Source organism: Chiloscyllium plagiosum, unplaced genomic scaffold (genome assembly GCF_037043375.1).
Source record: "Chiloscyllium plagiosum isolate Xiang-an unplaced genomic scaffold, Cpla_swu_hap1 HiC_scaffold_16, whole genome shotgun sequence".
Taxonomy (NCBI): domain Eukaryota; kingdom Metazoa; phylum Chordata; class Chondrichthyes; order Orectolobiformes; family Hemiscylliidae; genus Chiloscyllium; species Chiloscyllium plagiosum.
In genome coordinates this window covers 9,590,468-9,662,556 of record NW_028270154.1, presented here as the reverse complement: position 1 = coordinate 9,662,556, position 72,089 = coordinate 9,590,468, and the positions used below count along the sequence as shown (strand labels likewise).

Genomic DNA, 72,089 nt, shown 5'->3' with positions numbered 1-72,089 from the left:
TCTAGATTAGCCCACAAAGTCAAACATCCATTCCACATCTAGTTTGGCAATCCCCTTGTACACTGCAATTAGATCTCCTCTCATTCGTCTAAATACATGACTATTGGCCCATGTAGCTCATTCTCTCTTCTTTAGACAAAGCCCTCATCTCTGGAATCTGGTGACTGAATCTTTGCTGAACTGCTTCCAATACAATCACATCATTCCTTAAGTTAAAAATTTCACAACATCAGGTTACAGCCGAACAAGTTTATTTGGGAGTACTAGCTTTCAGAGCGCTGCTCCTTCAGGTAACTAGGTGAAGGAGCAGTGCTCCAAAAGTTAGTACTTCCAAATAAATCTGTTGGACAGTAACCTGGTGTTGTATGATTCTTAAATTTGTCCACCCCAGTCCCAACACTGGCACCTCCACATTATCATTCCTTAAGGGAACCAAAACTATTCATGGGCCTCTAGCTGGACTTCAGTATTCCTAATGTTGCTCAGTATTTACTTCCACTTCTGAAGCATCTCCTCTTTTATACGGTGAAATCACTATCTATGAAAGGAAATTTTCTCATTGCTCATCTGCTGAAGTGATGATTGGTATTGACAATTGGCTCTGTGGGATATAGGTAAAGTAGTGTTACTTCTGCAATCATATTTACTTATGTAAGGTAAATGAACATGCACAGGTGTATAATTGTTTCAGCCAAGAGCTGAGTCAACAAGAATGAAAACTATATGAAGGAAATACATAATTGTTTTTGTATTAGCTAAAATATGCATACACGAATGAGAGATGTTACAGACAAATAGATAAGGTGCTGTGAGGGGAAGGGGTTAAGCTAGATATGCCTGTACAAACAGTAGTTATAAGCATATATTTCCCGCTTCTGCAAAAAAAAGAACAAACCACAATCGAGAAATCATGAGGTCATAACAAGTAAGGGAGGATATACAATGGCCCACAGCAGGACGTGGTCAAACGGCCTTGAGGCCAGAAATAAGCATTTTGACACAGACAAGGCCAGATAAGGCAAGAGATAAACGAGTAATGGGTGCCAGTCTTAGGTGGGAGATGTAAACAGGGGAGGAGCAATTGGATGAAAGAATAGGAACCAAATTGCATAAATATTGTGTACTAGTTGAATTCAGTGTGTGTGTGTCCCTGCCTTGTGGACAGTGGACACCACACCCTCTTGCAAGAGTAAAATAAATGACACTACTGATTCAGATCTTGTCTCGGACTGAAATTATTGAAGTGAGTGAGCTCCGTTTCTCACAATTGGGGACTCGTCCGGGATATTCTTCCATCGCTGGAAGGGGGGGGTGATGGCTGGCCCTGGACACTGGGAAGACGCGTCCCGTTCCCGATTGAGGAGTGGTCTCATGTCCCGGTTTGGTCCGTTCCCTTGGGCGACTGGTACGAATCCCATGAGAGACATCTGAATCAGACAGTGAAAGGAGGTTGATAGGAAGTACTGCAAAAAGGGGCCAGGCAACTCTGTGCACAGACCAAGGTAAGACTTTTAAGTACTGCCTTGGTGGCCGGGATTAAGTCTTCGTAGTTAATAAGGGACTAACGAAGGAACTCAATGTGGACTGTGCCGTGGGTTAGGAAAAAGCCTCCAGGAGAACAAAAGAAGATAAAGGCAATGGAAATGGAGGCAGGATCCCTTCCAACACATCTCCAGAAAGTCCATTGGGCAGGATGTTGTGGAATTGGAAAAGTAATACTTGTACAAGGGAAAAAGATGATTAAATATTGTTGATTTATATGGACTAAGGAATCCATTCTTCGTCCCGCCATCTTCTGGCCAAAGTATGGGTTGGACAAAGACTGGGTTTGTAAATATTTGAATTTATATGTCAAAAAACAGCCTTACAATCAGGAGGAATCAGATTATGCTTCAAGTCGGAAGGGCTAGTGGCTGAAGGGCTACTGAGGGTACACTTTGTAACTAAATCATGGCCAGACATCCAGAAAAATATTTAAAAGATAAAGGGCTGAAGCGAGGAGCACCCAGAGGTGTTGTTGCGGGAAGCTCAAAGTGTCTGTGAGATATCGTGTGTGAGAGAGAGAGAGAGAACAAAAAGGGCTGTACAGCTGGTAGAAAGTTTAACCCTTTGTGATTCGGTTTGAATGCACATTTGTTTGTTGGTGATTGAATGTTTGTGCTTTATTCCCTGGAGCTTGAGTTCCAGGACTGTTTTGAATCTGATTTTTATTATGGAAACTTAACATGATTTCTTTTAAGGTTAAGGATTCTATAGTGATTATGAAAAAATGATAACTCCTGTTCTTTTTACAGGTCATGACTGCCTTACTATCTATTAGTTTCTAACTAATCTCTTTTATTCTTACATAAAAGTGATTTATGGAGGACAGATGAAGTTTTAGTTCAACATTAGATTGTAGTAAAAAAAAATCCTATGGTTAATATCTGTGACCTTGGATTTGGCCATTGTTCATGCATTAGAAGTTTTTTTTAACTTGAATAGACAAATTCTTTTAAGGCAGCTCCGATTATTTCACAACCTATAGCATTGTAATTGAGCAATGATTGGTCAGGACTACTTAAGAAAACTAATTTTGGATTTAAATTAAGGGACTAAAACTGGGTAATTATAGTGGATTTCAAAGTTGGGAACTGTATGCATTTTACATTTTAAATATTGAATACTGAATAAATGAATGTATAATATATAAATATATTTACAAGTTAGGAACAGGCTTTAAAGTTAGTCAAGCATAAATTGATGAATTGGTATTTGAAGTTACAGGGAGCAAGAAATATTGCAATATTTCTTTAAAAAAAAATTCTCAAGGTCTAAATAAAACATTGGGTGATGAAGAATGGCTATTAGGTGGCCCTAAGGCTGTTCAGTTGGTTAAATCGGGTCAGCAATTGATCTGGCAACATAACATGAGAAGTGGAAACAAAAGGCAAAAACAATGATAAACCACGGTTGATGAGATAATGAAGAAAAGGACAAAATTAAAAGGAGAAAGAAACCGGAATGGTCAGGGAGGAGATGTTAAGGGATCTGGTGAACAGGAACAAGGATTGAAGTGGAAATCCCCACAGGCAGGATGTTATTACTGTGAAAGGACGGGTCACTTTAAGAGAGTGTCCAGATTTGAAAAAGGAAGTAAAGACAATACCGTTTATGAACCTTGATGAAAAATAGAGGTGTCAGGAGTTCCTGCCCCCGGGGACCCACCAGGAACCCTTGATAAATTTAAAGGTGGGACTTTATAAAGAGGACATAGTTTTCCTAGTCGATACAGGGGCAGCAAGGTCATCCTTAAAATCTAAGCCCAAGACACGGTGAACGAAAGAGTTAATTGGATTATGGTGACAGTTTTGTGATGAGAGGCACAAAGAATCAGTTTTGCGCTCTTGACAAAATACTGCCACCAAATTGGGACGAATTAACTGCAAATGGTGCTATGAAATCTGTTGAGGTTCTTAAAAATGAATGTGCTCGAGCAAAACAATTACAGAAACAGAATGAGAAGTCACAAGTGACTGGTAAACAAACAGAACTGCGCAATTACAGTTTTAAAAATGTTTTGGTCATTTGTTGCGTTTCCACCCTGATTTACAGATAATGATTTTTATATTTATATAATATATAATTAATTAATATTTATAATAAATCGATTGTGCTAGCCTGAATCAACATTAATTGGCAGGATCCTTTCACACATTCTCAGTGACCTGTCATATTGATTCATGGTTAATTTAAAACATGACTGCATTAATTCATTGTTAATTAAAGAACGGAAAGCTACATTACTGGCTGATGAGATAACGAAAGAAGCAACCCTGAATCCACAGAAAGCGGTGGTTTATTCCTTAATACCTACTGTCCCAGGTCCTTGGGAAGTTCCTATCTCTGGCCACTGCCAATCCCAGAAACTAAAGATTTGTTCTTAAAGAAGTATATACTGGGCTTGTTCTCCTCTTTGTCTTTCCTCAGGAAACAGGGTTTATTGGCACAGACTCTGCCCCGCTGTTCATCTGATTCGACCGGTAGATTGGGTCTTAGTAAAATCATGGACAGGGACTAAATAGTAGCCGGACTGGGAAGGGCCGTACCAGGCTCTTTTGACTACCGAAACAGCGATAAGAACGGCAGAAAAAGGCTGGACTCACTACACTCTGACCAAATGGCCAGTGGAATCTCCAGATGGGGAAGAAGTCTGGACAGCCGAATCAATGCAAGAACCACTGAAACTCAGGCTAAAGAGACTTTGAGTAACTGATTATACAGTGGCGACGCGAGCGCGGCATTATTTCTATGGTATTGTATATTAAGTCTTTTGGTGCTTCAACACGATTTTTAGAATGTTGGGGATGCTTAGGGTTATGATACAAGCTCTCTTAATATTGGGATTTTGTCAAACATTATTTCCATATGTGTTATTAACGGTTCCTGAGTCTGATAATCCACAGTAATAGACCTGATGCATGTAGCTTAGTAAATTGTGGGGATGTAGATAATCAGAGACAGTACCGCAGCTCAGAGATACATCTTAAGTCCTTTGGGGATGGTACTTGGTATAATGGTCTTGTCACAATACAGCGGGCCCCCTTCCGATCAGCTCTTGATTGTTCTGATAAAGAGTGTAACCCAATATACCTAACGATAAAGAAAACCACGTGGCATGAAGCAAATCTGGGGGGGGTAGGTGGGCACCTATGAGATACAATTAGATGAAACATTTGGGATAGAAATGAAAGCAAATGGGAAGGATTTCTCGGGCTGTTGTTTTCGAATTAGCATAGGACAGGGAAAACGGGCAGAACTACTGGATAATAAGGTACAACCTTTCACCCCTCCCAATGATCCTAAAGTAGTAAACATTATAGAGGTAAAGGACTTGGAACAGACCATCGAAATAGAAATTGGATATGGGGATGCAAATACCTGGGTTGAGAGGGTAAAGTATACTGTAAAAAGTTTGAACAAGAGCAATTGCTATGCATGTGCCTCCGATCGGCCAGTGGCCCAGGTGGTTCCCTTTCCGCTTGGGTGGAAGCGAGACAGGAAGGGCATGAAATGTATGATAGCCCTGTACCAGGATGAGGCTGCATGGGATGATAGGAACTTTGCCTCCCTATCTCTGATGTTCCCTCCCTTGGAGAAGAAAGACTTAAAATCCCCCCCCCCCCCTCCACGTTTTCAGCCGCAGTTGGAAATCACACATCGTGTGTGCGTAGATGAGGTACAAATCGGTCCAGAGATTTGGGGGAGCTGAAATTATGTACAGACGTTAAGAATGTCACCAAAACAGACAAGGGAGGGAACTACTCAGCACTAAAGGTTCCCCGAGCGGATCTGTGCTGGTACTGTGGAGGCAAAATATTGAGACTTACCCTACCTCCGGATTGGAGAGGGATATGTGCAATTGTATAATTAATAATTCCATTTACTCTGGCATTTGAGAAGGAAAAGATAGTAGAGAAAAATGGAAGGAGTAAGAGATCACTGTTAGACACCCATTTCAACGGCAGTATTTATCTAGACTCTATAGGAGTCCCTGGGGGGGGGGTAACTGATGAGTTCAAGGCTCGCAACCAGATTGCAGCAGGCTTTGAGTCAGCTCTCTTCTTGTGGGTAACAATGAATAAAAATGTAGATTGGATAAATTACATTTTCATAATCAACTGTGATTTATAAATTATACAAGAGATGTGGTTAAAGGAATATCAGAACAGCCTGATGCGACAAGTAGGCATGGGAAAACAGAATGGCCCTTGATATAATTCTAGTGGAAAAAGGGTGTGTGTGTGTCTGTGATGTTAGGAGGAAGCTGTTGTACCTTTATTCCTAATAACACTGCACCTGATGGTTCAATTACTCGGGTCTTAAGGGGATTGACTACTTTAGCAGAGTGCCGTCCACTAAGGCCTCAGGCGACTGACTGTGTGGAGTTTGCACATTCTCCCCGTGTCTGCGTGGGTTTCCTCCGGGTGCTCCGGTTTCCTCCCACAGTCCCAAGATGTGCAGGTCAGGTGAATTGGCCATGCTAAATTGCCCGTAGTGTTAGGTAAGGGGTAAATGTAGGGGTATGGGTGGGTTGCGCTTCGGTGGGTCGGTGTGGGCCGAAGGGCCTGTTTCCACACTGTAAGTAATCTCATCTAATCTAAAATCTAAAGGAACTGGCTGAGAATTCAGGAGTAGACACATCTCTCACGGGATGGCTTGAATCATGGTTTGGAAAATTGAAGGGGGTGGTGGTTTCCATCCTTACTTCCCTGAGAGTAGTAGTAGGGGTATTGGTAGCCATTGGCTGTTGTATCATACCCTGTATATGAGGGCTAACCCAGAGACTGATTGTGACGACCTTAATGAAACAAATGCCCCTAAAAAGCATTCGAAGAGAAGGGCTCTAATGAAGGAATAAGTGACCTCAGGGAGATTTCCAAAATAAATGAAATTTTGGGTAAGATGCTCGTCAATTTGGAAGTGACACATAAGAAAAATGCAGAAGGTAACAAATGATAATTAAAGAAAAAGGGGGAAATTGTGGGATGTAGGTAAAGTAGTGTTACTTCTGCAATCATATTTACTTATGTAAGGTAAATGAACATGCACCAGTGTATAATTGTTTCAGCCAAGAGCTGAGTCAACAAGAATGAAAACTATATGAAGGAAATACATAATTGTTTTTGTATTAGCTAAAATATGCATGCAAGAATGATAGATGTTACCGACAAATAGATAAGGTGCTGTGAGGGGAGGGGGTTAAGCTAGATATGTCTATACAAGCAGTAGTTATAGGCATCTGTTTCTCGCTTCTGCAAAAACAAGAACAAACCACAATCAAGAAGTCATGAGGTCATCACAAGTAAGGGAGGATATACTTAACAATGGCCCACAGCAGGATGTGGTAAAATGGCCTTGTGAGGCCAGAAATAAGAATTTTGTCACAGACAAGGCTGGATAAGAGATAAACAAGAGTAATGGGCACCGGTTTTGGGTGGGAGATGTAAACAGGGAGGAGCAATGGGATGAAAGAATAGGAACCAAATTACATAAATGTTGTGTACTAGTTGAATTCAGTGTGTGTGTGTCCCTGCCTTGTGTACAGTGGACACCACACCCTCTTGCAAGAGTAAAATAAATGACACTACTGATTCAGATCTTGTCTCGGACTGAAATTATTGAAGTGAATGAGCTTCGTTTCTCACAGCTCAGTTTGTATCATCATTTGCCTTGTGGTCAGAAGTACAGTGATTAGTAGCTGAAATGGCATTGAAGATGATTGAGGTTAAGAAAGTAGAGTCTAAAACCTGTTGCAATGTGAAGAGGATGAGATAGAAAATGTAGACATTAGGAAACATTAGAATGAGCAGAAACACTGGTGTAGCTGTTCGTTAGGATGGCTTTTTTCTTTGGAAATTCAACTTGTCATTGTCAGTGAGCCTGGCTGAATAGGCTTATGGTACATAAGGCAGGTTGTCTCTGGAGATAATTAGATCTAGAGTGCAAGTTGTCAAGAGTGGAATAAATGGCCCACCATATCTTTCAAACTACCTTGGAATCATTGCATCTGATGTTCACCAGCTAAGAAACTACCTGTACATTTACCCATAGTTTACTGGGCAGCATTTCCAAGTGTGGAGTCTCCGACTACCTTCAGTGCAGCATTCTAGATGGCTTCCCCATTGCAGTGTGCAGTAGGTGACCCCATACCCCATGGCTCTCCAAGGGCTGGAAATTCCCATCAAGGTCAGCCTGAAGTTTCCACCAGATGAGGTGAGTAACGTAAAACTTCTCCAGCAGTTGTAATGTGTTACAATGTTTAATGCTAAAAATCAGGTTATAGTCCAATGGGTTTATTTGGAAACACCAGCTTTCGGAGCGTTGCTCCTTCATCAGGTGGTTGTTGAAATAAACATGTTGAACTATAAACTGGTGTTGTTGACTTTTAACTTTGTCCACCCCAGTACAACACTGGCTCCTTCACATAATGATTAATGCACTGATGCAGGAGGAATGGAGTCAGAATCTCCAGAATGACTCATTGAAGTGAGACGTTGTTGAATTGTGAAAAGGAGACAGGCAAAGCAGCCCAGGAAACTGATTTCCTCAGTCTTCAAGGATGTGCTGTAAAGCAGGCAGTAAAATGGAAATATGTGCCCATCTGCAAATTCAGGGAAAAAATGATCTGAGAACATAGGAATAAAATTAGGCTATTCGGCCCCTCCAACCTGTTCTGACATTCAGTGAGATAACTGATGCATAGCCTAACCCCATATACCTTTGGCGCATATGCTTTAATAAACCTTTGCTTAACAAAAATATATGTATTCCTGATTTAAAGTTATCTAGCATCAACTGCTGTTTGTGTAGGGGTTCCAAACGTCTACCACATTTGCCAGGGCATCTGCACATCAGTTTTAAAGTGCTACTGCGTGAGTTTAAAGTGCAGAAAGGTCACAATTGTTTTTGTTGTTATAAAATACAATTGCATTGGCAATGTTTTCGACTTTAATTAGTTTTGTCTGTAAATACAAGCCAGCAACCTCCACTTCAGCAGCATATTTTGCAAACTGTCTCCAGTTTTTGCAAAACATGTCTCGAGGTGGGATTACAGTAGTCTGTGGGGGAGGGGAATGCTTGAAAGATTCAGCAGATTAGACAGCAGTAATGGTTTCAGGTCAGTGACCTTGCATCACAACCGAAGGAAGACAGACATGTAAAAGTCTTTAAGTGGATGGACGATGGTAGTGGGCAGGAAGAGCAAAAATGAACTTTTTTGCAAGGATGGGAGGCGGCGGAGATTGGGATTTCATTATGCACCAGTTGTAGCGGTCGTGGGGGCGCTGGGATGGGGTGGTGGGGCAAACAAATGTCGTGACCAATGAGCTGTGAATGACTACATTAATAACAATCTGAATGCAACTTAAGGGGATAAGGAAAGAAACAAGATGAGTACTGACCCAATAAAACAAATAATGAAACATACAGAATGTGATGAGGCCAAAAGTGCACGGGAACACCTTAGCGGGGTAGGACCAACATGGGGAATTAAAATGAATAGCATCTGGAAGGTCATGGTCACACTTATGGATTGAAAAAACGTGTTCCCCAAAGCATTCATCCTCTAACTGTTTTTATGTTTGGCTCACGAATGTGAATAGCAAGTCCAGCATTATTTTCCATCTCTAATTGTCCTTGAGAGGGTGACATTGAGCTGTCGCCTTGAACTGCTGCAATCCATTTTGTGTAGGGACACCCGCAGTGCTGTTGAGGAGGGAGTTTCATGATTTTAGAATCATAGAGTCGTAGAGATGTACAGCACGGAAACAAACCCTTCGGTCCAGCTTATCCATGCCGACCAGATATCCCTAACCAATCTAGTCCCACCTGCCAGCATCTGGCCCATACCCCTCCAAACCCTCCCTATTCATATACCCATCCAAATGCCTCTTAAATGTTGCAATTGTACCAGCCTCCACCACTTCCTCTGGCACCGCATTCCATACACCTACCACCCTCTGCGTGAAAACGTTGCCCCTTAGGTCTCTTTTATATCTTTCCCCTAAACCTATGCCCTGTAGTTCTGGACTCCCCACCCCAGGGAAAAAAACTTTGTCTATTTATCCTATCCATGCCCCTCATGATTTTGTAAACCTCTATAAGGTCACCCCTCAGCCTCTGACGCTCCAGGGTAACCCGCCCCAGCATATTCAACCTCTCCCTATAGCTCAAATCCTCCAACCCTGGCAACATCCTTTGACCCAAAGACAATGAAGGAGCAGTGATATTGTTTCCAGTCTGGATGGTGAATTTTTGGAGAGGATCTCTTAGGTAGTAGGTGTTCCAATGTATCTTCTGCCCATGACTGCTAGTGGTGGTTACAGGTTGGTGCTCACTGATTGGAAGGTGCTGTTAAAGAGCCTTGGTGAGTTACTGCCATGCACATTGTGGATTGACCATGCTGCTGCTACTGGGTGCGCATAACGAAAGGTGTGAATGCTCAGAATGGTGGACGCATTGGGTTACATAGTGTTGCACATCTTAAGTGGAGAATATTCTGTCACAACATTGACTTCTCCCTTTGTGGATAGTGGACTGGGGAGACAGATTTGGCTTATTTGCTGCAGATGTCCTGGCTTCTGACCTGCTGTTGAAGCTACAATATTTATATGCCTAGTCTAGTTCAGTTTCTGATTAATATTAACCCCCAGGATGTTGATAGTGAGGAATGCAGTGATGATAATACCACTGAACATGAAGGGACATTGGTTTGAAGGGACATTGCCTGGCACTTGGGTGGCACAAATGTTACTTGCCACTTGTTTATAATGTTCATTTGTGGGATGTGGCCTCCACTTGACGGAGGAGTGCTCCAAAAGCTTGTGATTTCAAATAAATCTGTTGGACTATAACTTGGTGTCGTGTGAATTCTGACCTCATCCACCCCAGTCTAACACCAGCATCTTCACATCATAGCTTGCATTGAAGATTGGCCCACGAGAAGGCCTGAATGGCCAACTGGCCCACGTCTGCTGCTATCTCTTATGTTTCTTTGTTCAGAAGATCCTTGGATTTTTCGCTTGGAACATGAGTTGCCATTTGAGCAGCTCATCACCTTTCTTTGATGAAAACCACAATGGAATTTCATTACGAAGCAAAATGCAGAAAATTTGAAATGTGATCAGATAATGCTGTTTCTGTGCTGTGACATCTCCCAAACAGGTTCCTCCACGATCAGTTGTGAATTTTGACTGTTAATTTTCCAAGATACACTGCGATGTCCAGCGATGAATTCAAACATCAAAGGCAGTAACTGTGCAAGTTCACTGCTCTGTCAGTTAGCAATGTGAGTTTCTTTCTCTCTCCTGCACTGACCTCACCATGTGCTTCCTTTGTCTGTTCCCCTCTCCCTTTTAATAGTGCTGTAGGTTTGGCTTTTTTTTTCTCCAAAAGTTCCAAAACATTTGTGGGATATAGGTAGTGTTACTTCTGCAATCATAATTACTTATGTAAGGTAAATGCACTCACACCAGCGTATAATTGTTTCAGCCAAGAGCTGAGTCAACAAGAATGAAAACTGTGGAGGAAATATATAATTGTTTTTGTATTAGCTAAAATGTGCATACAAGAATGAAACGTGCCTGCAAACAATGGTAGATGTTACAGACAAATAGATAAGGCACTGTGAGGATGTAGGTTAAGCCAGATATGCTTGTACAAGCAGTAGTTATAAGCATCTGTTTCCCACTTTTGCAAAAACATAAAAACAAACCCCAATTAAAAGGTCATAAGGATCAATATGGTTGGGGAAAGGGAGGAAATGTCACAGGGGGGGGGGGGGAAGTAGATAATATTGAAGAAGGATATACCTAACAATGGGCCACAGCAGGATGTGGTGAAATGGCCGAGTAAAATTGTACTTTGTTATGCATAAGGCCAGATAAGGCAAGAGATAAACAATAGTAATGGGCACCAGGTTGGGAGTAGTGAATCCTATATAAGATATGTACTTGCTAAACTCTGTGTGCCTTACTTCAGGCACCACGCTTGCAAGCATATAATAAACATACTGATTGCTTCAGATCTTGTCTCGGACTGAAATTATTGAAGTGAGTGAGCTTTGTTTCTCACAATTGGGGGCCGTCCGGGATGTTCTTCCATCGCTGGGAGGAATGGCTGGCCCTGGTCACTGGGAAGACGCGTACCGTTCCCAATTGAGGAGCGGTCTCGTGTCCCAGTTTGGTCCACTCCCTTGGGCGACTGGTACGAATCCCACAAGAGAGACATCTGAATCAGACAGTGAAAGGAGATCGATAGAAAATACGGCGAAAAGGGGCCAGGCAACTCTGTGCACAGACCAAGGTAAGAAAACTGACTTTTAAGTATTGCCTTGGTGGCCGGGAAAAGGGGTATTTAATCGCTGAGGGACTGGCGAGGGCCCCGAGAAATGGGGCGGTAGGCAGAGTTACTGTCACGGTGTAAAGGAAGAAAAAGTCCCTGGTAACATTCCTCCTGAAAGTCCGTTGGGGAGGATGTTACGGGAATGGACAAGTAACATTTGTACAAGGACAAAGACAAAAAGAAAATGATTAAATATTGTTGTTTAGTATGGACCAAAGAACCAATCCTTCACCCGGCTGTCTTCTGGCCAAAGTATGGTTCGGACGAGGATTGGGTATGTCAGTATTTAGATTTGTATGTGAATAAAAAACAACCTTTTAGTCAAGACGAGGCAGACTATGCGTCCTGTTGTAAGGGAAGTTTGGGAATGATGGTAGTAAAGACAAAGGATTTCCCCTCTGCCCCACCCAGTCCCTGGGATCCTCTTGGCTGCTTGCCCCCCCCCCATACCATAAAATCAGATTAGGTGAAAACGGGGGAGGAGGAGAGACAGGCAGGGACAAGGAACAGATGACCCACAAGAGGAGGACGAAGGGGCGGTGGATGGGGATGTTGTTGTTCCCGACCCTCAATCCTCAACAAAAGAAAGGGGAGATAAAGTAGACGTAGAGGAGGCCTCCGGAGGATCTAAACCAAAGCCTAAGGGGGAAAAACAAAAACAAAAAAGGGGAAGAACGTAAAGACTTATCCCCTTCGGGAGGTACCAATAGGGGACAAAGAGATTGGGTTTGTAAGTGCCCCCCCTCACCAGTGGGGAGGTTAGAACATTTAAAAAGGAGATGAAGGTCCTGGTTGAGGATCCGGTGGGGTTGTCTGAACAAATTGATCAATATTTGGGGCCTAGTCTGTATATGTGGACTGAGTTAATGTCTATATTGAATATACTATTTACTGGGGAAGAAAGGGGACTTATACGAGGAGCAGCCATTAAAATATGGGACAGGGAACATCCCATTGGAGATGGGGATGCTGGACAGGGAGAGACGAAGTTTCCCCTCCAGAGATCTCCAGTGGGAAAATCAAAACCCGGAGCATAGAGAAGAAATGAGGAAATTGAAAGACCTGATTCTAAAAGGAATAAGAGAGGCAGTTCCGAAGTCGCAGAATTTGACTAAAGCCTTTGAAGTTAGACAGGTGAAAGATGAGACTCCCTCAGCTTTCTTGCAAAGATTCAGAGACTCAATGCGGAAATATTCTGGAATGAACCCTGAGGACCCAGTGGCACAGGGTCTTTTGAAAGTACATTTTATGACAAAGGCATGGCCAGACATACAGAAAAAGATACAGAAGATAGAAGGGTGGAGCGAAAAACCATTAGATGAATTGTTGAGAGGCACAGAAAGTGTTTGTAAAGAGAGAGGATGAGAGACAAAAACAGAAGGCAAAAATGATGGTAGCTACGGTTGATGAGGTAGTTAAGAAATGAATGGAACCAATAATGAGCAACCGGAGCAGCGGGTGGCAGCATGTAGGACAGAGAGGGAGAGGGAGAGGACAAGGGGGAGCATTTGATAGAGGGTTCGGGCGACAGGGGCAGAGATGGAAGTCTCCACAGGCAGGATGCTATTATTGCGGAAAGATAGGGCATTTTAAGCGGGACTGTCCTGATCTACAAAGGGAATGAAAGGGCAATTCCGCTTATGAATTTTGATGAAGAATAGGGGTGTCAGGGGTTCATGCCCCCGGGGACCCACCAGGAACCCTTGATAAACTTGAAGGTGGGACCCTGTAGGGAAGAGGTAGTCTTCCTAGTAGATACGGGGGCAGCACAGTCATCGCTGAATTTTAAACCAAAGAAAGTAGGAATGTCAACACGGTCAATTACTGTTTCCGGCATAAAAGGGGAAGGATTTACTGTTCCAGTATTTGAACCTATGATGATAGAAGGTCCTAAGGATACAGTCACAGGGGAACTGTTGTATATCCCTGATATAGGAAGTAACTTACTATGGAGAGATTTAATTATCCTCTTAGGACTGGAGATTGGAATTCAGGAAAAAGATTTAGTTGTACAAATGGCAATGTTGACAGAGGATGTGGAGAAAGATATAGACCCTATTGTATGGGCTTGAGAAGGGAATCATGGAAAAATACAGATCCCTCCCCTAGAAATAAGTTTAAAAAGGAAAGGGAATGTTGTCTGTGAGCGACAATATCCCATTTCCATAGAAGGTAAACGAGGACTGCAGCCAGTAATTGAGGGACTGATTAGAGATGGACTGTTGGAGCCATGTATGTCTCCTTATAATACCCCAATCCTACCAGTACAGAAATCCAATGGAACTTATTGATTGGTACAGGATTTGAGAGCTGAAAATGTATTGCTGGAAGAAGGGCTTATGCCCGAAACGTTGATTCTCTTGTTCCCTGGATGCTGCCTGACCTGCTGCGCTTTTCCAGCAACACAGTTTCAGCTCTGATCTCCAGCATCTGCAGACCTCACTTTCTCCGCGGATTTGAGAACATTGAATCAAATAGTACAGATCAGGCACCCAGTGGTGCCAAATCCCTATATGTTATTAAGTAAGATCCCTCATGACCACAAATGGTTTAGTGTGATAGATTTAAAGGATGCCTTTTGGGTTTGTTCCTTGGTGGAGGAAAGTAGGAATTTGTTTGCCTTTGAAATGGGAAGATCCCAGGACAGGACGGAAACAGCAATACTGGTGGACCGTGCTCCCCCAGGGGTTTACGGAATCCCCGAATTTATTTGGACAGATGTTAGAACAAATATTGGAGAACTTTAGCAGCCCCAAGGGAACTACCCTGTTGCAGTATATAGATGACTTCTTAGTAACAGGAAAAAGAAGAGAAAGAGTAGTAGAAGCCACTAACAAATTATTGAATTTCCTGGGTCAGCAGGGACTGCGAGTATCCAAAAACAAGCTACAATATGTGGAGCGAGAAGTGAAATACTTGGGACATTTAGTGAGTGAGGGAAAGCGAAAGATAAGCCCGGAACAGATAGAGGGATTAGTGGGGATGCTGCCGCCCCGGACTAAACGGGAGTTACGTAAATTTTTGGGTCTAATGGGATATTGCAGATTGTGGATTGATTCTTATGCTCAAAAGACTAAGAAATTATATCTCAAACTATTAGAGGAGAAACCAAAGTGTCTAAGTTGGGATGATGAGGAAAAAGAACTAGTTGAGGAACTCAAAAGAGATCTGATCCATGCCCCCATGTTAGCCTTACCTTCTCTAGATAAACCTTTTCCACCTCTTTGCTACCATGTATAAGGGAGAGGCTTTGGGAGTATTAACCCAGAGGTGGGGAGAAATGAGACAGCCTCATGAGACTGCAGATGCTGGAAACCAGATTCTGGATCAGTGGTGCTGGAAGAGCACAGCAGTTCAGGCAGCATCCAACGAGCAGCGAGATCTGCTCGAAGCTTTCGAAGCTATTGGATCCAGTATCCCGGGGGTGGCCTGAGTGTGTGCAGGCCGTGGCTGCCACTGCACTGTTGGTGGAGGAAAGCAGAAAGCTTACATTTGGGGGAGCCCTAATAGTAAGCACCCCACACCAAGTGAGAACGATCCTAAACCAAAAAGCTGGGCGATGGTTGACAGACTCGCGAATTCTGAAATATGAGGCAATAGAAAAGGATGATCTAGTGTTGGTCACGGACAATTGTTTAAATCCAGCTGCCTTTCTTTGGAAAGGGGAAGAAGAATCTCCTCAGAATCCAGAGCACGACTGCCTTGACATTATAGAATACCAAACTAAGGTCTGGACCTGAGAGATGTTCCGCTTCATGCAGGAGCCTGACTTTTTATAGATGGATCATCCCGGGTGACTGAAGGGAAAAGACATAATGGGTATGCAGTCGTAGATGGGATGAAAGGTAGTGTGGTAGAGGCAGGAAGGTTGCCAAATGGGTGGTCAGCTCAGACCTGCGAACTCTATGCATTGGAAAGAGCCCTTAGGGCGTTAGAAAATAAAGAGGGAACAGTATACACTGACTCTAAATATGCATTTGGTGTTGTACACACTTTTGGAAAGATATGGCAGGAAAGAGGACTGATCAATAGCCAGGGGAAGGAATTAGCAGATGAGGAGTTGATTAAATGGGTCTTGGAGTCCCTATTACTCCCCCGAGAAATAGCGGTAGTGCATGTAAATGGTCATCAGAAAGGAAATGAACCAGAGGTTAGGGGAAATAGATTAGCTGATGAAGTGGCTAAGGAAGCAGGCCTGAACCCACAAGAAGTGGTGATTCATTCACTAATACCTACTGTCCCAGATCCTCGGGAAGCTCCTATATTTACTGAAAGAGAGGAAAAAGAATTGAAAGATTTAGGGGCTGCAAAAATAGCAGACGGGCATTGGATGTTACCTGATAGAAGGGAAATGTTAAACAAAATGATGATGCGAGAGATTATGGCTGTCCTACATCAAGGCAGCCATTGGGGAGTACAAGCAATTTAGTTCTTAGGGAATATGGATGTAAAGGAATATATACAATTCCTAAACAAATATGTGAGGGATGTATAATATGCAGAAAGGTAAATAAGAAAGTCTTGAGAAAACAGACCCCGGGAGGAAGAGACCCAGGAATGGGACCCTTCCAGAGTATACAAGTAGATTATACTGAACTACCCAGAGTAGGAAGACTAAAATATATGCTGGTTATATTAGATCATCTATCTGGTTGGGTTGAGGCATACCCCCTAGCTACTGCCACTGTGAGTGGGGTGTCTAAAACAATATTAGAGCACATAATTCCCCGATATGGCTAGTGAACCATATAGATTCCGACCAAGGAACTCATTTTACCTCTAAAGTGTTACAGGGGGTAATGAAAGGGTTGGGAATTTCCTGGGAGTTCCATACTCCATGGCACCCGCCATCATCAGGAAGGGTTGAGAGAATGAACCAAACACTCAAATGACAGCTCTCTAAATTGATAATAGAAACCAGACTCCCTTGGACCAAATGTTTACCTCTAGCTCTCTTGCGAATACGAACAGCCCCAAGGAAAGATTTGGGACTATCCCCCTATGAAATTTTATTTGGATTACTTTATCTGGGAACAAATGGAGAATTGCCAATTCCCGAAACTAAAGACTTTTGATTAAAGAAGTATATACTGGGCTTGTCCTCCTCTTTGTCTTTCCTCAGGAAACAAGGTTTATTGGCACAGACTCCGCCCCTTGAATTCACCGTTCATCCCATCCGGCTGGGAGATTGGGTCTTAATAAAATCATGGACAGAGACTAAATTGCAGCCAGACTGGGAAGGGCCGTATCAGGCTCTTTTGACTACCGAAACGGCAATAAGGATGGTGGAGAAAGGCTGGACTCACTACACCTGAATCAAAGGGCCAGTGGAATCTCCAGTTGAGGAAGAAGTCTGGACAGTCGAATCAACGCAAGAACCACTGAAACTCAGGCTAAAGAGACTTTGAGTAACTGATTGTACAGTAGCGACGTGAGCGCGGGATTATTTCTGCAGGATTGTATATTAAGTCTTTTTGTGCTTCAGCACGATTTTTAGAATGCTGGGGATGCTTAGAGTTATGATGCTAGCCCTCTTAGTATTGGGATTTTGTCAAATATCATTTTCATATGTGTTATTAACGGTTCCTGAGTCTGATAATCCACAAGTAATAGACGCTGATGCATGCAGCTTAGTAAATTGTGGGGATGTAGATAATCAGAGACAGTACCGCAGCTCAAAGATACATCTTTAAGTCCTACGGGGATGGTACTTGGGGATGGTATTTGGTATAATGGTCTCGTCACAGTACACCGGGCCTCCTTCCGACCAGCTCTCGATAAAAAGTGTAACCTGATATACTTAACGATAAAGAAAACCACATGGCACGAAGCAATTCTGGGGGGGTGGGGGGGGGCACCTATGAGATAGATAGAATTAAATTAAACTAAACATTTGGGATAGAAATAAAAGCAAACAGGAATGATTTCTCAGGCTGTTGTTTTTGAATTAGCGTAGGACAGGGAAAACGAGCAGAACTACTGTATAAGGTACAACCTTTCACCCCTCCCGATGACCTTAAAATAGTAAAAATTATAGAGGTAAAGGACTTGAAACAGACCATTGAAATAGAAACTGGGTATGGGGATGCAAATGCCTGGATTGAATGGGTAAAGTATACAGTAATTATTGAAGTTATTGAAGTGAGTGAGCTGTTTCTCACACAATGCAACAGCGTATAAAACAGTAATTGCTGCTCCTGGAATTTGAGGATATTCCTGGGGTGGGGGAAGTCCAGAATTAGAGGGCATAGGTTTAGGGTGAAATGGGAAAGATATAAAAGTGACCTAAGGGGCTATGTTTTCACGCAGAGGGTGGTACGTGTATGGAATGAGCTGCCAGAGGAAGTGGTGGAGGCTGGTACAATTACAACATTTAGAAGGCACCTGGATGGGTATATGAATAGGAAGGGTTTGGAGGGATATGGGCCAGGTGCTGGCAGGTGGGACTAGATTGGGTTGGGATATCTGGTCGGCATGGACAGGTTGGACCAAAGGGTCTGTTTCCATGCTGTACATCCCTATGACTCTATTCTGTATCAGACTTGGCAGCAACTGTGTGGATAAGGCTGGTTAAACCAAGGAACCGGTCCTCCCAATCCGAGAGGAGGCGCTGTGCTTCCTAGGTGGGGATTCCACTGAGCGGGAGCCTCTTGTCTTGCTCGAGCTGTCTTTGGCGTGAGGGGTTGTTGTGGGGAGGTATTACTCAGTTTACGGCAGTGGGGGCTAGCTCCGCGCGACAGTTTTGCGGCAGAAGGAGAGGAGTCGGAATGGCGTCGGGGAGTGGGGTGAGTCCCCGGGGGGGTTGGGGGTTATGGTCGGTTCAGCGGAAGTGGAGGGCAGGCTGAGTCCGATGTGACCGGGGCCCGGCCTTAACCGAGATCTGCCCCGGAATAAACACACACCAGGCCCGAGAGGAAAGGGGGGGAAGCAAGGAGTGGGGGGGAGGGGAGAAGGGATGGGGGGGAGGGGAGAAGGGATGGGGGGGGGGGGGGGGGAGGGGAGAAGGGATGGGGGGGGGGGGGGAGGGGAGAAGGGATGGGGGGGGGGGGGGAGGGGAGAAGGGATGGGGGGGGGGGGAGGAGGGGAGAAGGGATGGGGGGGGGGGGAGGAGGGGAGAAGGGATGGGGGGGGGGGAGGGGAGAAGGGATGGGGGGGGGGGGAGGGGAGAAGGGATGGGGGGGGGGGGAGGGGAGAAGGGATGGGGGGGGGGGGAGGGGAGAAGGGATGGGGGGGGGGGGGAGGGGAGAAGGGATGGGGGGGGGGGGGAGGGGAGAAGGGATGGGGGGGGGGGGAGGGGAGAAGGGATGGGGGGGGGGGGAGGGGAGAAGGGATGGGGGGGGGGGAGGGGAGAAGGGATGGGGGAGGGGGAGGGGAGAAGGGATGGGGGGGGGGGAGGGGAGAAGGGATGGGGGAGGGGGGGGAGGGGAGAAGGGATGGGGGGGGAGAAGGAGTGGGGGCAGGGGTGAAGGGAGGGAGGGAGAGTGGGGGCAGGGGTGAAGGGAGGGAGGGAGAGTGGGGGCAGGGGTGAAGGGAGGGAGGGAGAGTGGGGGCAGGGGAGAAGGGGGGGAGTGGGGGCAGGGGAGAAGGGGGGGAGTGGGGGGGCAGGGGGGGAGAAGAGGGGGAGTGGGGGCAGGGGAGAAGGGGGGGAGTGGGGGGGCAGGGGAGAAGAGGGGGAGTGGGGGGGCAGGGGGGGAGAAGAGGGGGAGTGGGGGCAGGGGAGAAGGGGGGGAGTGGGGGGGCAGGGGAGAAGGGGGGGAGTGGGGGGGCAGGGGAGAAGAGGGGGAGTGGGGGGGCAGGGGGGGAGAAGAGGGGGAGTGGGGGGGGCGGGGGAGAAGAGGGGGAGTGGGGGGGGCGGGGGAGAAGAGGGGGAGTGGGGGGGGCGGGGGAGAAGAGGGGGAGTGGGGGGGGGCGGGGGAGAAGAGGGGGAGTGGGGGGGGGGCGGGGGAGAAGAGGGGGAGTGGGGGGGGGGCGGGGGAGAAGAGGGGGAGTGGGGGGGGGCGGGGGAGAAGAGGGGGAGTGGGGGGGGGCGGGGGAGAAGAGGGGGAGTGGGGGGGGGGCGGGGGAGAAGAGGGGGAGTGGGGGGGGGGCGGGGGAGAAGAGGGGGAGTGGGGGGGGGCGGGGGAGAAGAGGGGGAGTGGGGGGGGGGCGGGGGAGAAGAGGGGGAGTGGGGGGGGTCGGGGGAGAAGAGGGGGAGTGGGGGGGGCGGGGGAGAAGGGGGGGCGGGGGGGAGTGGGGGGGGCGGGGGGGGAGGGAGTGGGGGGGGCGGGGGAGTAGGGAGGGAGTGGGGGGGAGTCGGGGGGGCGGGGGAGAAGGGGGGGCGGGGGGGAGTGGGGGGGGGCGGGGGGGGAGGGAGTGGGGGGGGCGGGGGAGTAGGGAGGGAGTGGGGGGGGAGTCGGGGGGGCAGGGGAGAAGGGGGGGAGTGGGGGGGGGCAGGGGAGTGGGGGGGAGTCGGGGGGGGGCAGGGGAGAAGGGGGGGAGTGGGGGGGGGGCAGGGGAGAAGGGGGGGAGTGGGGGGGGGGCAGGGGAGAAGGGGGGGAGTGGGGGGGGGCAGGGGAGAAGGGGGGGAGTGGGGGGGGGGCAGGGGAGAAGGGGGGGAGTGGGGGGGGGCAGGGGAGAAGGGGGGGAGTGGGAGGGGGGGCAGGGGAGAAGGGGGGGAGTGGGGGCAGGGGAGAAGGGGGGGAGTGGGAGGGGGGGCAGGGGAGAAGGGGGGGAGTGGGGGGGGAGTTGGGGGGGGCAGGGGAGAAGGGGGGGAGTGGGGGCAGGGGAGAAGGGGGGGAGTGGGGGCAGGCGGGGGAGAAGGGAGGGAGTGGGGGAGGCGGGGGAGAAGGGAGGGAGTGGGGGGGGCGGGGGAGAAGGGAGGGAGTGGGGGGGCAGGCGGGGGAGAAGGGAGGGAGTGGGGGGGGCGGGGGAGAAGGGAGGGAGTGGGGGGGGCGGGGGAGAAGGGAGGGAGTGGGGGGGGCGGGGGAGAAGGGAGGGAGTGGGGGGGGCGGGGGAGAAGGGAGGGAGTGGGGGGGGCGGGGGAGAAGGGAGGGAGTGGGGGGGGCGGGGGAGAAGGGAGGGAGTGGGGGGGGCGGGGGAGAAGGGAGGGAGTGGGGGGGGCGGGGGAGAAGAGGGGGAGTGGGGGGGGCGGGGGAGAAGAGGGGGAGTGGGGGGGGCGGGGGAGAAGAGGGGGAGTGGGGGGGCGGGGGAGAAGGGGGGGAGTGGGGGGGGGGGCGGGGGCGAAAGGGGGGAGTGGGGGGGGCGGGCAGGGGAGTGGGGGAGAAGGGGGGGGAGTGGGGGAGAAGGGGGGGGAGTGGGGGAGAAGGGGGGGAAGTGGGGGAGAAGGGGGGGAAGTGGGGGAGAAGGGGGTGGGGCGGGGGAGAAGGGGGCGGGGTGGGGAGAAGGGGCGGGGCGGGGGGGAGTGGGGGAGAAGGGGGCGGGGGGGAGTGGGGGAGAAGGGGGCGGGGGGGAGAAGGGGGAGAGTGGGGGAGAAGGGGGGGAGTGGGGGGAGAAGGGGGCGAGTGGGGGGGGAGAAGGGGGGGAGTGGGGGGGGGGAGAAGGGGGGGAGTGGGGGGGGGGAGAAGGGGGCGAGTGGGGGGGGGAGAAGGGGGCGAGTGGGGGGGGGGAGAAGGGGGCGAGTGGGGGGGGGGAGAAGGGGGCGAGTGGGGGGGGGGAGAAGGGGGCGAGTGGGGGGGGGGAGAAGGGGGCGAGTGGGGGGGGGAGAAGGGGGCGAGTGGGGGGGGGAGAAGGGGGCGAGTGGGGGGGGGAGAAGGGGGGCGAGTGGGGGGGGGGGAGAAGGGGGCGAGTGGGGGGGGGAGAAGTGGGCGAGTGGGGGGGGGAGAAGTGGGCGAGTGGGGGGGGGAGAAGTGGGCGAGTGGGGGGGGGAGAAGTGGGCGAGTGGGGGGGGGAGAAGGGGGCGAGTGGGGGGGGGAGAAGGGGGCGAGTGGGGGGGGGAGAAGGGGGCGAGTGGGGGGGGGAGAAGGGGGCGAGTGGGGGGGGAGAAGGGGGCGAGTGGGGGGGGGAGAAGGGGGCGAGTGGGGGGGGGGAGAAGGGGGCGAGTGGGGGGGGGGAGAAGGGGGCGAGTGGGGGGGGGGGAGAAGGGGGCGAGTGGGGGGGGGGGGGAGAGGGGGGCGAGTGGGGGGGGGGAGAAGGGGGCGAGTGGGGGGGGGGAGAAGGGGGCGAGTGGGGGGGGGGAGAAGGGGGCGAGTGGGGGGGGGGGGGAGAGGGGGGCGAGTGGGGGGGGGGAGAAGGGGGCGAGTGGGGGGGGGGAGAAGGGGGCGAGTGGGGGGGGGGAGAAGGGGGCGAGTGGGGGGGGGAGAAGGGGGCGAGTGGGGGGGGGGAGAAGGGGGCGAGTGGGGGGGGGGAGAAGGGGGCGAGTGGGGGGGGGAGAAGGGGGCGAGTGGGGGGGGGAGAAGGGGGCGAGTGGGGGGGGGAGAAGGGGGCGAGTGGGGGGGGGGGAGAAGGGGGCGAGTGGGGGGGGGGGAGAAGGGGGCGAGTGGGGGGGGGGGAGAAGGGGGCGAGTGGGGGGGGGGGAGAAGGGGGCGAGTGGGGGGGGAGAGAAGGGGGCGAGTGGGGGGGGGAGAAGGGGGCGAGTGGGGGGGGAGAGAAGGGGGCGAGTGGGGGGGGAGAAGGGGGAGAAGGGGGCGAGTGGGGGGGGAGAAGGGGGCGAGAAGGGGGCGAGTGGGGGGGGCGCGGGGGAGAAGGGGGCGAGTGGGGGGGAAGGGGGCGAGTGGGGGGGGTGCGGGGGCGGGGGAGTGGGGCGGGGGAGAAGGGGGGGAGTGGGGCGGGGGCGGGGGAGAAGGGGGGGAGTGGGGCGGGGGCGGGGGAGAAGGGGGGGAGTGGGGCGGGGGCGGGGGAGAAGGGGGGAGGGGGCGAAGGGGGGGAGTGGGGGTGGCGGGCGGGGGAGAAGGGGGGGAGTGGGGGTGAAGGGGGGGGAGTGGGGGTGAAGGGGGGGAGTGGGGGTGAAGGGGGGGGAGTGGGGGTGAAGGGGGGGGAGTGGGGGAGAAGGGGGGTGTGGGGGGCGCGGGGGAGAAGGGTGGGAGTGGTGGGGGCGGGAGGGAGGGAGTGGGGGGGGCGGGGAGGAGGGAGGGAGTTGGGGGGGGAGGAGGGAGGGAGTTGGGGGGGGAGGAGGGAGGGAGTTGGGGGGGGAGGAGGGAGGGAGTGGGGCGGCGGGGGAGAAGGGAGAGAGTGGGGGTGAATGGAGGGGAGCAGGGGGTGGAGGAAGGGGTAGTAATGGGGGGGGGGTGAAGCACTGAGTGGGGGAGGGGAGCAGTAATGTGAGGAGGAGGTTGGAAAGCAGTGAGGGGGGGAGGGGAGTAGTAACTTGGAGAGAGAGCAGTAACTGGGGGAAGTTGGGAATGGGGAGCAGGAACTGACATGAATGCTGTCCAAAAAAGGGAAGAGAAGGGGGAGAGGAGTGGGGGTAACAACTTGGGGAGGTCAAACGTGAGTTGGCAGTAACAGGACGGAGTGTGAAAATAATTGAGACAATAAATGTGCACAATAAATTCATATTAATAAATATGTGCAAGATATATGGAAAAGGGCTACAGTTAATTTTTGAAAACTTTTAGAAGTATTTGTGAGAGTTGGGAGCTCTTTAAAAACTTGGAGGTCTTTAAGTTTGGGACAAATTTGTCGCACTAGGTGCAGACAGCGTATGGTTGCACCTCTAGATAAAATGAAAACCAGAAAGTATTAATCTGAAAGGGTATTCAGGAGAAACATCTGTACCTGAAGAGAGTTAAGAATGTGGAACTCACTACCAAAGGGGGTGGTTGATGTGACTGGAATAGTTGCATTTAAGATTAAGTTAAGCATCTGCGTGATAATGAAAGGAAGAGGATGGTTGGGAGGTGTTGTGTGGAGCACAAACACTGACAGAAACCATTTGAGCTGAACAGCTTGTGTGTGTCTGTGCTGTACAGGCTTTGTAATAAATACTGTGTTGGCAACAGGCAAAATAGTTTAATCTTTTAGTCTTTGGAATTTTTTTCCTTGAAATTAATCTCTTGTCGTTGTTGCTTATGAACATTTACAAAAGGAAGTCTGGACAAATGTCTGTTTGGCAGAATTCCTGATCTATCCTCTTGTGATCCAATGTGGTTATCAGCCAAAGAATCACTCGTTACGTAAGCAGATATATCTGAATAGTAAGATTCCATTGGGGAGGAACCCTCAATTGCTAAGGCAACACAAGGGCAAATCCACTTACGTTAACGTTTTAATGAATAATATTTGGAAGGAAGTGTACTTTGGAGAGGGGAGGGCATATCCAAAAGCAAACCTTGATCTAAATTCAAAAAGAATTATTCAAACATGCATTTCAGTAAAGACATTTTACCACCTTTACCCTATTCTCTGCTCAATGAGGTAGTTGTTGATCTGTGATGTAACACAACATACGCACCATTGTCACATTGAGGTTAAGACCTATGATTAACACATCTTTCAACCGAATTTTAAAATTTATCCACAGTGCTGAATACAGAAAAGAGTTCCAAAATTGCATCAAATATAAGAAAAACGTTGCTAATGCTGGAAATCTAAAAGAAACAGAAAATGTTGGAGAAACTCAGCAGGTCTGACTGCATCTGTGGGTGAACTGTTCTGAAGAAGACTCTTATTGGACCTGAAACATGAACAGTGCTTCTTTCTCCCCAAATGCTGCCAGACCTGTGGAGTTTCTTTCTTCTTATACTTTCTCATTCTAGTACTTTTTTATTTATCTTAAAGGTCAGGCTTTAGTTTTTTGAATGTGTCCTCTGGATCTTTCCTAGCAGCGGAAATAGTTTTCTATTCACAAAAGGTTAATCAAATCAGCCTTTACCTTTCTAAATTTTGAAAGTGCAATCTAAAGTTAGGTAACTTCCCTTGTAATTTTAATTTTGGAGTTTACTTTGTATGCTCCAATTTCAAGAGAAAGACCATTTAAATGGGCATTATGTCAAGATTTTGCTTTTCTTCACCCTGCTTCTCGATCAAATGTTTTAAAGCTGAAGCTTCAACACGCACAAATACCTGTCTCTGGGTGAAAAACAAATCCAAACATTGCAAGTTTCCATCATTTGTGGTAAATTAGCAATTTTAGAATTTTAATAAATCAGTAATTTGATCTGCTTCAGAGATCTTGGTAAGAAAGTCACAGGAGCTGTTCATGGAGAATTGGAGGGAATGCGAAATACAATTTGAGTATGTAACTTTACGTTTGGAGTTGTCAAGTTAAAAGCAGTCTGCTTGATTACTATCTCATCTACAATCTTTAATTCGTTCTCTCCACCACTCATGTATGATGTGTACCACATAAAATTTGCATTGTAACAACATGAAGGTTCCTCAGGTTGTACCTTCTAACTCTGTGATATCTATATCCCAACGCCACCATTAAGTTCTCTCCCAAGTTACGCAGCATCCTAACTCAGAATTACTGCCATTTCTTCACTTTCATTAAGTCAAAATTCTGGAACTTAGAGTCATACAGCATGGAAACAAACCCTTCAGTCCAATCAGTCCATGTTGACCATATTCCCAAACTAACTTATGTCTGTGCTTGGCCCATATTCCTCCTATTCATGTAGTTATCTTAATCTCTTTTAAATGTTGTACCTCCAGCTGCATCCACCACTTCCTTGGGAAATTTATTCCACACACAAACCACTGTTGTGTAAAAAAAAAATGTCTCTCATGCACTTAAGTCTTTCTGAACCCTCTCCAGCTTAATAATGTCCTTCCTATAACAGGGAAACCAGAACTGGACACAGTACTCCAGAGCAGGCCTCACTAACACACTGTACAGCCACAACATCACGTCGCAACTCCTATAGCCAGATGTCTGAGCAATGAAGGCAAATGTGCTAAACGTCTTCTTAACGATCCTATCTATATGTGATGCAAACTTCAAAGAATTACATACCTGAATCCCTATGTGTCTCTGTTCTACAACACTGCCCAAGGCCCTACTTTTAATTGTATAAGTTCTTGTCTTTGTTTTACCAAAATGTACAGATTACATTACAGTGTGGAAACAGGCCCTTCGGCCCAACAAGTCCACACCGACCCGCCGAAGCGAACCCACCCATAGCCCTACATTTTACCCCTTACCTAACACTACGGGCAATTTAGTATGGCCAATTCACCTGACCCTGCACATCTTTGGACTGTGGGAGGAAACCGGAGCACCCGGAGGAAACCCACGCAGACACGGGGAGAACGTGCAAACTCCACACAGTCAGTCGCCTGTAATACTGTACCTCACATTAAACATGCTCCCTAACATGAAGGGCTTTTGCCTGAAATGTCGATTTCGCTGCTCCTTGGATGCTGCCTAAACTGCTGTGCTCTTCCAGCACCACTAATCCAGAATGCTCCCTAACAGCAATGTGGATCTACTTTCACCACTTGGACTGCAGCAGTTCAAGAAGGTAGCTCAGTACTACCTTCATGAGGGCAGTTAGAGATGGGCAACAAATGCTGGGCTTGATTTTTATCCTCATTGTTCCGTGAATGAATAAAACGAAAGTGGTAGATGATCGATAAAAGGAAATATAAAGGGCAATGTGCATTGAAGGAGAATAAATGAGCTAATAATTTGTTGGTGGTGGTCAGGAAAGAGATGAAATTTAACAATAAATACCATGTGTTAAAAAAGAGGGAAACAGTCTCAATTAATTTTTCTACTAAACATTTATAGAACATGAAACATTACAGCGCAGTATAGGCCCTTTGGTTTCACAGTTCAGTGCAACATCGAGGACCAATCTGAGGCCTATCTAACCTGCACTATTCCATTTTAATCCATATGCCTTTCCAATGACTGTTTAAATGTTGGGAGTCTACTACTGTTGCAGGAAGGCTTGAACAGTTTTGGGGCCTTTCATCTAAAAAAGATGAAAACTGGCCTTAAAATTGGTCTTTAAATTGTGAACGGATTTGAAAGAGTAGAGGAGATCTTTCTAATTGTCAGAGAGTCTAAAGCTAGGCTTCATGAATGGAAATAAAGGTCATTGATAAATTCAAGCATGAATCCTGGTGAAACTTTACACATATTGGGTACAATGTGGAACTCTATGCAAGGCAAATTGAGGTAATTGCATGGGGCAAGAAAGAGGTTATGCTGATGTATATAATCATCGTTGAGGAGGCTTCTTAGAAACGATATGCACATTTTAATTTGGTGATCTCAATTTTTATTGATGCTTCCCTCCTTTATCTCCCAAACAAAGATTAAGGTTTGCTCCATTGATATTGATTCTAGCTACCGGTCACCAAATGTGCATCCCCATTCCACAACTCCTGAGCCACTTTCCTTACTAGCCCTTATTAAAATGCATTTAGGCCTGTTTATGATCCCAAAGCTTGTTTGCTTTAGTAAATCCCCAAGAAAGGAACAGAGTTTCCAATTTGCAGGATCATAAAATTCAAATGTAAACAAGGAGTGACCTCTTTCAGAGGTAGATTAGTCATGACTTCTGCACAGATACATTTTGAACAGTCTTTCCACTTGAAGCATTTTAAATTATAGTAAGAATTAAAATGGAATCTGGTATGAAGTGGACTTTCTCACCACTTTTAAATCTCTAATAAAAACTGTTGGAATAGGTGGACAGGTGAGAGCTGCAATTTAAGGTAGTGAGATTATATTTTATAAATGGAAATGTAAATAGAAGTATTACAAAGTTGGGGTCTGCCTCTGATATCCTTTTGGTTACAGTGGTTCTGATCATTTCTGTATGTGATCTTGTGTCTTGCTGTTTCATGTCTAATTATAAATGTAACCCGGGGATGCAACGAAAATTATGCATTTTGATGTAGTTTAATGGTGGATTCAAGAAAGAGACTTGGAAGTGTTGCTGCACAAATATTTGAAGGTAGGAAGATTATTAGGTTAACAAAGCCATTCATAAGGCATGTGAAATCCTGGGTTTTATAAGTAAAGGTATATATTGTGAAGGCAAGGATATTATGATGGTATGCTAAATCTTTCACAAAAGATTTGGGTGGCGCTAGCTGGAGTATTGGGCCATTTCTGGTCACTATGGGAAGCACATGAAGGCTTTGGAAAGATTATTAAAAGATTTTAACAGAAAGTTTCCCAGAATTACAGTTATGTGGGTAGTCTGGGGAAACTGGATTTGTTTTTCGTAGAACAGAAAAAGTGAAGATTTTTTAGAGGTATTTAGAATAATGTTTCCAGTGGCTGCCATATAAATAAAGGGGGAACATTTAATGTGATTGTTGAGAACCAGAGGTGACAGGCAAAGCTTTTTTGCAACAATTTGTGTGGGCTTGGAATACACTGAAGATGCTGGAAACATTTTCATTGCCAGTCTTGGCAATAATTTAAGCAAAAGTGAATTACAGACTCTGTGTGCCAGCCTATTCATTCTATAGGCTGGATGGCCTTCTATAACGCATTGTTTGATGCTATCATATGATGTGGTTTCCTTATTTTTTTCCATTGTGTATTTTTCTTGTCCTAACAAAGACAGGCTGGCAAATACTTTAAGTTAACGCTTCATTTTGTTAGTCTTGTGAACAAAGAGACCAGCAGTCAAAACAAGCTCCGCCCCTTCCACTGGACCCCAATGTTGCCTTATAATGTGAGGGGTAATAATTAATTAATTACGTGCTCCATTCCTCTTGGTGACAGTGGCCAAGTTGTTTCTGGCATTTACGTTTCAGTGCAGACGTTTATTACAAAAACTGACCTATACTTTGAGGTTCTGCAATTCGAAGCTTCGTTGCATCAATGCTCGCCCGTGTTTCTCAGTTTCCATACTCCCTTAAAAGCATGGGGACCTCCCCTTCTGTGTTTGCCAGCAGGTCAATTGACCCAAAAGAATATTGTCATGACTCTGTGATAATGTGCTTGGAATCAACACTGCCCCATTCCCAGAGATTGATTTCTTGATGTTATCAGCTCAGCGATGATAAGTCTTTAGCTCATTAGTTGCAGGATTGGACCTTTAGAAGATTTAGATTTATTTCTCGTTTTCTCTCTGTGCTCAGACTTCAGGAGGTCTCCTTCCTTCTCACTGGGTGTGGGTTAAACTGCAACCTGACCAATCAGAGGCTTGTTGCTATTCTGAGCTCTCCTTAACCCATAACAGATGGTGCTACTTTTGGACTCAACGTTTCCAAAAAGTAACATTGTTCCATTTTCATCAGTTAGCTTCACTTGTTTTTCCAAAGCTGCAAACAATTTGTACATTTTTCCCTTTTTAAATTGGTGTTTGTTTTTCTCATTTTCAGCTCATAGTCCAAAAAAAGTGGTCTCTTACAATATTATCTTACTATACGTTTTTCACAAACCTAATTTATATTTTGTAACTGTTGTTCTTTAACCCCATGAGATATAAATTTAGTCCCTCGCATGCTGCTTTTAACTTTGTATCAGGAATTAGATGAGGATTGTCCTGCAGTGACAGTCAGAAATCCTAAATGTGATGAAACAAAATGGAAAATGAATAGAAAGATGCTGATATGTGGATGTTGGAAAGATTGGGTTAAAATACATAATTCTGTCTAGGAATGGCAAGGTAATGCCATTTTAAAAAAACAGACCAGCTCTTTTTATAATCGTAGCAAGAGTAAAAATAAATGATTGTGGATTTCTTGATGCTCTTCATAAGGCTTCGAATGAAATTGATTCCTTATTGTTCCAGTGTTATAACCAAGACCTGGGTGATTGTGCACAGTTCCTTGTTAATGCTGAGCAGGACAATTCAGTTTCTTAATAATATTCAGTGAATGCCAGCAGATTATTTTACAATTGGGAGTATTGCAGTGGAACTTGTTCCATTGCTGATCCTATTGTAGTCTCCTTCTCAATTGTACAGCACAGATGGAATCCATTGGGCCCATGTACCTGTGTCAGCTGTTTGAAAATTAGTTGAAGATGAATGTAACGCTGGCCTATATATTGCCAGACACAGAATTATTCTGTAAAATTCATGTTTTAGTAATACTAAACCCTGATTAGAGCACATCAGGAGAATTGTGCGCAGCTCAGCATGCTGCAGTGTAGGAAGGATTGACTTTGGAGGGATTTACCAGAATGATACTTGGACACAAACCATTAAGCTACAAATAACATTAATGTGAACTAGGGTTGTATTTCTTGGAGCTTTGAAGGTTAAGGATCCATTTGATTAAAGTTTAAGATTTTACGGGAGATATATACAGTGAGGAATAACCACTTCTGTTGAAAAGTTAAGCACACATAGGCAGAACCTGCAGATTAGAGCCACACAATTCAGGAGAGGAATTAAGAAATGCACAAGATGGCAGAAGAAAGAGTAACAAATTTCTGCAAATGATAACAACTACAAGGTCAGTTATTATATTTAAAACTGAGATTGATGGATGTTATTCAAGGTATTTAGGGTTAAGGGGAAAAGCTGGATGTGTGGACTTAGATCACAGACTAGCCATGATCTCACTGAGTAACAAATTAGGCATGAGGTGTAAATTGACCTTATCTTGTACCTATGCAAATATTTCATTTCCCAATTTTATCCAGTTTCCTCTTGACAGTTACTATTACATGTGCTTCCACCAACCTTTTTGCCAGTTCATTCCAGGTCACAATTGATTGCAACATCTGATTCTTTTATCAATTAACTTAAGTCTATGTCCTCTGGTTACTGACCCATTTGCCAATACAATCAGTGTCTAATTAGTTGCTTCGTTGTTGAACACACCTCTGTTAAATCTCCGAATAACCATCTCTGCCGAAGAAGAGCCATCCTGTTTCATGGAACATAGTCCCTAATCCCCTGTAAATCGTTGTTTGTTTTTTCATGTCCCTCTGATAGGTAAAACAGATTCATTGCCACTACCTTCAGAAGAGGAGGGAATTCTTCAGTGCTTTTTGATCATCCTGCATTACAAAAATATATTATTTGGTCATCGTCACCTTGCTATCTGTAGGATCTTGAGAGTAACATGGCTCATATGTTTTTAATTTTGTAACTAACTCTAGTTCAAGTACTCTTAATTGGTTGTAAGGTACTTTAAGAAGTCCTGAGGCTATGAAAGCTGCTATATAAATCTTTTTCTTTCTTTTCCAGTCAAGCTGGTACCTGCTTGCAGGGCACACATAATTTCCTGGGAATGGAACAAATTTGATTGTTTTAATAAAAGCAAAATGCTGGCTATACTGAAAATCAGAAATTAAAAAAAAATGTTAGAGCAACTCCACAGGTCTGGCAGCTTCTGTGGACAGGGAAACAAAGTTAACATCTCCAGTCTGATATAACTTTTTTTTGGAGCAGTTTTGATCAATGAGTGTTTCATTTCGTCCTGTTCCTAATTTTATCTTGGCTCTGTCCTCCATCCAGACAAAAAACATGGACTTCCGCAAGAAGTGGGACAAAGATGAGTATGAGAAATTGGCGCAGAAGCGTTTGCAAGAAGAAAGGGAGAAGCGAGATGGTGAGTTGACGTTTGAAGTGGCCAATCTGATCTGTTACAGGAGGTACTCTGAAGTAACCTATATCTAGCTCCATATCCTAATCCATTCTGTTTTGGTTTCAGCAAAGCCTCCAGTACCCATCAAGCGTGAACTTTTACGTCACAGAGATTATAAAGTGGATTTGGAATCCAAATTAGGAAAAACCATTGTCATCACAAAAACGACACCCCAGTCTGAAATGGGAGGGTGAGTGTTTTCTTTCTTTCCTCTTTCCTCCTCTGAAGATACTGTCTGTGACCGTACAGGCTGCCTACAGGAAAGGCTGATGGGATGGAGGAGGTAGGGTTTGTGCTGGGTGTATTGTTTCAACAGAAGCAACCTGCCTTGCCCTATTCACTACCTTAGATCTGCTATCAAAATGTCACTGGACTGTGCTCAAGAACCCAGGATATTGGTCAGGGACATGAATTAAGATCCCACCATGACAGCTAGTGGAATTTAAATTCAATTATGTCTGGAGTCGAAAGCTGGTTTCAGTAGAATCCTAGAATCCCTACAGTGTGGAAACAGGCCATTTGGCCCTGGAAGTGTACACTGACCCTCCAAAGAGTAATCCACCCAGACCCATTCCCCTATCCTATTACATTTGCCCCTAACTAATGCACCTAACCTATACATCCCTGAACATTATGGGCAATTTTAGCATGGCCAATCCACCTAACGTGCACACCTTTGGATTGTGGGAGGAAACCGGAGCAACCAGAGAAAACCCACGCAGACACTGGGAGAAAGTGCAAACTCCACACAGACAGTCGCCCGAGGCTGGAATCGAATCTAGCTTCCTGGTGCTGTGTAATATTCATAATGAAAGACTTCAATTGATTTTCATAAAACCTCATCTGGTTCATTGTCTTTCGGGAAGGCAATCTGCCTCCCTCTTTGGTTCTGGCCTCCATATTGATTCCAGACTCATGGCAATCTTAACCTTCCTTGGAAGAATGGGCTCATATTAGACAATTAGTTCAAGGACAACTGGGGATGGACAACAAGTCCTGGCATTGCCACTTATGCTAATGCATCATGAAAGGATAAAAACAAAACTTGTGTCTAAGACTGGTGCTAGACTGGCGTGTTGTGTTCCCTGTTGGTTTTTTTGAGTATATAGCGTGAAGATTAGGAGTCAGAGTAAGAGAGTTTTGAACTGCATGTGAGCTAAGATCTAGCTTTGACTTGATAAGTGTTACTCCCACCTCTGACTTTGAAAAATGTAAATTTAAGTGCCCAAAGCAAAGTTGTTCTAAATTTACTGACAGTAAACTTTTACTGAAAGAGTAAATATTATTCTTGTTAAATGCATCAAAACTTGTTCACCTGTAAGTTGTATTAAAAAATAGACTGAGCATGAGTTTTGCACACCTATGCAGTGGAAATATAATCTTAAAGCCGGAGAGCAGTTTGGAAACATGTCTGCAGACCCATAACCCTCTGAGATATCTGTGCTTCCTAATTCTGGCCTTTGGGAGCATTCCCAATTTGAATCGCACCATTCGTTGTGCCCCAAGCTTTTGAATACTCCCGGTTCCTCTCTTTGCTCACTTTAAAGCACTCCATAAAATCAACCTCTTTGAGCAAGCATTTTAGTCATCTGATCTAAAAAGCCTTTATGCTCCTCAGTTTCATAGTAAATCCTGTAGTCTCCTGGTGAAGCAACCTTGGGATGTTTTGTTCTGCTAAAGTTGCTCTATGAATATCGTTGTTCAGACACACGTAGAAGTACAGAACATGGTCCCACAAAAAGTACAGATGCTAGTACAATTAACTATTTTAAATGAGATCAATATATTTTTGCTGACCAAGTACTTCAAGGAAAATGATGCCAATGTAAGGGGATGGAGTTAAGATTACAGATCTGCCTTGATCTCCCTGAGTGATGGAGCAGGTTGAACTTACTAACTGACTTCTTTCAACTACTGTGGACCATGGAATGATGTAGTTGTAAACTGCTAGGCTAAAGTAGAAGGTGGATGTTTCACTAAGAAGGGAGTTTCGGGTTATCTGGGTAAGTGGAAAATGGGGTTCAGGCTATAATCAGATCAACCAAGAACCTTATTAAATGGTGTAGGTTCAAGGGACTAAATGTCCTACTTTCCTAATTTGTTTGTAAGAATTATCGTATGTAAAATAATCCTTTTTCACTGCCTCTCATCTTTTAAACTTAGTTTGACTGTGGTTTCTTTTGACAGATATTACTGTAATGTTTGCGACTGTGTAGTGAAGGATTCCATCAACTTCCTGGATCATATCAATGGCAAAAAGCGTAAGTGAACAGTACAGGAATGGGTTGCAGATGACAGCAGTGTAACCGTACGTAGTTCTATTATTTCAGGATTTTAGTGTAATGTGGTTGCTGTACATTTATAAAACATGTTACTTATTGTGCAGACTGTCACTGTTCTCATTAACGCGAATTGGCAGTAACGCAATTGGTGAATAGGGAATGCTGTTTCTAAAGTGTGAACTTTAAAAGTGTGTGTTGGCTATAATGTGATTAGAAAGCTAATGTTTTGTCTGTGTTGTGCAATTTTTGTGTAGCGTGGGGTCGCACAGGAACACAACTATCGTGTTCTTGAAGAGCTACCTCTATATTGGTAAAAATACATTGTGGGGGGGAAAAGGTGTCTGAACCTTGTGCAGTCCTCTCAATTCAGCAGAAGCATCAGTAACCAGAAAAAGCAGATACTTATCTGAAAGGATTGTGGAAAGAGGTTTTTTTTAGTTTGATTTATTATTGTCACACGTACCTCAGTACAGTGTAAAGTTTTGTTTTGCGTGCAGTACAGGCAGATCATACCATACAAAGTGCATAGTAGAACAGAGCAAGAAATACAATGTTAAGGCTGCAGGGAAAGTACACACAAAACGATATCAATTGTTTAAATTTAAAATTTGAGAGGTCCATTCAGAAATCTGATAACAGGGAAGAAGCTATTGGTATCTGGAATCTGTTGGTAACTTCCAAATTGAATTGAGAAGAGCAATTTTACAAGCTAATGGGGAAAAGACACTTAAAAGATTAAGTTCCTTCACACAGCTTGCATAACATAGAACATAGAAGAATACAGCGTAGTACAGGCCCTTCGGCCCTCGATGTTGCGCCGATCCAAGCCCACCTAACCTACACTAGCCCACTATCCTCCATATGCCTATCCAATGCCAGCTTAAATGCCCATAATGAGGGAGAGTCCACCACTGCTACTGGCAGGGCATTCCATGAACTCACGACTCGCTGAGTAAAGAACCTACCCCTAACATCTGTCCTATACCTACCCCCCTTAATTTAAAGCTATGCCCCCTTGTAATAGCTGACTCCATACGTGGAAAAAGATTCTCACTGTTGACCCTATCTAAACCCCTAATCATCTTGTACACCTCTATCAAGTCACCCCTAAACCTTCTTTTCTCCAATGAAAACAACCCCAAGTGCCTCAGCCTTTCCTTATATGATCTTCCTACCATACCAGGCAACATCCTGGTAAACCTCCTCTGCACCCGTTCTAGTGCCTCCACATCCTTCCTATAGTATGGCGACCAAAACTGCACACAATACTCCAGATGTGGCCGCACCAGAGTCTTATACAACTGCAACATGACTTCAGGGCTCTGGAACTCAATTCCTCTACCAATAAAAGCCAGTACGCCATATGCCTTCTTCACCGCATTATTTACCTGGGTGGCAACTTTCAGAAATCTGTGTACATGGACACCAAGATCCCTCTGCTCATCCATACTACCAAGTATCCGACCATTAGCCCAGTACCCCATCTTTTTGTTACTCTTACCAAAGTGAATCACCTCTCACTTAGCTACATTGAACTCCATTTGCCACCTTTCTGTCCAGTTCTCCAGCTTATCTATATCCCGCTGTAACCTGCCACATCCTTCCTCACTGTCTACAACTCCTCCGACTTTCGTATCATCCGCAAACTTGCTCACCCAACCTTCTAACCCCTCCTCCAGGTCATTTATAAAAATGACAAACAGCAATGGTCCCAAAACAGATCCTTGCGGAACACCGCTAGTGACGGCACTCCAAGATGAACCTTTGCCATCAACTACTACCCTCTGTCTTCTTCCAGCCAGCCAACTCCTAATCCAAACCTCCAACTCACCCTCAATGCCATACCTCTGTATTTTTTGCAGTAGTCTACCATGGGGAACCTTATCAAACGCCTTACTAAAATAAGCAGGATCTCCTCTTTCTATATATGATTCTGTTAAGTTGTTACCCACCTCTGCCACTTGCAGTGATGTAGCTGGAATTCAGAATACTTAACCTTGCTGTTACAAAGCTCAAGATCTATCACTGGTTGCTAGCATCATGTGGAATGACAGTGTGGTTCAGTAATTTTCTAGTGACAACACCAGGTCATGATTTTTCAAAATCCATCAAAATATGAGCTGCGCCTGTTCAGTAACAGTATGGATTGTAGGTTACAGTGATGGGAGAAATGGTGATCGATGAAATGGGTGTACCACAGCTATGGAGAATGACCATGTTGATGGGTGTCAGAAGGCTGTAGAGATATCACTTTGCTGGGAGAGGCAGTTACATCACAATAATGGGAGAAACTAGATAGACATGCAGGATGAGGACTGTGGTCATGGGAGAAGCAGGGGAGTAGCGATCATTAGATTAGGTGGCTACTATGAATTGAGAAAAATGAAAGGTGCAGATTGCTGTGATTTTGAGAGGGTGTGGAATCTTGTTCAAGCGGAGGCCACATTAGTAGAGGAAGAGGGAGTGAGTAGAAGAAATGTTGAGCTTGATAAAATAAAAGTGGGAGATGCCATTGAGGGGAATTGAGGCATCTAAGGATTTAAAAGAAAGGAGAGCAATGGTTACATCCTCAGATACTAAAGGAAGTAGCTGCAGAGAGAGTGGATGCACTGTTAGTAATCTTCCAAAAATTCTTTGAATGTGGATTCCCAGAGGATTGCAAAACTGCCCATGTTACACTGCTAATCAAAAAAAAGCGGGGAGACAAAATAATGTAACTATAGACTTGTTATCTGTCATTGGGAAAATGCTCAGGACTAATAGAATATTTAAAAATACATAATATATTCAGGTTTCATGAAGAGGAAATGATGCATGAATAATGTATTATAATTCTTTGAGGAGCTAACAAACTAGTAGATGAAGGGGAGCCAGTAGCCATAATGTGTTTGGATTTCCAAAAGCCATTCGATAAGGTACTTATCAAAAGCTACTTAATAAGGTAAGAACCCATGTTTTGGGGGATGGTATATTAGCAGGATTAGAGGAGTGGCTAACTAACAGAAAACAGTTTAATTCAAGGTGGCATTTCAGGATGGCAATCTGTAACTAATGGAGTACCAAAGGGATCAGTGCTGGGGCCCTGATTATTAAGTCTTTATTAATGACTTGGATGGGTGAAGTGAATGTACTACAGCCAGGTTTGTGAATGGCATAAAAATAGCTGAGCGTGGAAATCGTGAGGATGACACAAAACATCTGCAGAGGGATAGACAGGCAAAGCGCATGAGCAGAAACTTGGTAGATGGAATATAATGTGGAAAAATTAGGTTATGCACTTTGGCAAGAAGAATAGAGGAGCTGAATATTATTTAAATGGAGAAAGACTGCAGAAAACTGCAGCCCATTGGGAATTTAGGATCCTTGTGCATGAATCACAAAAAGCTAGAATCCAAGCTCAGCAGGTAATTGGGAAGGAAAATGAAATGTTCACCTTTGCTTGAAAGGGAATGGAATACAAAAATAAGGAGGCCTTGCTGAGATTAAAGAAGGCACAAGTCAGATCACAGCAGGACTGCCATGCACAGTTTTGGTCCCTTTACCTAATGATATAGATACTAGTGTTGGAGATAGTTCGGGAGGTTCACTAGCTTGCGGAGGTTTTAATGATGAGACTCAAGTAGGTTGGGCCTATATTCATTAAAGTTTAAAATAATGAGAGCTGGTCTTATTGGAACATGTAAGATTCTTAGGGGACTTGACAGGATCTATGGAATCAAACAGCTGTCAAGACTGATACTTAAGTATATTCAAGGCTGAGATAGTCTGATTTAGTTTATCAGTAAGGGAATCGTGGGTTATGGGGAGAAGGAAGGAAAATGGAGTTGAGGATTATCCGATCAGCTATGATCTCTTTGAATAGTAGAGCAGACTCAATTGGCTGAATGGCCTCCTGCGGTTTCTTTGTCTTGGCCTTATTACTCAGACTGGCTTAATGTTCCAAATGTATTAATTACATTTAGGAAACAGTGTTTCCCACAGCATTATTTCCAGCCTTTGGATTACTACTATGGTACCACTATGTCACCACCTGAAGCTTCAACGCTTGTCCACCATCTCCAAGGCAAAGTCAGGAGTGTGATGGAATACTCCCCACTTGCCTGGATGATTCCAGTTCCGACAACTCTGACTACTTGCATCTAGAAGGACAAGGTCAGCAGATACATGGAAACACCAGTGCACACAACTTCCTGTCTGAGTTCTGACTTTGAACTTAATCTGTCTTCCATCTGTGTTGCCGGGTCAGAAAGTTGGAACTCCCTTACTGACAGCACTGGTGTACCCACACACCGTGCACTGCAGCAGTTCAAGAAGGCAGCTTACCTTCTCCAGGTTAATTCAAGTTGGGCAATAAATGATTGCCAAAAGATTATCACCCATTCCCCTACAACTTCCCTATTGTCACATTACATCGACACTGAGACCAGTTTTAGCATGCTGCCCTATGGAATTTGCTGTCTTTAAAGGCACAGGGAATATCATTGGATTTTCTTATTTGTGTAAATCTATTACTACAGTAGACCATCGTGGGAAGGTGGGTTGTATACTAACTTCAGAACCGCTGTCTACATTGTTCTGTTCTGTGAGATTTGAAGAACCAGTAATCCCAAATGATTTCACCTACATTAAATACAAAACACCCTAACTGGATCAGATGATCCAGCTCATGCTTTGATATATACTGTTTGTCTGATGTGGTTCTGTTCGCCGAGCTGGAAGGTTTTGTTGCAAACGTTTCGTCCCCTGTCTAGGTGACATCCTCAGTGCTTGGGAGCCTCCTGTGAAGCGCTTCTGTGGTGTTTCCTCCTGCATTTATAGTGGCCTGTCCCTGCCGCTTCCGGTTGTCAGTTACAGCTGTCTGCTGTAGTGGCCGGTATATTGGGTCCAGGTTGATGTGTTTGTTGATGGAGTTTGTGGATGAGTGCCATGCTTCTAGGAATTCCCTGGCTGTTTTTTGTTTGGCTTGCCCTATAATGGTAGTGTTGTCCCAGTCAAATTCATGTTGCTTGTCGTCTGCGTGTGTGGCTACTAAGGATAGCTGGTCGTGTCGTTTCGTGGCTAGTTGATGTTCGTGGATGCGGATCGTTAGCTGTCTTCCTGTTTGTCCTATATAGTGTTTTGTGCAGTCCTTGCATGGGAATTTGTACACTACATTGGTTTTGCTCATGCTGGGTATATAGGACTATATAGGACAAACACTATATAGGACAAACAGGAAGACAGCTAACGATCCGCATCCATGAACATCAACTAGCCACGAAACAACACGACCAGCTATCCTTAGTAGCCACACACGCAGACGACAGCAACATGAATTTGACTGGGACAACACTACCATTATAGGGCAAGCGAAACAAAGAACAGCCAGGGAATTCCTAGAAGCAAGGCACTCATCCACAAACTCCATCAACAAACACATCAACCTGGACCCAATATACCGGCCACTACAGCGGACAGCTGAAACTGACAACCGGAAGCGGCAGGGACAGACCACTATAAATGCCGGAGGAAACACCACAGAAGCGCTTCACAGGAGGCTCCCAAGCACTGAGGATGTCACCTAGACAGGGGGCGAAACGTTTGCAACAAAAATTTCCAGCTCGGCGAACAGAACCACAGCAACTAGCACCCGAGCTACAAATCTTCTCACAAACTTTGAACTGTTTGTCTGATTTCTATATTGAATAAATCAGAAGAATGGTTGATGGCTTGACAGAGCCCTGAGAGATAAAATGGGCTCACATCCATGTTAAGCTGGGTTAATTTTTATGCTTACAGTGAAAGGAGTTATGAAACTTTATTTATCCCATAAAATTGGCTGCTGTTCACAGTAAGGTTTGGATCTGCTTCAGTAATGATTAGATGCAGAATTAAAATTCCACAGTGTTCAAAAAAATACATTCCAAAGGAGCCAAAATACTGTCCAGGCTGCACATCACGTTGTGGTCAGGTGCATTGAGTTTATTGGCGACTACGGCAAGATAGGAGATGAGTACAGAATGGTTCCAAATCTTACGTGCATGTCATGGTACTTTATATTTGTGTGAACACCTGGGCTCTTTGCTCTAAGCTGAGCATTAGTATGGTGTGTTCCAGTTCATGAATGAAGTATTGGATGGCATGTAAATTAGACTCTGCTTTCATTCAGTTGACAAACATTGGCTGTTTTGGCATGGGTTTTAAACAAGATTCCAACTGTTACCACCTGTGGCCCTCCCTATCACTGTACCATAGATCTCATGGGCACTGTTGTGTGAATGTGCCAACTGGGAGCAGGGAGTAGGCAATTTAGCCCCTGAAACTTGCTGTGCCTTTCTGTAAGATTCTGACCAATTTGATTTCTCCTCTTTCAAGCCTATTCCCAATAACCTTTTACAACTTGTCAGAGTGTCTTTCTCATGAGGCATTTGTTTCTGATTATCTGGTATTTTTAATTAAACTAATAAAAGATAGGCGTAAAAACATTCTTGGATAAATAACAATTTTGAGATTTCTGGACTTGGCTTCATCCAAATTCAGCTAGATTAGGGGAGGCAATGGCCTATAGTGGTATTATCACTGGACTGTTAATCCGGAGACCCATGTAATGTTCTGGGGACCTGAGTTTGAATCTCACCACGACAGATGGTGGAATTTGAATTCAATAAGTATCTGAAATTAAAAATCTAATGACTGCTATAAATCCATTGCCAATTGTCAAGAAAAACCCATCTGGTTCACTAACATCCTTTTGGGAAGGAAACTGCCATTCTGAACTGGTCTGGCCTACATGTGACTCCAGACCCACAGCAATGTGGTTGACTTTCAACTGCCTCTGGGTAATTAGGGATGGGCAATAAATGCTGCCTAGCCAGTGACGCCCTTATCCTGTTACAGAATTTGCTTTCATTTAAGCAAACAGTGTGCTTCCCCCCTTTTAAATTCATGGCAGCTGAACCAACTTTGCACAAACAGCAGCAGAAATGAGACATTTGGTACCACCTGCTTTAGGGAATGATCCAGCATTCAATGAGGCCATGCAGTCCATCATGTCTCTGCCAGCTGTTTGAGAGAGCTGTCCAATTTGAACCACTCCTCTTGCTCTTTAACTATAACCCAAGTATTTCTCCTCTATCGCACTTGTAATATGGTCAAAATAGTCAGTTGGTGATGAGGAAATCCTTTTGCTGTTGGTTAAGGGATATAGCAGGTATATCTGAGCAGGTGTGGGTCATTAAGCCCTTTGAACCAGTTCTATGATTCATTTAGAACAATATCTTATCTGCAAACAGCCACCTTGATTCATTAACCACAGAGATGGTTCTGTGCTGTATTGTTCTATGTTCTATGAGATGTCCAGACCTGATGGTAATCTTCCAATCTCAGTTTTAAGTTTTAATTGAACTCCAGCCTCAGCAGCTTTTAGGAAGAGTGTTCCAGATTTCCCCTCCCCTTTGAATGAGGAATTGTTTATTGACGTCCTAAATGGCCTAGCTCTAAGTTTATGATTGTATTCTCTTGTTCTAATCTCTCACGTTTGCCTACTGGGCCCAATTCCCACTTTAGACTCTTAGATTAACGTGCAAACATCTATACAGTAGGTGGTACAAGTTGAAAAGGGTGGTGCTGGAAAAGTACAGCCGGTCAGGCAGCAACCGAGGAGCAAGAGAGTCGACGTTTCGAGCATGAGCTCTTCATTAGGAATAAAGAGCTCTTGATGAAGAGCTCATGTTCGAAACATTGACATTCCTGCTCCTCGGATGCTGCCTGACCTGCTGTGCTTTTCCAGTACCACACTTTTCAATTCTGATCTCCAGCATCTGCAGTCCTCACTTTCCCCTACTGTGAGGTACAAGCCTAATTTGATGCAATCTGTCTTCATTATTTACCATTTCAACATGCTGTCATTCTGGTGAAGCTGTTTTATGGTGTTCTGCATTCTAGACATCTTTCATGGTGTGCAGTGTCAGACAGAATGCAACACTGAATAAGTGCGGCAGAATGACGTGTTGCCTTGATTCTTCCTTAAAGTGTGTCTTTTATACTTGCGGGTCAGTGAGCTGTGCCAACAGATCTGATTTGATGTTATTACTCGATAGACCAACGGAATTTGGGGATGTCAATGAAGGTGGAACGCTCCACTCTGGACCAAGTAAAGAAACGTTTTGAGGTCAATAAGAAGAAAATAGAGGAAAAGCAAAAGGAATACGATTTTGAGGAGCGCATGAAGGAACTCCGGGAAGAGGTAAGATTTGATTGGGGCCTTGGTGGAGATGAGGGCACCTCTGTTATCTTGGGTACTTAATTATATGACTCTTTTTGCTTATAGGTTGCCATATGAAAAGAGTCCCTCAACCTGCATCACTTTTCAAAAGAAATTTCACAATGTCGCTGCTGTTTGCTGTGTGCAAGTTTTTATATTTCCTATATCACAGCAGCGACTACACTTCAAAGCAAGTACTTATTTGGATGTAGGGTGGTTTGAGATGACATGACATTGTGCCAGGTGCTACACAAATGTACATTTGCTCTTTTTGTTCAGAAGGTGTATGCAGCCTGACCAAAGTGAAATGGTTAGCAGTTCTCCCTCTTGCGTTGGCGTGATTTCATTGCTGGAATGTTGGTAGCTGTGCCTTCAACTCTGGAATTCACTCCCTGATTCATACTATCTGTTCACCTCCACACTGTGTGTTCACCTCTCTTGCACCTTAGAATCTGAATTTTTTGATCAACTCCTCTGCCCTATTGTTTCCTTATCCTACTCTGTTACAGGTTTCCCTAATTATGCTTCAGTGGAATGCTTGGGGGTGTTTTGCATTGTAAAGGGAAGTATTTAATGCAAGTTGTGTTGTTGTAGGAGGAGAAAGCGAAGGCATACCGGAAAGAGAAACTGAAGGAGAAAAAGCGGAAAGCGGAGGAGGAGTTGACATTTGAGGACGATGATGAAATGGCAGCAGTGATGGGATTTTCTGGCTTTGGTTCGTCAAAAAAGAATAGCTGACCAATCCCACCAGATTGATACAAGACAGCCCTTTACTGACTTTTATCTCTTTCCCACCTCCCCTTGTGATCCTTTTTTAATTCCAACCCCCTCCCCCAAAAACTCAATAGAGTGGGAATGTGAACAGCGTGAATGAAGGTGCATTTATTAATAAAGGATTCTTCTGTTTAAAGTTACAAGTACCCCTTCTCCAACACCTTTTTACAGAAAGGTTTCAGCAGTATTTAGACTGCAGGTTGCATGGCTTTTGCCTTCAACTATTCCATGTTTAGGAATGGTAAAGGAGAAGCCATCAAATGTCCCCCATTTCCTGAGCTTATTCCTGAGTTCTTGCTTGGTTGAATCCCTGTTAACCAGGAAGCAACAGTTCCACTGAGTTTGATCTGTGCTGGCATGGGCGATCATGTCCAGGACGTTTATGGAGGTACACTTGGGTTCAGCACCCTTTGGGCCAAGGAGGTGGAAATCGGCAAAGTTCCCACTGATTATTTTGTAGTGATCTTGCAGAAAGTATGCATGCGTGCACAGTCTCTTCTGGTTGAAGCTAAGCTGCCACATGAGACATGGCCACTTGATGGAGGGCTCCTGCCCTGCACAGTAAGCAAACCGGCAATTCTAATGATGTATCATTTGTTTTTCTTAAATTCGGTCCATTTCAGTCCAGGTGAAATCCTTTATTATGCATCTTACAATTGACCAACTGATGATCTGAATTCTGGCCCTCAAATAATTCAATGAATTGAATGTATTTGTCTGTTTCTGTGAAGGAGAGATTCAAACATTGAGCTACAAGAATGAAGGTCTGAAGTTCTTTTTAATGGCAAGATGTTTTCTAAGCCTCTCAAATTCATTGTTGACTGCTGTTTTCTATGAAATTTGCAATCTTTGTAGAATTTTAACATGGAGATATTATCCATAGCAGATATAACAAATAATAGTGACAAGCTTTCTTTTGTGGTTTGATGTGTCTGGTCCTGACTCTCAAACAGCAGAATGCCTGCCCATTGAGTTCGCCAATCTCAGTCAATTGATTTCCACAACTTTGAATAGAACGTAGATGAAATAAATCAAAAAGTGTATTCCTGGTTCTCATTGATGTGGAGGTGCTGGTGTTGGACTGGGGTGGACAAGGTCAGAAGTCACGTGACACCAACTTATAGTCGGTCAACAGGTTTATTTGAAATCACAAGCTTCCAGAGTACTGCTCTGTTGTCAGGAGAAGAAGCAGCGCTCTGCTGGACTATAACCTGGTGTTATGTGACTTCTGACCTGATTCTCATTAGCAACTTGCACTGAATATATCTGAAGTCGAACTGATGATGCTTTCTTTCCCATAGCCCTACATTTTTGTTTCTGTTTACATGTACAGTATGTTTCCAATTCCCATTTAAAATTACTGTTGAATCTGTTTTCATTGTTTTAGGCAGTGAATTCCAGATCATCCTTACCTGGTTGTTTAAAGAAAATAATGCTACTTTTTATTCCCCTATGATTATTCTGCTAATTTGTTTAGACTTGTTTGACCTCTCACCCAGTTTGGGAATGTTTTTGAGAATGATCTTCAAATGGAAAATGGTTGGGGATATGGTCCTGTGTAATGGGGCATGGGTAAAGTTTATTTCTATGTTCCTGGATAATAGAGGAAACATGAAGACTTCGAAAAACTGCAAGCTGCCCAGAGCCTAGATGTTTTCAAGAGTAATGGATTGCCCTGAAATTCTTCATCCTGCCAGGCTAATTTATAAACCAACTCAATCAGAAAGTCAAACAGTGAATGATTTGTATCTGAAGAGTTGTTTAAATGCAGTGAGATGTTCCTGTTTTGGATTTCCTTTGTGTTGTGTGCTGTGCTCTGAAGTTTCTACTTGTGCTTTACTTTCTTCTCTTTCAGTTGACACTTACAAATACAAGAGGTTATTTTTATTTCTTACTGTGTGTGACCTCCATTAAAATAACTTGGCATCTGTGACTTTTTTTTAATTAAAGGTGACCGAAATTTTCAATTGGTTTTAAGACATTTCCCTAAAGAAAAAGCAACTTAATTCCCAAATTTCCCTCCTATGTGGCTATTTAATCAGCTGCCATCTTCACTGATTGATTGATTGATTGACATATGTACACCTCAGCTCTCCCTTTCACTGCCATTAATATACAGTTTAGTTCATTGTTTGCTGTGACGTTCGAACCATAATTTATATTCCTGTGTGGACAGGCCTTGAATTAATAGTGATATACTCTGCTATATCCACAATGCACAGTAATAGTAATATATATTATTGACGGGATGCACAACTTACCAAGGCTCCTTTGATCTCTACCACTGAAAAACCAGGATAGTAGATGCATAGGAGCACAGCTAATTGCAACTTCGCCTCCAAGCCACACACTGTCCTAACTTGGAACTACATTGCCATTCCTTCATTGTCACTGGGTTAATATTTAGCAATTTCCTCACTATCAGCACTGTGATTGTACTGCTGAAGTACTTCAAGAATGCAGCTCGTAACCACTTTCTCAAAGGGAATTCGGCATATGTCATAATCCTTGTCAGCTACATCCACAATGAATTAGAAAAACATTATGGATCAATTGATTTCAATGCATAAGGGTGGCAGCTTTAAGGAAATGGCTATAAATTTTAGTTTCAAGAAACACAGAAGGAAAGTTCAAAATAGTAATGACTTGGGCAAAGACACATTTTCTGCTTGGACTGTCCCATTTGATGATTTCATTAGTTATCTGCAAAGATATCAGCAGCCAAAAGGCCTAGCTTTACAACAGGAGAACATTCACTCGCATTAGGAGAAAATGAGGACTGCATATGCTGCAGAGTCAAGAAGTGTGGCCACAATTTTTGATGTTAACTCATGTTGCAAACAAAACGTCACAGTTTATGCCCTATGGCAATGTAAATTTCAGTGTTTCACTCCCTGTAAGAAATTAGTGTTATAAAAATTTCACCTCGAGAAAGAGGAGGGGAAAAATTGCAGGGCTTCAAATATCGCAATGGCTGTTGATGTTATAAAGGTGCAAGGCAATTAACAGGGCTGATTGTCAAATAAGACTCAAGTCAAGCTGCAAAGGCAGCATTAGAACAGGTTACCAAAACTGCCTATAGAGGTAGATTTTAAGAGAATTAAAGGAGAGTCATATAGCACAGAAGCACATCCTTTGGTCCGACCCTTCCATGCCAAACATAATCCCAAACTAAACTAGTCCGACCTGCCTCCTATTGGCATGTATCCCTTCCTATCGTGTACTTATCTAAATGTCTTTTAAAAATCGTAACTGTGCCCACATTCACCACTTCCTCGAAGTTCATTCCACCCTTGCGTAAAAAATTGCTCCTCGAGTCTTTTTAAAATCTCTCTCCTTTCATCTTAAAAATATGCCCCCAGTCTTGAAATCACCCATTCTCGGTGGAAGACAGATACAGTTAACACTATTGAAAAGCAAAGGGGTTTCAAACCCCCAGGGTCCATGCAGCTGAAGATTGAAAGTGAGACCAGGGAAGTATTCCAGAACTGGAGATAATGTTGGTCAATGAGCATAGCATGAGTGGGATCCAGTGTGAGTTACTATACAGACATCAGAGTTTTGGATTGCATAAAGTTAATCCAGTGTTGAAAATGGATGGTTGGCCAGGAATGTGTCAGGATATACAAGATTAAAGGCAACAACAACTGGAACAGGATTTCATCAACAGAAGAACTGAGGCAATGATGGAAATGTGCTGCAGTGCTTGGTTCATAGAACTTACATATGGTCAGAAGTTCACTGCAGGGTCAAACAGAACATCAAGCTTGTAACCTGTCTGGTTCAGCATCGGTGAGAAAAAGGAGGGTTAGATTTGTCAATTGGGGAACAGAGCTGGTGGTAGGGACTGAGGACAATACAGGAACATAAGAACAAGAGCACTAGGCCTTTTGAGTCTGCTCCACCTTTCTATAAGATCATAGCTGATCTAATTTTAACCACAACTCTACATTGCTGCATGTCCCAGTTAAACTTCCATCCCTCTTGTTCATACTATCTACCTCCACCTAAAAAACTTTTATAGGTTCTGCCTTTTAAGGAAGCAATTACCAAAAACTCACAACTCTCTGAGAGAAAAAAAATGTTTCCCATATCTATTTTAAATGCGTGGCTCCTTATTTTTAAACTATGATCCCCTATTCTAGACAATAACTGATTTTGATATTTAATTGGAGCAAATACTGATTAAAATTTGGCAGTTACTGAGCCTGAGATGTGACCTCCTTATTATAGAAGCAGGATGGTGATTGATTACAGTGCTAATGATTATAGTGTGACTAGAATTCAGAAAACTAAATTATCAATTGTGATGATCTGCTTCTTACAACTGAGCCAAAGAAAGTCAAGCGCTGACAAAGAGACCAGGTTTCTCTTCTTTCATCCCCTCAAGATGAAAATCAATTTCAAACAAAACAGGCAACAGCAGATTGACTTTACATCACATCTGACTCCCTTGGCCCAAGTTTTGCAATCAGTTTCAGAAACCCAAGGCCTAGGAATTCTGATTGCCTGTTGATTGTTTCTGCACGATTGACTAGAGTTGCAGGTAGGGATCACGCAGGAATCCAGATACAGCTGACTGCACGGGATTTGCCCAAGAAATTGAAGCTTCTGGAATCCACTGAAAACGTCACCAACTTTGAGTTAGAGTTTGATATTTTGAAGCATCTGTTTCACTTAAGCTTAACAGTCACCCTGGAAATCTTAGAGGATTAAAAACCTACTCTGACTCCTCCTTAATTATTCAAATGAACCTCTCCACTTGCCACTGCCTTCATCCCAATATTATAGAACATAGAAGAATACAGCGGAGTACAGGCCCTTCGGCCCTCGATGTTGCGCCGATCCAAGCCATTAATCTAGTATCCTACGCACCCTAAATTAAATACCCTCCAATTCTAAGTTTGTGTAAAGATTTGTAGCTTGGGTGCCGGTCGCCGTAATTATGGGAGCAGGGAAATTGATTTGCAGACATTTTGTCCCGTTTCTAGGTGACATCCTCAGTGCTTTGGAGTCTCCTGTGAAGCGCTGCTGTACCGTGTCTTCAGGAATTTATTTGGTTTCGTTCCTACTGCTTTCTGTTGCCTCCGGAACCTACAAAAAGAAAGGATTGATAGCCAAGGCAGACCTACAAAAAATAAAGCCAGAAGACAAAAACACCCCACAATTTTATGGATTACCCAAGGTGCACAAACCAGACAGTTATCACTTAGACCTATTGGAGTACTTCCAGGAACTCCACCAACTAGCGAAAGAACTTCAACAAAAACTTAAAAGTCCTATCAGCTGATCCAAACTCCGTGCAATCATCACAGGAATTCCTAGACAACGTCAAGAACATAAACATAGACAAGGACAAATCAATGGTCTCATTTGATGTAATGGTGCTGTATACCTGAATTGACAAAACCAGAGAGACAATGGACAATCTCCTGGTCAGACAGAACAGACAACATGATGGGGAACCTATTAACAAGGACTACATACTTAAACAACTGGACCTGTGCTTGACGACGCACTTCATTATCAACAGCCAGTTATATGAACAAATCAATCTGACACCTATGGGCTCACCTGTCTCCAGACTCATAGCAGAAGCAGCGATGCAAAGACTGGAACAGACAACCTGCCCACAAATCTGACCCAAACTCTGGATCAGAAATGTGGATGACACTTCTATAATAATTAAGAGAACAGAGAACGAGAACACGCACTGGATTATTAACACCATGCTCACAGGGATCAAATTTATGAGAGAAGAGGAAACTAACAACCAACTCCCATTCCTGGATGTGATAGTAGAAAGAAAACGGAACAGTGAATGCACAACAACAGTGTACAGGAAAGCCACACACACCGACCAGATCTTGAACTACAACAGCAACCACCCAAACACATTAAAGAGAAGCTGCATTAGGATCCCGCTCAAAAAGGCTACAACACGCCGCAGCACTCCTGACCTGGGAAGCAGATGAACACTTCTACAAAGTCTTTGCCAAGAATGGATATCCCCGCAACGTCATCCACAGATGCCTAGCAGACAAAGAATGCGACAAGGCAATGCCACAACCTAATACACTAGCCACGCTACCTTTCATAAAAAAATCTCAGAACTTACAGCCAGACTTCTCTGACCACTCAGATTCGTGACAACCCATAAACCAACAGCCACACTCAGACAACAACTCACCAGAACAGAAGACCCAATACCCATCATGTGCAAGGCAAATGCAGTTTAAAAGATTCCATGCAAAGTCTGCATGCAACTCTATATAGGCCATACTGGCAGGCAACTAGCAATCTGCATCCATGGACACCAACTAGCCACAAAACGACACAACCAGCTGTCCCTGGTAGCTATACACACAGATGACAAGGACTTGGACAACACAATGATAATAGGACAAGCTCAACTGAGGACAGCCAGAGAATTTCTAGAGGCATGGCACTCATCCATGGACCCAATATACTGACCACTGCAGCAAACAACCAGAACCAGCAACCAGAAGCAGCAGGAATAGAACCAAATAAATTCCTGAAGACACAGTACTGCAGCGCTTCACAGGAGACTCCAAAGCACTGAGGATGACACCTGGAAATGGAAAATTCAACTTCCCAGCTTGGCAAACATACCCTCTAATTCTACTACATTTCACACCACCCCCATTTAATTAACCTTTCAACTCCTTGATCCAAGCCAACATCTCCCTGGCCTGACATGCTCAACTGTCAACTTACGTTAGATAATCACCTACTTACTTTTTATTCTGGCCCCTCACCCAGTTGGAGGCAGGTCCAAAGTCTATCAGGTCAGGAAGCATCCGAGGAGCAGGAAAATCGACATTTCGGGCAAAAGTCCTTCATCAGGATTGATTCAGGTCATCATTCCTGATGAAGGGCTTTTGCCTGAAATGTCGATTTTCCTGTTGCTCAGATGCTGCCTGACCTGCTGTGCTTTTCCAGCACCACTCTAATCTAGATTCTGATCTCCAGAATCTGCAGTCCTCACTTTCGCGTAGGTCCAAAGTCCATGTTAGGTGGAACGAGAATTGAACCAACTTTGTATGCCATTATTCTGACCCACACATTACATCTAAGCTATCTGCCCTCTCCAAAGCCCTTTATATTCAAAGTATATATTTACACTTTAGCCACTGTTCTAATGTAGGAAACAAGGAAACTGTACAGAATAAGCTCCAACAATGGTAAAGAAGTAAATGGGTCAAATAATCTGCTATAGTGATGGATTGAGAAACCAGAGTTATGAGCGGAGACAAGAAAGCAGGATTGTAGTATTCTCTAGTAGAGAATACATAGATGAGAGATATAATCGAGGCATTTTCAAAGGCATACAATGCAAATAAGATGAAACTGCTTCACTTGGTAAAGGATAAGTGCAGCAGGTACATGGAAGCTCCTGGAAATTCCTCTCCAAGCCACTCACTGTCCTGACTTGGAAATCTATGTCTAGATTAAAATGGTGCTGGAAAAGCACAGCAGATCAGGCAGCATCCGGGGAGCAGAATAATTGACGTTTTGGGCAAAAGCCCTTCATCAGGAATAGAGCTATTCCTGCTGAAGGGCTTTTGCCCAAAACATTGATTTTCCTGATCCTCAGATGCTGCCTGACCTGCTGTGCTTTTCCAGCGCCACTCTAATCTGGACTCTGGTTCCCAGCATCTGCAGTCCTTGTTTTTACTTTGGAAATCTATGTCCATTCATTCACTGTTATTGGGTCAAAATTCAGCAACTCCCACCCTAATGGCTTAGTGGGTCTAACTATTCCAAATGGAGTAAGTCTTTGGTAACTTGACAAGATAGATGTCGAGAGGTTGTTTTTCCTTGTGGGAGAGTTCATTTGCCTTCCCTATTAGGCCTCTTGCATTGAAATAAATGTAGTTTATCAGACCTATCTTGTTCTCTGCTTTGTTCCTGCCTGCCCTGACTGTTTGACTTGTTTCTTTTCTCAACTGTACAAGTCTCAGAGTGATCTCTTTCCTCACTATCTCCCTGGGTATGCCCCCCCACCCCAACACACCCCTTAATAGTTCAAATCCTCCCCAGCAGCTCTAGCAAGTCTCCCTGCCAGTATATTAGTCCCCTTCCAATTCAGGTGTAATCCTTCCTTTTTACACAGGTCACTTCTACCACAAAAGAGATTCCAATGATCCAAAATGTGAATCCTTCTCTCATACACCAGCTCTTCAGCCACACATTCATCTGCTCTATCCTCCCATTCCTACCCTTACAAACTTGTAATCCAGATATTACCACCCTTGAGGACCTCCTTTTTAAATTCCTGCTTAACTTTCTATATTCTCCCTTCAGAATCTCATTCTTCTTCCTTTGTATGTCATTGGTACCAATGTGTACAATGACCTCCTGTTGATCCCTCTCCCCTTTAAGAACATTCTGCACCCTCTCTGAGACATCCTTGATCCTGGCACCAGGAGGGCAACACACCATTCTGATTTTTCACTGCTGGCCACTGAAATGTCTGTCTGAAAACCTGACTAGAGAATCCCCTAACAGAATTGATTGCTTGTATCCTTCAATACATTAGAGCCAGACTTGATGCCAGAAACTTGACTGTTCATGCTACATTCCCCAGCAAGTCCATCACCCCTACAGCAGACTTGTTTGAAATGGGGATAGAAGACAGAAGACTCCTGTACTCCCCGCCTACCTTGCGTACCTTTCCTGGAGTTAATCCATCTACCTGACTGTATCTGTGGCTTTTCTCCCTTCCTATAACTGCCATCCATCACACACCCTGGCTCTTGTAAATTCCTCATTGCCTTTAACTGTCGCTCCAACCGATCCATTCGGGCAGAGATTTTTAATCACTGGGGGGTCGGGGTTATGGGGATAAGGCAGGAAAGTGGAGTTGAGGATTATCAGATCAAATCTATTTCAAAACAAGGATAATATTTTAGCAACAAGAGTTGTAATTCAGGAAAACCAGCAGCCTAAAGAACAAAATCCACAAACAACATTCCATCTGTTTTGAGATAGCTGGGGGCTAGCTATTGTCTAGGGCACTGAGAAGATCACTTCGGTTCTTCACCACAGAACTCTGTTCCTCTCTCCGCAGAGGCTGCCAGACCTGCTGAGTTTCTTCACCATTCTTTGTTGCAGATCTTAAGCATCCACAGTATTTTGCTTTTAGTCTTATATCCTTATAAAGTTAATTGTCAAAAGAAAAGCAAAGGCTTTCTTTCACTCAAGTTGTTGGAGGGGCTTTAGGTGAAAAAGGTGGGAGATGCTGAATCCTTGAGTATTGTCAAGGAGCTGGACGTTTATGATTAGGAAGGTAAAAGAAATCGAGATTAAGGAAAAAGCAAGTGTTTGAAATAAGCCAGCAGGAAGACTGCAGGCTGAATGGCCTCCTTTTGTAGATTTTATGAAAAAGAGAAATCAGTGAGTGAGTGAGGTGGTCCTCCTGGTCCAGGTTGCTTTGGTGAGAGGGTTTAGTGAACAGGCCAGATGAAGTAGACTGAATGCTTGCCTTTGTTGATTAATACATTGAGTACAGGAGTTGGGATGTCATGTTGCGGCTGTACAGGACATTGGTAAAGCCACTTTTGGAATCCTGCATGTAATTCTGGTCTCCCTGCTACAGGAAGGGTGTTGAGAAACATGAAAGGGTTCAGAAAAGATTGATAAAGATGTTGCCCGGGTTGGAAGGTTTGAGCTGTCGGGAGAGGATATATAGACTGAGGCTATTTTCCCTGGAGCATTGGAAGCTGAGGGATGACCTTATAGAGGTTTATAAAATCATGAGGGGCTAGGATAGGGTTAATAGTCAATGCCTTTTCCCCAGGGTAGGGGAGTCCAAAACTAGGAGGCTTGGATTTAAGCTGAGATTGGAAAGATTTAAAAAGGTCCGAAGGCACAACCTATTCATGCAGAGGGTGGTGCGTGTATGGATGAGCTGCCAGACGAAGTGGAGGAGCTGGTACAATTATGACATTTTAAAAGGCATCTGGATTGGAATACCAAATAGGAAGGGTTTTGAGGGACCTGGCAAAAGTGAGGACTGCAGATGCTGGAGACTGGTGTCAAGAGTGTGGTGCTGAAAAAGCACAGCAGGTCAGGCAGCATCCGAGGAGTAGGAGAATCAATGTTGTAGGCAAAAGCCCTTCTTCAGGAAATATATGGGCCAAAAACTGGTTAATGGGACTAGATTAATTTAGGATATCTGGTAGGGTCTGTTTCTGTGCTGTACGTCTCTATGATTCTACAGCTGTTCACTGTGCCTGCTGGAAGATGGGGACCCCAGTGAAAATGGGTGGTTGTGTCTGGAGAGATGGTGAAAAATGTGCAAAGAACTGAATGTGCAGGCAGAGAAAGAGAAAGTTAAAGAGAAAGCAATAAGTAAGAAGTGGTGGTTAAAGCCATAGTGTTAAGGGTTTAGATGGAGAGGAATTTCTTAAGTGTGTATAAGAAAAGTTTCTGATTCAGTATGTGGGTGTACCTACTAGAGAAGGTGCAAAGCTTGACCTACTCTTGGGAAATAAGGCAGGGCAGGTGACTGAGGTGTCAGTGGGGGAGCACTTTGGGACCAGCGATCATAATTCTATTAGATTTAAAATAGTGATGGAAAAGTTGAAGTTCTAAAAGTTGAAGTTCTAAATTGGCGAAAGGCCAATTTTGATGGTATTAGGCAAGAACTTTCAAAATCTGATTGGGAGCAGATGTTCGCAGGTAAAGGGACGGCTGGAAAATGGGAAACCTTCAGAAATGAGATAATGAGAATCCAGACAGAGTATATTCCTGTTAGGGTGAAAGGATAGACTGGTAGGTATAGGGAATGCTGGATGACTAAAGAAATTGAGGGTTTGGTTAAGAAAAAGAAGGAAGCATATGTAAGGTACAGACAGGATAGATCAAGTGAATCCTTAGAAGGGTATACAGGCAGGAGGAGTATACTTAAGAGGGAAATCAGGAAGGTGAAAAGGGGACATGAGATAGCTTTGGCAAATAGAATTAAGGAAAATCCAAAGGGTTTTTACAAATACATTAAGGACAAAAGGGTAACTAGGGAGAGAATAGGGCCCTTTTGTATGGAGCTGCAGAAAATGGGGGAGATACTAAATGAGTATTTTGCATCAGTATTTACTGTGGTAAAGGATATGGAAGATATAGAATGTAGGGAAATAGATGGTGACACCTTGCAAAATGCCCATATTACAAAGGAAGAAGTGTTGGTTGTCTTGAAACACATAAAGGTGGATAAATCCCCAGGACCTGATCAGGCATACCCGAGAACTCTGTGGGAAGCTAGAGGAGTGTTTGCTGGGCCTCTTGCTGAGATATTTGTTCCATCGATTGTCACTAGTGAGGTGCCAGAAGTCTGGAGGTTGGCTAACGTGGTGCCACTGTTTGAGAAAGGTGGTAAGGACAAGCCAGGGAACTATAGACCAGTGAGTTTGATATTGGTGGTGGGCAAGTTGTTGGAGGGAATCCTGATGGACAGGATCTACATGTATTTGGAAAGGCAAGGACTGATTAGGGATGGTTAACAAGGCTTTGTGTGAGGGAAATCATGTCTCACAAACTTGATTGAGTTTTTTGAAGAAGTAACAAAGGGGATTGCTGAGGGCAGAGTGGTAGATTGTAATCTATATGGATTTCAGTAAGGCATTCGACAAGATTTCCCATGGGAGACTGATTAGCAAGGTTAGATCTCATGGAATAGAGAGAACTAGCTATTTGGATACAGAACTGTCTCAAAGATAGAAGACAGAGGGTGGTGATGGAGGGTTGTTTTTCAGACTGGAGGCCTGTGACCAGTGGAGTGCCACAAGGATCGGTGCTGGGTCTTCTACTTTTTGTCATTTACATAAATGATTTGGGTGCAAGCATAAGAGGTACAGATTGTAAGTTTGCAGATGACACCAAAATTGGAGGTGTGGTGGAAGCAAAGAAGGTTACCTCAGATTACAACAGGATCTTGACCAGATGGGCCAATGGGCTGAGAAGTGGCAGATAGAGTTTAATTCAGATAAATGCGAGCGTCGGAGGTTGAGGGGTGACTTTATAGAGGTGAGAGACATGGATAGGATAAATAGACACAGTCTTTTCCCTGGGGCCCGGGAGCCCAGAACTAGAGGGCATAGGTTTTAGGTGAGAGAGGAAAGATATAAAAGAGACCTCAGGGGCAACCTTTTTACTCAGAGGATGGTACATGTATGGAATGAGCTGCTAGAGGAAGTGGTGGAGGCTGGTAGAATTGCAACATTTAAAAGGCATTTGGATGGATTTATGAATAGGAAAGATTTGAAGGGATATGGGCCGGGTGCTGGCAGGTGGGACTAGATTGGGTTGGGATATCTAGTTGGCATGCATGGTTGGACCGAAGGGTCTGTTTCCGTGCTGTACATCTCTATGACTCTAAAGATTAGGGGTTAGATAGGAAGGCAGAAAAGCTTGTCAGTTTCTATTTGAAACACCTTGAACTATGAACACAATAATCCATATCCAAGAAATACTGTATAAATAATTTGCTCACTGAGCTGGAAGGTTCGTTTTCAGACATTTCGTCACCATACTAGGTAACTTCTAGTTAGCCTCCGGATGAAGCACTGGTGGTGCAGCCCGCTTTCTATTTATGTGTTTGGGGTATAATGATGTATAATGCTCCTGATGTCACCACTAAAAGAGTTTTTTTTCAGGACACTATTCCCAACCCTCGTGTTCGCGTCCAGCTAACTACGGGCATTTTATTCCTTCAGTAGCCCACCGGAAAATGTACATACTTTCCAAACAACGTTTATCCTTTTATTCCAAGCAATAATTGCGCACAAAAGGTATTGCTTTTTAGCGTTGAACAGCCCAACAACGGCAAGGAAAGACTGTTGATAATTTGGATAGGGCTTTTTGGTTTGAGCAAGGCAAAAAATACGCTCCAAATTTTAATGTTATTGTTAAACTTTAAATCACCTTGTTACAGTTCACACGAGAGTTGCCAGGAGGAGGCGCTGCCTCCTCTCTCCCGTCTCAAAGCTGTCAGTCTGTCTCACTGGGGTCACTCATCTTTACATTTCAGAGACACAGTAATGATCTGATTATCGGCAGCTCAAAGACACGCTGGAAATTTGGATAAATGCGTTGCACTTCGGTAAAACGATCAAAGAAAGGCTGATACAATTAAAAGTAGGGCCTTCCCGATAGTGTTGTAGAACAAAGTGACCAAGAGGTTCAGAGCTGACTCTGTTAATTCACTTTTTAGATTAGAATCAGTCTAAACATTATGACACAGACAGGGAACACAGGGGGCTAACACCTTCAACATATTATCTGGCTAACACCAATTGTTACAGTTAACTTGAAAATGTCACTTTTAAAAACGTTTTGTGATTTACATATAGTATTCGAATAGGTGAAAGACTCAACAAACAATCAAGGTATTTTTCAATGTATAATTTCAGTTACATCGCACTGTAAACTTTTGCTATAAATTCTGTGCCTTACAATTGTGTACTCCACATCCACCTGATGAAGGAACTTTGTACACCCCAGTCCAACACCGGCACCTCCAAATCAGAGCTGAATGTGTAAGCAGAGAGAGAGAGGGAGAAGAAGCAGTGGTTCGAGGTAAGGGGTTAGACAGGAGGAAATGAGTTTGCATTTGAAACGCCTTGAAGTTTGAACAACAGAATGATCCCAATACAGGAAATACATTACTTCTGACATCAGCAGAGAAATAGCTTTTCCCGAGTGCAAATCATTGGCGTCGGCTTTAGCTCAGTAGTTACTTCGAATTCGCTCAAATCCCTCTGGTCGCGTGTTCGCGTCCAGCTTACTACGGGCGCTGTTCGGCGTTTTATTCTTTTTGTTAAAAATCACACAACACCAGGTTATAATCCAACCGGTTTAATTGGAAGCACTAGCTTTCGGGCACTGCTCCTTCATCAAGTGATTGTTTTATTCCTTCAGTAACTTCTTTTGTGATCCCACCGGGACATGTATGCAATTTACAAACAAACGCACTTTATTTTGTGATTTACTGTCCAACAGCAGCAAAAAAAAAGACTGTTGACAATTGGGACGGGGCTTTTTGGGTTGTTTAAGGGAAAAAAAACCGCTCCAAATTTAACATTATTTTTAAACCTGCAATCACCTTGTTACATTTCATACGAGAGCTGCCAGGAGGGGGCGGTGACACCTCTCTCCCAACTCAAGGTCTCATTGGGGTCACTCATCTTGACATTTCAGAGACAATAATTGACAGCTCAAGGACACGTTGGAAATGTGGACTGGCAAAGAATGGGAAAAAAACAAACAATAATGTAATTTTCTCTGAATTGTTACAGTGCAAAAGGAGTTTTTTTTGGCCCATCGATTCAGTTTCTACTCTGAGCGTTTCAATGAATTAGTTTTATTGTCCCAGATAATGAGTACAGAGAAAAGTTTACACGTCACCACTTACAGCGTCATCTTAGGTACAAAGGTACCTCGGTACAGCTTCTTTAGTTATAAGATTTTGGAAAATAGAGAAATAAAATGTCCAGCATTGTAGAAATAAAAGTCTAGAAGCATGGTCTCCCAACCCAGTCCAAGCTGGCACGTACCCTCCAGTCCGCACTGGGCCTTGGCTCCAGACTGAGCCTGATGATCATGAGGCTGGGAGATTGCTCTAGACACGAGAGTGTGGCGCTGTAAAAGCACAGCAGGTCAGGCAGCATCCGAGGAGCAGGAGAATTGACATTCTGGGCAACGATTATCCTGCTCCTCGGATGCTGCCTGACCTGCTTTACTCTTCCAGCACCACACCCTTGACTCTAATCTCCAGCATCTGCAGTCCTCACTTTCATCTGATCACTCTAGACTGCCAGGCTGGGCTGAGGATGCCATGCCACACCTGAAGGCTGCCACAGGAGGTAAAGTGAAATGAGGATTGAGTTGGGTAAAGTGACCTGGGTGGATAGAATAGCAGGAATGACAGTAAGAAATCAGTGGCAGACATTTAAGGAGTTAATTTAGGACTCTCAGCAAAAATGCATCTCAGTCAGGAGGAAAGATTCTAACAGAAAGATACACCAATACAGGCTGACCAAGAAAGTTAATGAGAATGTTAAGTTGAAAGAAAAAGGATCCAAAAAAGTCAGTGATCGGCGTGAAATCTGGGATTAATTTAGAATCCGGCAAAGGAAAAAAATTAAAAGATTGAAAAAAATCAATATCAGTGCTAACCAATACGGAATGTTTAAACAGAAAATAAGAACTTGCAGGTAGATAGGATAGCGAAGAAGGCGTTTGGTATGCTTTCCTTTATTGGTTAGAGTATTGAGTACAGGAGTTGGGAGGTCATGTTGTGGCTGTACAGGACATTGGTTAGGCCACTTTTGGAATATTGTGTGCAGATCTGGTCTACTTTCTATCAGAAACATGTTGTGAAACTTGAAAGGGTTCAGAAAGGATTTATAAGGATTTTGCCAGGGTTGGAGGATTTGAGCTATAGGGAGAGGTCGAATAGGCTGGGGCTGTTTTCCCTGCAGCGTTGAAGGCTGAGGGGTGACCTCATATAGGTTTATAAAGTCATGAGGGGCATGGATAGAGTAAATAGACAAAGTCTATTCCCTTCGGTGAGGGAGTCCAGAACTAGAGGGCATACCTGAGGGGCAACCTTTTCACGCAGAGGGTGGTATATGTATGGAATGAGCTGCCAGAGAAAGTGGCGAAGAGCAATATTTAAAAGGCATCTGGATGGGGATATGAATTGGAAAGGTTTGGAGGGAGATGGGCCAGGTGATGGCAGGTGGGACTAGATTGGTTCGGGATATCTGGTCTGCACGGACAAGTTGGACCGAAGGGTCTGTTTCCGTGAAGTACATTTCTATGATTCTATGACTCTAAAAGGGAAGAGAGGGGTCAAAGTGAACATAGGCCACTTAGAAAGGTTCACTTTTGTTTGTGATTTTATTTAAATGATCTGAATGAGAATATAAGAGGCATGGTCAATAAGTTTGAGGATGCCACCAAGGTGGTATAGTGGACAGTGAAGAAGGTTTTCCGTGAATACAAAGAACTTTTGATCAATTGGATCAAAAGGCTGAAGAGTGGTAGATGAAGTTTAATTCGGATAAATGCGTTGCATTTTGGTAAAACGAACAAAAGGCAAGACTAATACAATTAAAAGTAGGGCCTTGGGTAGTGTTGTAGAACAAAGAGACCCAGTGGTTCATAACTGAAAGTGCGAGCAGAGAGAGAAATAAATAAGAAGCGGTGGTTAGAGGTAAGGGATTAGGCAGGAGACTATGAGTTTCCATTTGAGAAGCCTACAATATTTCAAATACAAAAAGGTAATACTCCTGACATCAGCAGTGAAATAGTCTTTTCCGGCCACCGAGCTAGGGGCTGGATTTAGCTCAGTAGTTACTTCGACTTTACTCACGTCATCCTTGTTGCGGGTTCGCAGTCAGGTTCCTACAGGCCGTTTATTCCTTCAGTATTTTCTTTTGTGACCCCATGGGGAAATGCACACATTTTCCGAGTAACGTCTGTCCTGTCATTTCTCTCTTGTTCCAAGCAATAATTACGCATAAAAGGTGTTGCTTTTGGAGTTGAACAGTCCAACGAGAGCAAGAAAGATCTGTTGACAATTGGGTCGGGGCTTTTTGGGTTGTTTAAGGCAAAAAAAAACCGCTCCAAATTTAACATTATTTTTAACCTGAAATTACTTTGTTACATTTCACACGAGTGTTGCCAGGAGGGGGCGCTGCCTCCTCTCTCCCGTCTCAAGGTTGTCACTGTCTCATTGGGGTCGCTCATCTTCAAATTTCAGAGACACAGTAATGATCTGATTATTGATAGCTCAAGGTCATACTGGAAATGTGTATTGGCAAAGATTGGAAACAAACAAATAATTATGTAATTTCTCTGAATTGTTACAGCGCAGAAGGAGGTTTTTTGGCTCATTGATTCAGTCTCTCTGAGTCTTTCAGTGAATCAGTTTTATTTTCCCAAATACTCAATGAGTACAGAGAAAAGTTTACATGTTGCCACTTACAGCGCCATCTTAAGTACAAAGGTACCTCGGTACAGCTTCTTTAGTTATAAGATTTTGGAAAATAGAGAAATAAAATGTCCAGCATTGCAGTAATAAAAGTCTAGAAGCACGGTCTTCCAACCCAAACCAATCTGGCTCCTAGCCTCCAATCTGCACTGGGCCTTGGCTCCAGACTGCTCCGGACGATCATGAGGCTGGGAGATTGCTCTACACCACCAAACCAGGCCAAGGATACCATGCCACGCCTGGAGGCCCCTCCCAGGAGGCAGCTACACCAGGCTGGGAGGTCGCCACACCAGGCCATGAGTGTCAGAGCCAGCAATCATTGTTGGAGGCTGGGAGAGAAGAACCAGCAAAAAACAACAAGAGGGGAAAAAAATGAGAAGAAAAGAGTAAGTGGAATGGGTGGAGCAGACGAGCTCCAGCTGAAGCGTCTGAAACCACCGCCATCTTGGACAAACATCTTTGAGTCAGAACCAAACTCCTGCCTTTCCCCCATCACCCTGCACGCTGCTGCTATTTTTCTAATCAGCTGATGCCCTCCTGAACTTGCCTCCATGACATTTCTGAAGTGTGTGCTCCAAACCCAGTGCACTCACTGTGTACAACGAAATGAGGATAGAATTGGGTAAAGTGACCTGGGCAGATAGATCGGCAGAATGACAGTAAGCAAACAGTGGCAGACATTTAAGTAAAAAAATCAGCAAAAATATATCACAGTCAGGAGGAAAGATTCTAAGAGAGATGTACATCAATTCAGGCTAATCAAGGAATTTAATGAGAATATTAAGTTGAAAGAAAAAGCCTCAAAGAAGGCCAAAGTCAGTGATAGCCTGAAGACTGGGATTAATTTGGAAGTCAGCAAAGCAGAGCATAAAAAGAGAGAGGAATAATCAATATGAATACAAACTAATCAGGAATGTTTAAACTGACAATAAGAGCTTCCGTTAATGTATAAAAGGGAAGAGAGGGAGCAAAGTGAATGTAGGCCACTTAGAAACATGCACTTTTGTTTGCGATTTTATATATATGATCTGGATAAGAATATAAAAGGCATGGTCAGTAAGTTTGAGGATGACACTGCCACCTACAAAGGGACCCTACTACTAGAGATATATTCTCCTCCCCACCACAATCAGCATTCTGGAGAGACCATTCCCTCCTCAACTCCCTCGTCAGGACCACACCCTCCACTAGCCCACACCCCACCACCCAGCACCTTTCCCTGCCACAACAGGAAGTACAAAACCTGTGCCCACACCACTCCACTCACCTCTGACCAAGGCTCCAAAGGATCCTTCCACATTCGACAGAAATTTACCTGGACTTCCACCAATGTCATCTACTGTATCCATTGCACTCAGTGTGGTCTCCTCTACATTGAGGAGACAGGATGCCTTCAAAGTTTGTGAGAAGATTTGTAGCTCGGGTGCTTGTTGCTGTGATTCTGTTCGCCGAGCTGGAAGATTTTGTTGCAAACGTTTCATCCCCTGTCTAGGTGACATCCTCAGTGCTTGGGAGCTTCCTGTGAAGCCTCCTGTAAATGCCGGAGGAAACACCACAGAAGCGCTTCACAGGAGGCTCCCAAGCACTGAGGATGTCACCTAGACAGGGGACGAAACGTTTGCAACAAAAACTTCCAGCTCGGTGAACAGAACCACAGCAACAGGATGCCTTCTTGTAGATCATTTCAGAGAACATATCTGGGATACCTGCACCAACCAACCCCACCGCCCCATGACTGAACACTTCAACTCCCCTCCCACTCCATCAATGACATGTAGGTCCTGGGTCTCCTCCATCAAACCCTTATGCCAGGAGGAAGAACGCCTCATATTCTGCCTTGGGACCCTGCAACCACACGGGATCAATGTGGATTTCAACAGTTTCCTCATTTCCCCATCCCCTCCACATTATCCCAGTCCCAAACCTCCAACTCCGCATGGCCTTTCTGACCTGTCCATCACATTTGCTCTACCCTCCTCTCTGACCTATCACCTCTCCCTGACTTTTATTGACCTATCACGTTCTCAGGTACCTGTCCCCCAACCGCACCCCCCTCCCATTTATCTCTCAGCCCCCCAGCCCACAAGCCTCAATCCTGATGAAGGGCTTCTGCCTGAAACATCGATTCTCCTACTCCTCAGGTACTGCCTGACCTGCTGTGCTTTTCCAGCACCATACTCTCGACTCTGATCTCCAGTATCTGCCATCCTCACTTTCTTCCAGTGAAGACTGTTATCCATGATTGCAAAGAACTTTTGTCCAATTGGATCAAAGGGCTGAAGAGTAGTAGATGGAGCTTAATTTGGATAAATGCGTTGCATTTTGGTAAAATGAATAAAAGGCAAGACTGATACAATTAAAAGTAGGACCTTGGATAGTGTTGTAGAACAAAGAGACCTAGTGATTCAAAGCTGAATGTGCAAGCAGAGAGAGAGAGAGAGACAGCAATAAATAATAAGCAGTGGCTAGAGGTATGGGGATAGGCAGGAGACAGAGATTCCATTCGAAACACATTGAATGTTGAAGAACAGAGTAGTTCCTATACGAAAATAAAATGTTCCTAATATCATCAGTGAAGTCACTTTTTTTTCCAGGAGGTGTTGCTCGACGCTGGCTTTAGCTCAGTAATTGCTTTGATTTCACTCAAATCCTTCTAGTTGCATGTTCGTAACTCGTTAACTGTGGACGCTGCCTGGCGCTTTATTCCTTCACAATCTTCTTTTGCTATCCCACTGGAAAATGTACACACTTTCTGAATAACATTTGTCCTGTCATTTCTCTCTTATTGCAATCTATGTTGGTGCATAAGATGCATTGTTTTTGAAGTGGAACTTGTCCAACAACAGCAAGAAGAGACTGTTGACAATTGGCTCAGGGCATTTTGGTCTGGGTTTAAGGAAATAAAATCCCTCCAAAATGTAATATTATTTTGTAACCTGAAATCACCTTATTCATTTCCCATGAGAGTTACCAGAAAGGGGCAATGCTTCCTCTCGCCCGTCTCAAGGTTGTCACTCAGTCTCACTAGTGTTATTTGTAGAGTCATAGAGATGTACAGCATGGAAACAGACCCTTTGGTCCAACTCCTCCATGCCGACCAGATATCCCAACCCAATCTAGTCACACCTGCCAGCACCCGGCCCATATTTCTCCAAACCCTTCCTATTCATATATCCATCCAGATGCCTTTTAAATGTTACAATCGTACTAGCCTCCACCACTTCCACTGGCAGTTCATTCCATACATGTACCACCCTCTGTGTGAAAAAGTTGCCCCTTAGATCTCTTTTATACCTTTCCCCTCTCACCCTAAACCTATGCCCTCTAGTTCTGGACTCCCCAAACCCAGGGAAGAGACTTTGTCTATTTATCCTATCCATGCCCCTCATGATTTTATAAATTTCTATAAGGTCACCCCTCAGCCTACGATGCCGCAGGGAAAACAGCCACAGCATATTCAGCCTCTCCCTATAGCTCAAATTCTCCAACCCTGACAACATCCTTGTAAATCTTTTCTGAACCGTTTCAAGTTTCACAACATCTTTCCGATAGGAAGGAGACCAGAATTGCACACAATATTCCAACAGTGACCTAATCAATGTCCTGTACAGCCGCAACATGACCTCCCAACTCCTGTACTCAATACTCTGACCAATAAAGGAAAGCATACCAAACACCTTCTTCACTATCCTATCTACCTGTGACTCCACTTTCAAGGAGTTATGAACCTGCACTCCAAGGTCTCTTTGTTCAGCAACACTCCTTAGGACCTTACCGTCAAGTGTATAAATCCTGCTCTGATTTGCCTTTCCAAAATACAACACCTCACATTTATCTGGATTAAACTCCATCTGTCACTTGTCAGTCCATTGGCTCATCTGATCAAGATCCTGTTCTAATCTGAGGTAACCTTCTTTGCTGTCCACAACACCTCTAACTTTGGTGTCATCTGCAAATTTACTAACTATACCTCTTCTGCTCACATCCAAATCTTTTATATAAATGACAAAAAGAAGTGCAGCCAGCACCAATCCTTGTGGCACTCCACTAATCACAGGCCTCCAATCTGAAAAACAACCCTGCACTACCACCCTCTGTCTTCTATCTTTGAGCCAGTTCTGTATCCAAATGGCTAGTTCTTCCTGTGGTCCATGAGATCTAACCTTGCCAACCAGTCTCTCATGAGGAACCTTGTCAAACACCTTACGGAAGTCCATTTAGATCACATCTACTACTCTGCCCTCATCAAGCCTCTTTGTTACTGCTTCAAAAAACTCAATCAAGTTTGTGAGACATGATTTCCCATACACTATCCCTAATCAGTCCTTGCCTTTCCAAGTACATGTACATCCTGTTCCTCAGGATTCCCTCCAACAATGTGCCCACCATCGACGTCAGGCTCTCTGGTCTATAGTTCCCTGGTTTGCCCTTCCCACCTTTCTTAAATAATGGTCGCACATTAGCCAATCCTTGGTCTTCCAGTACCCCACCTCTGACTATCGATGATACAAATGTCTCAGCAAGAGGCTCTGCAATCACTTCCCTAGCTTCCTACACAGTTCTAGGGTACACCTGATCAGGTGCTGGGGATTTATCCACTTTTATATTTTTCAAGACATCCAGCACTTCCTCCTCTGTAAGATGGACATTTTTCAAGATGTCACCATCTATTTTCCTACATTCTATGTCTCCCATGTCGTTTTCCATAATAAATACTGACACAAAATACTCGTTTAGTATCTCCCTCATCTCCTGCGGCTTCATACAAAGGCTGCCTTGCTGATCTTCGAGGGACATTTTATCTCCCTAGTTACCCTTTTGTCCTTACTGTATTTGTAAAACCCTTGGATTCTCCTTAACTCTATTTGCCAAAGCTATTTCATGTCCCTTTTTTGCCCTCCTGATTTCCCTCTTAAGTATACTCCTACTGCCTTTATACTCTTCTAAGGATTAATTCGATCTGTCCTATCTGTACATGACATATGCTTCCTTCTTTTTCTTAACCAAGCCCTCAATTTCTTTAGTCATGCAGCATTCCCTCCACCTTCCAGCCTCTCCTTTCAGCCTAACAGGAATATACTGTCTCTGGACTCTCATTATCTTATTTCTGAAGCTTCCCATTTTGCAGCCATCCCTTTACCTGTGAACATTTACCCCCAATCAGCTTTTGAAAGTTCTTGCCTAATACCATTAAAATTAGTCTTCCTCCAACTTAGAAGTTCAACTGTTAGATCTGGTCTATCTTTTTCCACCACTATTTTAAAACTAATGGAATTATGGTCGCTGGCCCCAAAGTGCTCCCCCACTGACACCTCAGTCACCTGCCCTGCTTTATTTCCCAAGAGTAGGTCAGGTTTTGCACCTACTCTAGTAAGTACATTCACAAGCTGAATCCGAATATTTTCTTGTACACATTTAACAAATTCCTCTCTATCTAAACCCTTAACACTATGGCAGTCCCAGATTATGTTTGGAAAGTTAAAATCCCCCTCATAATACCCTATTATTCTTACAGATAACTTAGATCTCCTTACAAATCTGTTTCTCAATTTCCCTCTGACTATTAGGGAGTCTATAATATGATCCCAATGAGGTGATCATCCCTTTCTTATTTCTCAGTTCAACCCAAATAACTTCCCTGGATGTATTTCTGGGAATATCATCCCTCAGTACAGCTGTAATGCTATCCCTTATCAAAAGCACCACTCCCCCTCCACTCTTGCTTCCTTTTCTGTCCTTCCTGTAGCATTTGTATACTGGAACATTAAGCTGCCAGTCCTGTCCATCCCTGAACCACTTTTCTGTAATTGCTATGATATCCCAGTCCCATGTTCCTAATCATGCCCTGAGTTCATCTGCCTTCCTTGTTAGACCTCTTGCACTGAAATAAATGCAGTTTAATTTATCAGTCCTACCTTGTTCTCTGCTTTGTTCCTGCCTGGCCTGGCTGTTTGACTCACTTCTTTTCTCAACTGTATCAGTCTCAGATTGACCTCTTTCCTCACTAGCTCCCTTGGTCCCACGCAACCCCACCCCCCCCCCACCCCCCACCCACCGCCGTCCCCCAATTACTAGTTTTTATCCTCTTGAGTAGCTCTAGCAAATCGCCCTGCCAGTATATTAGTCCCCTTCCAAAGCAGGTGCAATCTGTCCTTCTTGTACAGGTCACTTCTACCCCAGAAGAGATTCCAATGATCCAAAAATGTGAATCCTTCTCCCATATGCCAGCTCTTCAGCTGGTATTCATTGGCTCTATCCTCCTATTCCTACCCTCACTAGCTCGCAGCACCAGGAGTAATCCAGATATTACTACTCTCGAGGATCTCCTTTTTAAATTCCTGCCTAACTCTACACATTCTCTCTTCAGAATCTCATCCTTTTCCCTTCCCATGTCACTGGTTCCAATGTGTACAATGACCTCCTGCTGGTCCCTCTCCCCCTTGAGAACATTCTGCATCCTCTCTGAGACATCCTTGATCCTGGCACCAGGGAAGCAAAATGCCTGTCTGTGCCTCAGACTAGAGAGTCCCCTAACACAATTGATCTCTTGGAATCTGACATACCCCTCATTGCATTAGAGCCAGTTTCAATACCAGAAACTTGACTGTTCGTGCTACATTCCCCTGAGAATGCATCACCCCAACATTTTCCAAAGCAGCATACTTGTTTGAAATGGGGCTAACCACAGAAGACTCCTGCACTACCTGCCTACCTCTCTTACCTTCCTGGAGTTAACTCATCTATGTGACTGTGTCTGCGACTTTCTTCCCTTCCTATAACTGCCATCGATCACATCCTCTTGCTCTTGAAAATTCCTCATTACCTCCAACTGTCTCTCCAACTGATCCATTTGATCTGATAGGATTTGCAATCAATAACATTTCTTTCAGATATAATCCTCAGTAACATATAAACTCTCCCTAAACTCCCACATCTGACAATCAGAGCATATCACTCTACAATATGTCATTATTGCTCCTTCCAATGTACAGACCCAGAAAATAGCACTGTCTTATTCCTTGACAAAACACTGCTCCAGGCTAACTTCGTACTAATGGCTTATATTTTTAGGTTTAATCAAGAGACATATCTCAATAAAACATATAATCAAGAAAGAACCCACTCTACTCACTAATGCAAGTCACACTTAAAAATATTCAGTTATTTATTGCTGTGCTGTGACCATTTCCAAACAGGTTCCTCCAAGAGTAATTGTGAATTTCACTGTTTGTTAATTTTCCTAGACGCACTCCGATGTCAAGCGATACATGAATTCAACAGCAAAGGTAGCAAATGTACAGATTCACTGCATTGTCAGTTATCTTCACATTATGGAGACACAGTAATGATCTGATATAAGGCAAAAGTGAGGATGTGGAAGCTGGAGATCAGAGTCTAGTTTAGAGTGGTGCTGGAAAAGCACAGCAACTCAGGCAGCATCTGAAGAGCTCCTCGAATGCTGTCTGACCTGCTGTGCTTTTCCAACACCACTCTAACCTAGACAATGATCTGATGATTGACAGCTCAAAGATGCACTGGAAATATGTATTGGCAAAAAATGGGAAAAATTACATTTTCATAGAATCGTTAAAATGCAGGAGGAGGCTTTTAGACCGATCATTTTAATCTCTGCTCTCTGAGCATTTTGACTCAGTATCAAACTTCTGCTTTTCCCCCAACATCCTGTGTGCTGCTGTTGTTTAAACATGATGTGCAGGTGCTACAGCTACCTGACGAAGGAACAGCGCTCAGAAAACTAGTTCTTTCAAATAAGCCTGTTGGACTATAACCTGGTGTTGCGAGTCTTTTTTAAATGCTATTTAAATAATCAAATAGTGCCTTCCTGAAATTGCCTCCACCATATTTCTGGGCTGTGTGTTCGAAACCAGTGCACTCACCATATCAAGATAAAATGAGGATGGAGTTGGGTATAATGACCTGGGTGGATACATTAGCAGGAATGACAGTAAGCAAAGAGAGGAAGATATTTAAGGAGGTAATTCATGACTATCAGCAAATATGCATCCCAGTAAGGAGGAAAAGATTCTCACAGAGGAATGAACCGATTGAGGCTAAACAAGAAAGTTAATGTTATTAAGAGTCATAGCATTCAGACAAACACTTCAGTCCAAATCATCCATTCTGACCAGATATCCAAAATTAATCTAGTTCCATTTGCCAGCGTTTGGCCCATGTGCATTTAAACCCTTCCTGTTCATCTACGAATCTAGAAGCATTTTAAATGTTGTAATTGTACCAGTCTCCAACACTTGCTTTGGCAGCTCATTCCATACACACACCACATTCTGCCAGAAAGTATTGCCCTTTAGGTACCCTGTAAATATTTTTTCCTGTCACATTAAACTTATGCCCTCGAGCTTAATACTCCCACACACTGGAAAACACACTTTAGCTGCCCATCCCATCCGTGTCTGTCATGATACTATAAAACTACATAATGTCACTCCACAGCCTCCTTCACTCCAGGGAAAATTGCCTCAGCCTATTCAGCCTCTCTGTCTAGCTCAAACCCTCCAAGCTGGCAACATTGTTCAGCAGTTATGTGGGAAGGTCATTCCATACATACACCAGCTTCCTTGAAAGCTCATTCCATACCTACACCAGCTTCTGCCAGAAAATATTGCCCCTTAGGTACCCTATAAATATTTTTCCTCACGTTAAACTTATGTCCTCTAGGTTTAGAATCTCACGCTCTGGGAAAACTATTTTGGCTGTCCACCTGATCCATGTCTGTCAAGATTTTATAAACCTGTATAACCTCAGCCTCCTTCACTCCAGGGAAAATTGCCTCAGCCTATTCAGCCTCCCTGTGCAGCTCAAACCCTCCAACATCCTTGTAAATCTTTTCGGAACCCTTTCAAGTTTCACAACGTATTAGCTTGAAAGAAAAAGCGTCTAAAGAGGCCAAAGTCAGTGATGCATCTGAAGATTGGGCTAAAGTCAGATGATAGCAAAGGAGGATTAAAAGCGAATAAAGATAGAAAAAAAATATAAAGGCAAACTAATGAGGAATATCTAAAATGACAGTTAGAGCTTCCTTAAATATCTAAAAAGTAAGACCGAGGTGAAAGTGAACATAAGCCCTTTAGAAAGGTCAGCGTTTGTTAGTCATTTCTATAAATGATTGAGATAAGAATATAGAAGGCATGGCTAGTAAGTTTGGGGATGACACCAAGATTGATGGTACAGTGGACAGTGAAGAGGTTATCTAAGTTGCGAAAGAGACTTTGATCAATTGGGTCAATGGGCTGAGGAGTGGCAGATGGAGTTTAACTTGGATGTATGCAGGGAATTGCATTTTGGTAAAACAAACAAAGGCAAGACTCATACAAAGAAAAGTAGGGCGTTGGGCCCTGTTGCAGACCAGAGAGATCTACGGGTTCAGGTGCATACTTTTTTTGTAATTTGCATCACATCTAGACAAGGAGGTTAAGAAGTTGTTTAGCACGCTTGCTGTCATTTGCTCAGACTTTGAGTTTAGGAGTTGTAATGTTCTGTTGAGGTTGTGCGGGATTTGAAGGTATTGAACTCATTATTGATCCGAGCAGGTTGTAAAGTGCCGCGTTTGAAGATGAGGTATTGCTCTACAGTTTGCACTGCGATTCACTGGAACATGCCAAGGACAGACAAATGGGCATGTGAGCAGGACACTGTGTTAAAATGACCGGCTTCGGGTAGGTCAGGGTCAAGCTGGCAGACAGAATGGAGGTGTTCTGCAAAGCAGTCACCCAGTTTGCATTTGGTTTCTCCAGTGTCGTGGAGGCCACATTGGGTGCAGCCCAATTCATACACAAGAGTGGAGGAGGTCGTGGTGAAACAGTGCTTCAGCTGGAAAGAGTGTTTAGGCCCTTGGAAGGTGAGCAGGCAGGAGGTTAAGGGGCCGGTGTTGCATCTTCTGCAGTTATGTGGGAAGGTGAGGTGGGAAGGGGAGTGGTGTTGGTGTCAAGAAATGTAGTAGGCTGTCCTGGAGGGAAGGCTCCCTGTGAAATGCAGACGGGGAAGTGGGGCGGGGAGGAAGATGTGTTTGGTGGTGGCATTGTGCTGGAGTTGAATGTGGAGGCTGGTGCGAGGAAAAGTGAGAAGAATGGGGACTCTGGTGTTTTGAGTGGGTGTTGCATTGTGTGTGCGTCCCTGTTCCCCACTCCAGTGTGGCAGTTAGACACACCATAGTTGTGGCAGTTCCACGTTGCGATGGATTGTTGTGAAGTATCAAGAGCAATTCTCCCCCCAGAGTCCTAGCTCGTCGAGCCCACTATTGCATAAATGCTGGCTTGTCCACAGCAGTGAGCTGTGATGAAGAGTGATGAAGACTGGAGAGTTTAGCTTGGTGTTTGTGGATGGATGGTGCGTGAGCGGCTGTGATGTGCAGCATTTGTCGTTTAGAATTGGAGGTAAGGACTTTGGAAGGAAGGCAGGAGGGAGAGAGTGAGTTTGAATGTGAAACGCCTTGAAGTGTGAAAAAGAACAGAATGCATATCCAGAAAGAAAGGACTCTTGACATCAGCAGTGAAATAGCCTTTGCTGGGCGCTGCTTCTCGGCGCCGGCTTTAGCTCAGTCGTTACTTCGATTTCAGTCAAATCCGTCTGGCCGCGAGTTCGCGTCCAGTTAACTACGGGCACTGCCCGGCGTTTTATTCCTTCGGTAACTTGGCTTGTTCCCCCACCGGCAAATCGAGACAGTTTTCGAATCACGTTTATCCTGTCATTTCTCTCTTCTTGCGATCTACAAACATAGATTGCGTATAAGGTGTGCTGCTTTTCAAGTGGAACTGCCCAGCAACAGCAAAAAGAGACTGTTAACAACTTGGACGGGTCTTTTTGTTGAAAGTTTAAGAAATTTAATACGCTCCAAAAGTAAAACTATTTTCATACCTGAAACCACCTTGCTACAATTCACGCCAGAGTTGTCGAGAAGGGGAGCTGCCTCCTCTCTCCCGTCTCAAAGCTGTCACTCTGTCTCACTGGGGTCACTCATCCTTACATTTCACAGACCCAGTAATGGTGGGATTATCGGCAGCTCAAAGGCACGCTGGAAATGCCAATTGGCAAAGAATGGGATTTTAAAAAAACGGTATTTTCGCAGAAGGAGGCTTTTCGGCCGACCGTTTTAGTCTCTGCCCTGTGAGCGTTTTGAGTCAGGATCAAACTGCCGCCTTTTCCCCATCATCCTGCGCGCTGCTGCTGCTGCTGCTATTTAAACATGATGTGGAGGTGCCACAGCGACCTGAAGAAGGAGCAGCACTCCGAAAGCAAGTAGTTCCTAATAAACCTGTTAACTATAACCTGGCGCTGTGGTTTTTTAAAGCTCCATTGAAATAATCACATCATGCCCTGCTGAACCTGTCTCCATCACATTTCAGGACAATGTTTTCCAAACCGGTGCACTCGCCATGTCAAGATCAAATGAAGATCGAGTTGGCGAAACTGGCCTGAGTGGATCGCTTAGTAGAAATCAGAATAAGTAAACAGAGGCAGACATTTGAGGAGGTAATTCGTGATTATCAGCAAACATACATCCCAGGAAGTAGGAAAGATTCTAAAAGAGGGATGAACCGATTGAGATTAATGAAGTGTTATTACGAGTCACAGAGATACACAGCACACATAGAGACCCTTGGTTGCAACTCATAACCATGCCGACCAGATATCCAACATTAATCTAGTTCCATTTGCCAGCGTTTGGCACACGTGCATTTAAATCCTTCCAATTCATCTACCTATCTAGAAGCATTTTAAATGTTGTAATTGTACTAGTCTCCACCACTTCCTTGGCAGCTCATTCCATACCTACACCAGCTTCTGCCAGAAAATATTGCCCCTTAGGTAGCCTATAAATATTTTTTCCTCTCACGTTAAACTTACGTCCTCCAGTTTTAGAATCTCACGCTCTGGGAAAACTATTTTGGCTGTCCACCTGATCCATGTCTGTCAAGATTTTATAAACCTGTATAACCTCAGCCTCCTTCACTCCATGGAAAATTGCCTCAGCCTATTCAGCCTCTCTGTACAGCTCAAACCCTCCAACATCCTTGTAAATCTTTTCGGAACCCTTTCAAGTTTCACAACGTATTAGCTTGAAAGAAAAAGCGTCTAAAGAGGCCAAAGTCAGTGATGCATCTGAAGATTGGGCTAAAGTCAGATGATAGCAAAGGAGGATTAAAAGCGAATAAAGACAGAAAAAAAATATAAAGGCAAACTAATGAGGAATATCTAAAATGACAGTTAGAGCTTCCTTAAATATCGAAAAAGTAAGACCGAGGTGAAAGTGAACATAAGCCCTTTAGAAAGGTCAGCGTTTGTTAGTCATTTCTATAAATGATTGAGATAAGAATATAGAAGGCATGGCGAGTAAGTTTGGGGATAACACCAAGATTGATGGTACAGTGGACAGTGAAGAGGTTATCCAAGTTGCGAAAGA

General features: G+C 44.4%; 1 protein-coding gene across 1 annotated transcript; it reads left to right on the top strand.

Moving 5' to 3' along the window:
- The first annotated feature begins 18,557 nt into the window (after window positions 1-18,557).
- zmat2 (zinc finger, matrin-type 2) lies at window positions 18,558-44,560 on the top strand. Its single transcript, XM_087995098.1, has 6 exons — window positions 18,558-18,668; window positions 31,203-31,296; window positions 31,399-31,522; window positions 33,520-33,593; window positions 41,693-41,838; window positions 42,451-44,560. Exons 1-6 carry the CDS (start codon window positions 18,651-18,653, stop codon window positions 42,592-42,594), a joined length of 600 nt encoding a protein of 199 aa, XP_087851224.1. The 5' UTR covers window positions 18,558-18,650; the 3' UTR covers window positions 42,595-44,560.
- Window positions 44,561-72,089: the final 27,529 nt, after the last annotated feature.

Coding starts and splice junctions, on each gene's coding strand:
- zmat2 (XM_087995098.1), top strand. Junction 31,297..31,398: donor AGAAAGGGAGAAGCGAGATG/GTGAGTTGACGT, acceptor TTTTGGTTTCAG/CAAAGCCTCCAGTACCCATC. Junction 31,523..33,519: donor CCCCAGTCTGAAATGGGAGG/GTGAGTGTTTTC, acceptor TTCTTTTGACAG/ATATTACTGTAATGTTTGCG.